Source organism: Ictalurus furcatus, chromosome 8, assembly GCF_023375685.1.
Source record: "Ictalurus furcatus strain D&B chromosome 8, Billie_1.0, whole genome shotgun sequence".
Lineage (NCBI taxonomy): Eukaryota > Metazoa > Chordata > Actinopteri > Siluriformes > Ictaluridae > Ictalurus > Ictalurus furcatus.
In genome coordinates, this window is record NC_071262.1 from 28,187,092 (window position 1) to 28,259,180 (window position 72,089).

The window sequence follows — 72,089 nt, forward strand, 5'->3', positions numbered from 1 at the left end:
GTGATACTGGAACTTACTACTGCGCTGTGGCCGTGTGTGGGAAAATCATTTTTGGGAACGGGACACGAGTGCAACTGGGTAAGAACTATAATGTTTTAGTGATATGCCAGAGTACAGAGCGCATTGTCTATCTACTCTACGTCTATTTACTTGTATTTGATGATGCAAGTTTTCTAATTACAAATATTTCTATTTTTAACAAACACCACATTTCAAATCATTATTCTTGATCATTTTCAATGACCTAAAGAAATGAGTTGGTTTATCATAGAAGTAAACACTGAGCCTATATTTAACATTGTGATATTTACTGTGTGACAGAGATTGATATTGTTTGTTGATATTGTTTGATATTGTCTGTGTGACAGAGATTGATATTGTGATATTTACTGTGTGACAGAGAGATCTGTGGACCCTGTAGTGATCTACCTCGCTGTAGCTTTGGGAGTGTGTGTGGTCGTGATCTTTGCTTTGATCTTTGTCATAACCTGTAAAGGACAAAACAGAGGTAAGTCTTCATGGCTATTATTATCATTATTAGATTATTATAAAGTTATTTAAAAATTATATTATTTTCACTATATAAAATCAGTCACCAGTTTATTAGTTATTATATGGTTATATATAACAAATTTGCAATATATACACAAAGTTACACTTTATTAAATACACTGATCTGGTACAAAGCAGAGTTACTGTTACCACCCCATATTTTCCCACTAATATCACATCCTGATGGGTTTTATTTCTCTTAAAATATAGCAATTTGCCAACAATTACAGTTTTATTTCATTAAAAGCAACATGTCATGCTTTTTCCATTTATTATAGCTACATTTAATGCTGTGGAACATAAAAAAAAACAAAGTAGTTCATGTTATATAGCAGCTTTAAACAGTTGTTGCTTTTTCTTCTCTACAGTGAGACTAAAACAAGGTTCTGTGACCGACAAGACCCTCAATCAGGTAAATTTTCAGGATATGTGAACACATGATGTTATAAACAGACAAGCAATTAGTTTACAATTTTTGCATCAAAGTATAAAAATTCTAAAGTCTAATTCTAATAATCTAATATCCATTCCTACAGGACTGTGACACTGTGGAGGTGAATTACGCTGCCTTACATTTCAATGAGAGGAGAGCCAAAAGAGGACGAATGAAGAAACAACAACCTCAAGATGTTATATATTCTGATGTGCGAGGTCGTTCTGTAACTTAGATTTGATCTCTAATCTGATTCAATGTCATTAGTTCTGTTATCAGGTTTCATTTGTACTGTAGATGTGTTTTTGTTAATGATTGTTTGGACTGAATGTAAACTGAATGCAAACTGAAAGATCTAGAAGTCTCAAAATCACTGGAACACTGGAACACTGTGGTTCAGTCAAGGAGTGACATGAGAGAGAAGTTTAATACATTGTTAAGGGTGTGACAAAATAAAAGCCCTGCCTCTGAAGCGGTCTTGTGAATTGTACTATTGGGAATCTGGCACAAAATATCAATGCAAACGGAAGTTGTTACGACTGGGGAAGCCGCTGTGCCTCTTTCGTCCAATATCATAAATGACCTGCAGTTCAGAGCGTGCAGATGAACCTTATTTAGAATCATGCGAGACAATTCTGGTAGGAAATTATACGAAATCATCTCGATGACAGACTTTGGCTCAGGCATTTCAGAATGACCAAAAAAAAAAAAAACATACATTTGAGATTCTGTGCAACTAGATTGGTCTGCTGGTTAGTCCAGTTACGCTGACCCACTGCCCCCCAAGTTCCCACAGAAAAATGCATTGCCATTGAGCTGTACAAGTTAGCCACATGCACTGAATATCCAATCCCATCAGCCAATTATCCAATCACATGATTTGTTGAGGCAAATTGACAAATTTTCGAGGAATTTATTCAGTAAATGTGTTGCCATCGTAGTCAATGCGCATGTCTTCTTATCGAATTAAAACATTATCTACCTAAAGTGAGCAAGTTTTTTTAGGCACATTTTCAAGATCTGGTGTTTCCATCCAAATGGATTAATAACCTTTTTTTTTTTTTTTTCCAGATCTAAAGTACATGTGCTGTGCAATTATTAAAGTGAAACGATAACAATTCAAAATGGATGTTTTACTTTGCTTTCTTTTTTTATTATAAGCCTTCTTTAAACTTATTTATTTATTTATTTATTTATTTATTTACATTTTTTAATCCCCACCCTACTTTTGTTTCAAATGTTTACCTGAATCTGTATTTGATTTTACTTGAAAAAAATAATTTTATTTAAGTTCAAAGAATAGGCAAAATTTCTGCGTGCAATACACTCTAGCTTAACTTCTACTTGGTTTTGTACTTTGTTCTACTTCTTTTACACCTACAGACTTCTGGTGGTCAAAGTGTGTAACAAAAATAGAACCATGTAGATGGAAAGGATAGAGAACATGTGACTTGTAACTCAGCCAATCAGGTGAAAGTCTCCAGTACAAAATACTTGGTGCTTTCCTCATTTATTTATTTATTTATTTATTTATTTATTTCTCTAAAAGCTCTATCTGTGTATCATTTCACCTCTGAAGATGGCTCCAATATGGACAATTATGTTATTTCTCAACAATTCCACGTATAAAGAAAGGATGATGGAGGACTTTACTACTGTGGAAGATTTAGCTGGGAAAATTTTACATTATCTAATGGAGCTTTCTTGGTGTTGTACAGGTGTGACAAAGGTGAGAAAATGGAAAATGTGGTTTACTTCTACCTTCACATGTCGTTCATTGTATAGTTTATTGTAAATTCTTTCTTAATTCACCTTCTTACTAATATCCGTGTCTGCATGTATACAGTACATTGAGGCCTAAAATCCGAGACAACTAGAGACACTGCGTTTATTTTTCATGGTTTTCTAAGTTAATATAAAGTTTTCATTACAAATGATATTTTCAGAATTAACCTGAGTGAAAAGTAAAATCTTAGAATTATTAACATGGGTTTCAGAATTGCTTTCCTTTTTTTGCATCCCCTTTTGCTTTAATGACAGCGCGCCCTCTAGCTGGCATGGACTCCACAAGTGTTTGTAAAACCTGACGACCCATTTTAGTTCACATCCATCAGTCTCTTTCTTTTACATTTTTCAAAATTCTAAAACTCTTTATATTTCATGTTTTAAATAATAAAAAAATATTTAAAAAAAATTCATATAATAACATACAGTACAAGACATGATAATGAGTCTTTATTGGTCACATATACATTACAGCACAGTGAAATTATTTTCTCCGCATACCCCAGCATGTTAGGGTCAGAGCGCAGGATCAGCCATGATACAGCGCCCCTGGAGCAGAGAGTGTTTAGGGCCTTGCTCAAGGGTCTAACAGTGGCAGCTTGGCAGTGCTGGGGCTTGAACCCCCACCCTTCTGATCAGTAACTCAGAACCTTAACTGCCAAGCCACCACTGCCCACTGTTAGCATCAGTCATGTGACAGGTGTGATAACGTTACTGTGATAATCACTGTATTGTACAAAAGGGGTAAAACCTTAGAGACAAGAATAAAGAATAAAGTACATTTATTGTCAGAAAAGAATACCTTATAAAAAAAAATATATATATATATATAAAATTGCACTTGAATTAAATGTTAGACCTCTTTTAGCTTTTAGTGTGAGGATAAGCTAATTATACACAAAGATATTTTTTCATATCCCATATTGCCTTTCATCAAGGGTGCCAATAATATTTTTTAAATTATTGACTTTTTCACATTTTTGTGTCTTCTGCAAAATACAGATTCAGATAACAGAGATGGATCACTTTTATTTGATTTACTTGGTTGAACTCATACAGAGATTAAACATTTTAAATTAATTGTTAATTTAAAAAAATAATTGTATAATAATAATAATAATAATAATAATAATAATAATAATAATAATAATAATAATACATATTTGGCAGGATGAATGGTGGGATATCTGCCCATCATTACACTACAGCATTAAAACCTGTAGCAAGGCAGCGGTTTAGTTAATAATAATGTGTTCAGGACTTTTATGTTATATATTACAGTTTCACGTACATCACATCAGTGTACACCAAATAGTCCCTTTCACCTGGTTGAACTTTCCTCTTGAACAGTTGTAAAGCTTCATAAGTCAGGCTGTCGACATGAGATTCCTGAAAAAAAAAGTATTTAATGTTTGTAATATATTGGATTGAATGATAGGATCTCTGAAGGCCCATCATTTCCAACAGTAGTGACTCTAACAGTACGAGACCTCAGTGTCACAGCTGGATTGAGAAAATCTCCACCAATCAAAATGTAATTAAATATGGACCATTGTAAGCTGCAGTATATGAATGTAGCATCATATAAAGAATATGTACTGTATGAATAAGGAAATGATTCCTCACCACTAATAATGGAGACACCTACAATATCACCTTTTTCTTCTATAACCTACAATCTATAAAACAAATAGTTCTCTTATGTGCACACGAACCTGCCGCGATCCTGGACAATCGTCTGCAGAAGCGTTTACTATTAACACAGAAATACACTTAATTAGTCGTTTTGATAAAACATAAATGTAACTGAAATTATTATTTCATGACAAAAGCACTTACTTTTATCACATTTTCTTCTCCTCAGTATGAAATAAATGAGACAGAAAATCAGAAGTGCGCACAAACCCAAAGCCGTTCCCAAACCGAGCACTGTCGAGTGTAGAGATCTGATGCGATTATTTCACCACATTACATTTATATCAGTACACACTATTTTATAGGTCATTTAAGCTTTATGAATTAAGGATAATCAATTAATGTTGATTAATGAGACATCTTACCTGTTTTCTCATGTGTGTTCATGTTAGTGCTGTTTCCATGCAGTGTTGGTTCACACACCACTGAATTATCACACAGAGCTGGTTTAGATGTTTCTGATGCAATAGTAACATGATCACCTATGAAGATATCACCTAATGAACATTTTATTATGAATCACTTACATTCTGTTGTTGAAGAAAACACAGTTAGTATTTCACTACTTCATTATTATTTGTCTTCCAGGTTGAACATGTTAATGGTAATAAGGAAAAAAAATCACTACATTAAACCTGTAGCTTAATCAATTTTAGTGGAAATCCTACCTTTAATTTTTAAATAAGTTCCATCTGCAAACACAGGGTTGGGTCTCGTCAGTGCACAGTAGTACATGGCTTCATCAGACTGAATGATGTCTAAAATGGTCAAATTGAAGCAGTTTGAAGATCTTTCTATATGGAAACGAGACTGTTGGAATCCATTGTAAAATGTTTCTTTAGCATCTTTATATACCGTGACTATAATCTGAGGTTTTTTTCTGTTTGGTTGCTTAAACCAGTCTATTATTTGGATTTGTTTTCCAGAAACACAACACTGTAGAGTAGCCGAGTCTCCGATATTCACACTGAGCTCTTTATCAGGCTGATAAACTGGTGACTCTGTGAGGGATTGTGCAGTAACCCAGCGTCTACCAGGTTGGACTGTATCTAGAAAAACAAGCACATCAATAGGTAATAAACGTATTATTATTATCCAGGTACTATTATACAGAGAAAAAAAAAAAACAAAACAAAAAAAACTTAAGATCAACTTGTAAGAATAACATTGGAGTTTCTTCTACATACAAAACTGCTTTAGAGTAATAATACTAGACATACATCAAACTAGATGGGAATAATTTGCTCATATTACTTACACATGGTGCTGAAGATCAAAATTAAAATCCAGAAACCAGTCATTTTTCATTTCTCCGAAATTTTACAGTGTTTGTATCTCATTTATCAACAGAATATGAATGATCTTAAAGCATGGTTTGAATTTATATTTATACCATAGGCGGTCTGTACTGACCACACCCCAGAATATGACACGGTTGGTTGTAAGAAATGAAAAAATAAAATAGACATGATAAGCCACACAGTGTTATCACCCAACCACATCTCAACCAGTTCATTCAAAATGGTTTACAGGTACTCTCATGTGTTATGGAAACTTTCTGAAATGTATTTTAAGGCCCTACTAAAAGCGTGGTTTAAAGAAAATGATGCTTAAATAGTTTGATATACATTGCTTTTATTTACGAAGCAGATTATAATTAGAGTACAGATCGGTTAAAGAAACTTACAAACATGACAGTTTGAGTAAGTGGTGTTACTCAGGAGAACTACAAACACTATGTTCATAATATAAGTGATGCATTTTAAAGAATGATATTACAATTTAATAATAATAACAACAACAACAGCAACAATCAAAATAATATTTAAAAAAATAATAATAATAATCCTACTACTACTACTACTATTACTACTACTACTACTACTACTACTACTACTACTACTAATAATAATAATAATAATAATAATAATAATAATAATAAAATCCAGTGAGTCTACACAGTATTATGTTATAGTTTTATAGAGTTTCATACCACTGGTCTCTAACTGATCTATTACAGACTACAGAGAACTTTTTTAATCAATAAATATGTAAATGTGTTTGAGAATATATAAATATAGAATATACTGAAATTATGAAGAGGATCAGTGTTATTTAAGGACTTAGATAATGTGTCTTACCTCTGACTGTTACAACACACTGACACTGAAGACTCCTTTCATAAAAGTTCAATAAAATATCCATATCATAAATAATAAAATATCTTTACTTTTTAAATGAATAAAATGTGTAAATTAGGATAAAAGAAAGTCCTGAAATAAATCAGTTATTAGAGGGACTGAAGATTGATGTTCTACAATGAAGTCGAAAAGCAGGGTCTGAATATGTCGAAATGTAAAATAAATAATATCAAATTCACAGGAATAAATAATGGTGACTGAATGTATGTAAAATAAATTACATTAAATCAATTATATTTTCATCAGATGTGTAATTTAACTAAATTATCTGTACATATAGATTTCACTATCAGAGCTGCACACTGCCACCTAGTGGCTACAACTGGTGAATATTTATATCGTCATTCATTTGTGTAAACAGCTGTTTAGAAGTTAAAATGTAATTTAACGTCATCCAACTTTCAGAACTCTGGTACGGTGCTAAAGGATCGCCTTGTCTGAGAAGGATACGTGTCATGCTGACAAAAATGCAGTTACATAAGACTCTGCCTTCTGATTTGAACACAATGCTGAACTATTTATTTATTTATTTATTTATTTATTTATTTGTCTTTTTTCTTACACATCTGTATTTAAATTTAATATCTTCTTTTCATTCAGTTATTCAGCAGAAAGGTTACTGAGGTACATTAACACTGTATTTGTAGTTGATGGATGCTCTGTAGGTTATGTTGCTATGGTAACCAAACTGCAGTGTTTCTTTTAACACCATGGACAGCAACAAACTTTTACTTTCACTCCTCAGATGTGGCAGGAAAAAATCTTTATTTACATTAGGAAATAACTTTTTTTTAAAAAAACATTTTTTTTGAAAAGGTCATTAAATGAATTGAAGTAATTATTTTAAAGAACAAATAAATGAAAATTCTCTTAACTTAATTCTTACTTTTTTTGTGACATTTCTTGGTGTATTTTTAAGTGATGTGATCAATACAATGAACTCGCTTTGTTACTTCACTCGAGTTTCATCACCACGGACAGCGACAAAATCCTGAGCAGAATCTGATATAGAGGCATGTAGTCAAAAGGCTGTGTCTCAAACCAGATAAAAACTAGTGTACTAAGTAGTGCAGTTACTAAGTACACCCTCTATGATAGTAGACATTTTACATTTCTATTCAGTTTGCAGGTATTTGGTTTATAACTAATACTAAGAAATTATATACAATATCAAATAAATGAATGTTTGTGTATGTGAGTGTCTGTGTGTGTGTGTGTGTGTGTGTGTGTGTGTGTGTGTGTGTGTGTGTGTGTGGCCACCTGACCATCACACCCATATGCGGTGTTGTCTGAATTGTAACCATGAAGATGTAAGCAGAAAACTGTGTAGAATATCTATGTATGTTGTAGCATTACAATGTCCCTTCGGAACTGAGGACCAGATGATAGAAAACCAGGAACAACAGCAGGTCAATAGTTCAGAACTCACAAAGATCATGAGTACTTTGTCCATGTGCTTTATTACAATAGGAGGTTTCAGAGACAACTAAAGAACAACATATAATATGGGAGAGGTTGTCCCCTGGTGGCCCTCTATTCTGTGATTTAAAAAAAATAAAAATAAAAAATAAATAAAATAAATAAAGATAAAAGAGGTCTCTGGCTGCAAAAAGTAACAACTAACAAGGCACAAAACAGATCCTGTGTCAGTAGATGGAGGCAGTGCGGTGTGACAGGTCACACGGAGTAAAACTCTGAAGAGTAAAGGTGAATTACAGATGAAGATGAAGAATGCACTTACAGAAAACTCACACAAAACCATTACCTCATATCAGAAGACAGCAGAAGAAAAAAAAAAAAAAAACACTGAGGCTGTATTTTACCCACATAGACCTCATGATGATGGAGATAAATTAGGGGATTATTTAGGGTCACTCTGGTCTGCGGTTACAGGGCGGTGCTGTGGCTTTAAGTTAAGTGGCTTTTATTTCAGTAAGATGAAGTGTCATGCCTTCAGGACTACAGAACAAGACAATACATGTGTTCTGTACATATAGATAACAATGTGAAAACAAGTTCAAGACAAGAAGAAATACAGCTCAGTACAGAACACAGTGATGAAGCAGAGTCACTGTTACCACCCTGAAGTTGATTATTGTCCTATAACAGCAAGTCCCATAGTGTTATATTCCTCTTTTTTACACCACAGCAACTTTCCAACATGAACAAACTTAACGATAGTCCAGTTCTCCATTAATACATTTTACAAAATATAAATAAAGAAGAGATGGAGGTCACAAACATAAATCTTCGTGAGAAATGGCACCTGAAGATGTTTGATGAGATCAGGACCAATGAAGAATGATCTTTGTGCCCTGCAGCGATTCGGCAGCTGACGAGAGAAAAAGTGAAAATCTTTTGATCTGGTGGATTATAAGAAGCTCCGCCCACAAGCCTCTAATCAGGAAGTTCAGTGTTTACGCTGTTGAGCTGCTGCTGGATCTCGGCCTGATATGTGGAGGGGGTGAAGATTTTAGTGCATGTTTTTCACTTATACATGAACAAGCATGTTGAGCATCAGCGTTTAATATTAACACCACCTCTCGACACTGATCATGTCCGCTGGCTGGTGGGTGAATTGGCAGGTGGCCAAGTTGTGGAGGAAATCATTTTTTCATTTTAATATCAGTTCAAAAGTTTGTATTTCCCTTCATCATGTGATATAAATATTCTCTAATAACTGAAACGCCAGCATTTGAATTTACTCTACAACCTCTGAGTTACGCTCTGAACCGTGTTTAGATTCCGTCAGTTGTAAGATTTGTTGCTGTTCCTTTTTTTTTCTTTTACCATTGTCTTTATGTAAGATGAATCCAAATTTTATTTTTAGTTTTGGAATTTATTTTACATTGAAAAGTAACTGTATATCTGTATATACTCGTTAAAATAGAGATACCTTTTATTTATTTTTTCAAATACCATTGGGGGTGCAAACTTTTGCTTACTTTTGGTTATATACACAAGTGGGCCATGTGACTTTTCACAGCTCTTAGTAACATAAGAAGCTCTTTAACTGTCACGGCTTCTCAGCAGATGCAGAATGCACACACAGGTCTGGTCTGGAAAGTTAAAGCTGAGATCTGGAACATTCAGTGTGGTTTTTACTCGCTGTACCTTCCTGTTTACCCGAGCAGAGAGATTTATACCCCAGAGCAGACCAATCAAAGTAGCAGGAATAAAGTAAACAAATGTTATTGTCTACACACACACACACACACACACACACACACACACACACACACACACACACAAAAGCTATATAATGTTGAAATATACAAGAGCCATGTACAAACTCCATTATCATGAGCATCATCAGGATGATCTAAAGCTGAGTAACTGACTGTGTGAATAACATTATATCTGACGGGTTACACAATAAGCGAATATGCTGTTGTGTGTTTAGACCAGATTAAAGTGCAGGGTGAAATCTGGGGCTTTAAATGAGAGGTGTTATAATATTACACATCTATATGAAGTCTAGAGATGTTTCTAATTTTACATCGTGTCTGAAAAAGAAAAAAAAAAACAACAACAACGGTGTGGCCTGAGAGAAAGAAATATAGCCACACATCCTGTGGAAAGTTTGAGAGGTGAGAAACTGATGGTGTTTCTGAGAAAAGCGACTTGGCGGTCAGAGCGGCCTGCAGAGATGAAACTCTTAGAGCTGCAGTGTGTGAAGGGGCAAAGAGATAAACAGAGCTACAAAACCACACACACAGACACACACACACACACACACACACCTTAACACCTTACACACATTTTAATACACACTCTATTAATAGAAATAAAGACCAGTTTGCTGATGATTAAGAGAAAAATAAATGTCAAATTTTCTGCATGCAGTGCGGTGTGTTTATTTACCCTGAATGCTTTTAGATTAATTAGCATAATTTTATTCAGCTAAAATAATAGGATATAAATATTTGTGTATCAAACACTCATTTCCAGAAAAAAAAAAAAGATTTGAAACCTGCAGCATGTGTTGTAGCTGATGACAGATCATTGTGATTGGTCAGGTTTGAGTCTTTGGTATCATAGTGCTGCTTAGATGAGAGAGAGAGAGAGAGAGAGAGAGAGAGAATGTGATTGGTTAAAGTTACACAGTGGTGAAGGAGGAGCCGCAATAAGGCCTGAATAAAACTCCTCCCATATCGACACAGACATCTTACATATGTTCACGATCATAATTCATAAAACATGTATTAGACGCGCCTAAAACTTAAATGCTGAGTCATTTTTTTAAGGAAAAGCTGAATACTACTACTTCTAATACGAGATTATTTGCGCTTGGTTCAGTTTTCCTAATAAACATTATCAAAAAATTCAAATAAAATGAAAATAAAAAGACTGCTATGAAAGAAATAATGTGGGAGAATGATATTGTTGGTGAAGGAGAGAAGCTCAAGGATGAGAGGACGTGTAGAGGCTTGTAGTGTAAGGTTTCTTTAAGGCTTGTTAGGACTATTCATGGCTTTTAACTTGCTAAAATGGAAGCTACTAGGAACCCTATAGTACAGTCAAGAGTACTGTATGTGTATACCTGACCATCACACCCAGATGTGGTTCTTCCCCAAACTGTTACCACAAAGTTTGAAGCACACAATTGTCTGCAGTCTTAGTCTGAACTAAGAGAACAAACCTGTTCTAGCATGACAATGCCCCTGTGCATAAAGCGAGATCTATAAAGGCCGAGGTTGGTGTGGAAGAACTCGAGTCCATTGAACGTCTTTATGATGAATTGGAATGATGAATGCTAACTAATGCACTTGTAGCTGAAATAAGAGCAGGAGCTTGTGCAAGGCAGGATGGGAGGAGGATGAGTGCAGAGGCTTATGGGTCTCAGGTTGACCTCAAGGTCATACACTATATGGAAATATGTGACGAATATGAAGTCATTTTATATTCAGGGATGTGTTTAATTACCCAGGAAGTCTGATGAATTTTACCTGTGACTGAAATAGTCTGAAGAGAAATAGAAATACACACTCTACATACTCATACTGTATTCATTTTATTAATTGTTTAAGCATGAAATGATTCAACTTCCTCCATCATTAATAACCATTATATGTATTTACGGTGCTGCTAGAAAGTTTTTGAACCCGTGTTTCTGCATAAATTTGATATGAAATGTGATCAGATCTTCATCTAAGGCCTAAAACCAGATAAAGAGAACGCAATTAAACAAATGATGCAAAAACATCATAGTTATTACATTTATTTATTGAGCAAAATGATCCAATATTAAGTGTCTATGTCAGAAAAAGAATGTGAATGATTGCTTTCAGTAACTGGTGTGACCTTCAACCAAACATTTCCAGTAACTGGCGATCAATCTTACACAACAGGTTGGAGGAATTTTGGTCCATCCCTCCTTACAAAACTGCTTCAGCTCAGTGATGTTGGTGGGCTTCCTATCATGAACTGTTGTTTTTAGGTCCTTTCACAACATTTCTAGACTTTGACTTGTCCATTCCAAAAATACTGGATTGCTCCTGCTTTAAGCATTTCTCTATAGACTTACGTATGTACTTAGACTCATTGTCTTGCTGCATGACCGAATTATGGTACTATCTAGATAGATAGATAGATAGATAGATAGATAGATAGATAGATAGATAGATATAGATGTATAGCAGATTTGCTTGAACATTTGTCACAGGGTTGCAGAAAATTAAATGTTGGATAACACAGGTCGGATATAAATTTGCACAATAACCTGACAAGAAAAAGAAAAAGAAATGAAAACACAGTGAAAAAAGGGTTATCCATCTCATTTCCTTCTTTCTTTTTTGTTTTCAATGTTATTTTTTGAATAATTGAAATTCCTCTCTGAGGAAAGGTTAAAAAAAGTGAGAGGAGGGACCACAGTCAGTTATCTACTGCTGCTTACTTGTTACTCTAGATTGTATGAGGGAAATCACGTGATGTCAGAACCTCATGTCATGAATCTTTTGAACAAAGTGAGATGTGCTCAGTTTGACCATCTATACAGTCGCAAGAGGAGACATGCTACTACACGCAGACCTCAGACTGAAGATGCTGATGATGTGGATTACAGTGATGCTTTTTAATAAAATTGGTAAGTGTCCATGGTTTGGATTGTTTCTATTCAAAGGCACTTAATGTTCTACTGAGAGTCTCTGTGTATTATAGATACAATAAAGTTTGTTATTTAACTCCTAACAGCAGATTCTGCACAGACAAACTATGTCAGTCAGCCGAACCCTATGATCACTGCTGATGTTGGTGATAATGTGACTCTGCACTGCTTTATACTGGGAGAAGATAGCTCTGCAGTCATCTTTTGGTACAAGCAAAAAGCAGGACATGAGCCATGTGTAATGGTCACAGTTCATCAAGAGCCAAATTACGAAGATGAGTTCAAGTCACCAAGATTCAGTGTCAAGAAAGAACAAACGAATTACCATTTAAATATTGCTAATGTGGAACCATCAGATGAAGCCACGTATTACTGTGGACTGAGAGACTTTTTAACAAGATTTGGAAATGGAACATTTTTATCAGTGAAAGGTAAGAATTTTAAAATGTACACAGTTAGTTTAATACATATTTAATTAGTTAATATTTTCTTAAATATGACATTTATGATTAACAAAGGGAAGCCCTGAACCTAAAGTTGGTAATTTAATTTTTTTTTTTTTACTTATTGTGATGTAATAATCATTATTTCCACACTAAAGGTCCATAATGGTCACAGCGGTTATTTTGACTGTTTGAATTTAATGCTCAGGTACTATCTGGGAACCAGCATATGGAAATAAATGATTATATACAAGTATTTTACAGCAAAACACCCTAAATTTCTAATGCTGGATTTGATCTTGAGCGTCAGTACATTCACAACCCCAATTCCAAAAAAGTTGGGACGCTGGGTAAAATGTAAATAAACACAGAATGCAATGATTTGCAAATCTCATAAACCCGTATGTTATTCACAATAGAACATAGAAAACATGTCAAATGTCATGAAATGTCATCAAACTCAGGAAATGTACCATTTTAAGGAAAAAAAATAAGGTAATTTTGACATTGATTGCCACAACACGTCTAAAAAAAAAGTTGGGACAGGGCAACAAAAGGCTGGAAAAGTAAGTTTTATTAAAATGAAACAGCTGGAGGAACATTTTGCAACTAATTACATTAATTGGCAACACGTCAGTAACATGATTGGGTATAAAAAGAGGATCTTAGAGAGGCAATGTCTCTCAGAAGTAAAGATGGGATGGAATCTGGATGGAAGCATGTTACTCAAAAAAATGTATATACCTTTCAGCATTGATCTACACCTTGTATATACCTTTCAGTATGGGGCACTAATGCACCCCATGCAATCAGAGATGTAGGCTTTTAAACTGAGCGTCCCTCTCCTCTTCAGTCCATCCTCTTTTAGTTTAGTTCATCCAGGGTTTCCAAAAAGAATTTCAAAGTTCGATTTGTCTGACCACAGAACAGTTTTCCACTTTGACTCAATCCATTTTAAATGAGCTTTGGTCCACATAATTTATTTCTTAAAATGGTGCATTTCCTCAGTTTACACATTTGATATGTTTTCTACGTTCTATTGTGAACAACATATGGGTTTATGCGATTTGCAAATCATTGCATTCTATTTTTATTTACATTTCACACAGTGTCCCAACATTTTGGGAATTGTGGTTGTACTTAGTTTGTTTTTGGAGATGTTAATTAAAGTGTGTACCCCAAAACACTCTTTGTAGGTGAAAAATTGTATGATGATGTCTTGTCACAGCAATCCTATTTATATTTGGGTGTATGAAAAAAGTTCTGTATTTGATTGCTTTAATAAAAAAAAATGTAATATAAACATTATGTACCAGCTCTCTAGATTATCTTGTTGGAATTTATACTTCCAGCGGAATCACTGTCTCTTCGTGCATATGCTATACTTGACTGCATCTGCTTTATGGGCCATATTTAGTATAAAGGTCTGCTTTGCACTGAACAGGTGATGGAAATGTAAAAGTGTCAGTGTTCCAGAGCGGCGTGTCGGACTCGGTTCCTGCAGGAGCGTCAGTGACTCTGCAGTGCTCGGTTCTCTCTGAGAGCAGATCAGCAGAACTCCAAGTGCTCTGGTTCAGAGCTGCTCCACCACAATCCCATCCTCAAATCATTTACACTCATCACAACAGCAGCCATCAGTATGAGAGCGGCTCTTCTACACACACCTGTGTGTACAACTTCTCCAAGAACATCCTCAGCCTCAATGATACTGGAACTTACTACTGCGCTGTGGCCGTGTGTGGGAAGATCATTTTTGGGAACGGGACACGAGTACAATTGGGTAAGAACTATAATGTTTTAGTGATATGCCAGAGTACAGAGCGCATTGTCTATCTACTCTACATCTATTTACTTGTATTTGTCTAATTACAAATATTTCTATTTTTAACAAACCCCACATTTCAAATCATTATTCTTGCTCATTTTCAATGACCTAAAGAAATGAGTTGATTTATCATAGAAGTAAACACTGAGCCTATATTTAATATTGTGATATTTACTGTGTGACAGAGAGATCTGTGGACCCTGTAGTGATCTACCTCACTGTAGCTTTGGGAGTGTGTGTGGTCGTGATCTTTGCTTTGATCTTTGTCATAACCTTTAAAGGAAGAAACAGAGGTAAGTCTGCATGGCTATTATCAACATTATTAGATTATTATAAACTTATTTTAAAATTATGTTACTTTCACTATATTCAATGAGTCACCAGTTTATTAGTTATTATATTGTTATATATAACACATTCGCAATATATACACAAAGTTACACTTTATTAAATACACTGATCTGGTACAAAGCAGAGTTACTGTTACCACCCCACATTTTCCCACTAATATCACATCCTGATGGGTTTTATTTCTCTTAAAATATAGCAATTTGCCAACAATTACACTTTTATTTCATTAAAAGCAACATGTCATGCTTTTTCCATTTATTATAACTACATTTAATGCTGTGGAACATAAAAAAAAACAAAGTAGTTCATGTTATATAGCAGCTTTAAAGAGTTGTTGCTTTTTCTTCTCTACAGTGAGACTAAAACAAGGTTCTGTGACCGACAAGACCCTCAATCAGGTAAATTTTCAGGATATGTGAACACATGATGTTATAAACAGACAAGCAATTAGTTTACAATTTTTGCATCAAAGTATAAAAATTCTAAAGTCTAATTCTAATAATCTAATATCCATTCCTACAGGACTGTGACACTGTGGAGGTGAATTACGCTGCCTTACATTTCAATGAGAGGAGAGCCAAAAGAGGACGAATGAAGAAACAACAACCTCAAGATGTTATATATTCTGATGTGCGAGGTCGTTCTGTAACTTAGATTTGATCTCTAATCTGATTCAATGTCATTAGTTTTGTTGTCAGGTTTCATTTGTACTGTAGATGTGTTTTTGTTAATGATTGTTTGGACTGAATGTAAACTGAATGCAAACTGAAAGATCTAGAAGTCTCAAAATCACTGGAACACTGGAACACTGTGGTTCAGTCAAGGAGTGACATGAGAGAGAAGTTTAATACATTGTTAAGGGTGTGACAAAATAAAAGCCCTGCCTCTGAAGCGGTCTTGTGAATTGTACTATTGGGAATCTGGCACAAAATATCAATGCAAACGGAAGTTGTTACGACTGGGGAAGCCGCTGTGCCTCTTTCATCCAATATCATAAATGACCTGCAGTTCAGAGCGTGCAGATGAACCTTATTTAGAATCATGCGAGACAATTCTGGTAGGAAATTATACGAAATCATCTCGATGACAGACTTTGGCTCAGGCATTTCAGAATGACCAAAAAAAAAAAAAAACATACATTTGAGATTCTGTGCAACTAGATTGGTCTGCTGGTTAGTCCAGTTACGCTGACCCACTGCCTCCCAAGTTCCCACAGAAAAATGCATTGCCATTGAGCTGTACAAGTTAGCCACATGCACTGAATATCCAATCCCATTAGCCAATTATCCAATCACATGATTTGTTGAGGCAAATTGACAAATTTTCGAGGAATTTATTCAGTAAATGTGTTGCCATCGTAGTCAATGCGCATGTCTTCTTATCGAATTAAAACATTATCTACCTAAAGTGAGCAAGTTTTTTTAGGCACATTTTCAAGATCTGGTGTTTCCATCCAAATGGATTAATAACCTTTTTTTTTTTTTTTTTCCAGATCTAAAGTACATGTGCTGTGCAATTATTAAAGTGAAACGATAACAATTCAAAATGGATGTTTTACTTTGCTTTCTTTTTTTATTATAAGCCTTCTTTAAACTTATTTATTTATTTATTTATTTATTTACATTTTTTAATCCCCACCCTACTTTTGTTTCAAATGTTTACCTGAATCTGTATTTGATTTTACTCCAAAAAAAATAATTTTATTTAAGTTCAAAGAATAGGCAAAATTTCTGCGTGCAATACACTCTAGTTTAACTTCTACTTGGTTTTGTACTTTGTTCTACTTCTTTTACACCTACAGACTTCTGGTGGTCAAAGTGTGTAACAAAAATAGAACCATGTAGATGGAAAGGATAGAGAACATGTGACTTGTAACTCAGCCAATCAGGTGAAAGTCTCCAGTACAAAATACTTGGTGCTTTCCTCATTTATTTATTTATTTATTTATTTATTTATTTCTCTAAAAGCTCTATCTGTGTATCATTTCACCTCTGAAGATGGCTCCAATATGGACAATTATGTTATTTCTCAACAATTCCACGTATAAAGAAAGGATGATGGAGGACTTTACTACTGTGGAAGATTTAGCTGGGAAAATTTTACATTATCTAATGGAGCTTTCTTGGTGTTGTACAGGTGTGACAAAGGTGAGAAAATGGAAAATGTGGTTTACTTCTACCTTCACATGTTGTTCATTGTATAGTTTATTGTAAATTCTTTCTTAATTCACCTTCTTACTAATATCCGTGTCTGCATGTATACAGTACATTGAGGCCTAAAATCCGAGACAACTAGAGACACTGCGTTTATTTTTCATGGTTTTCTAAGTTAATATAAAGTTTTCATTACAAATGATATTTTCAGAATTAACTTGAGTGAAAAGTAAAATCTTAGAATTATTAACATGGGTTTCAGAACTGCTTTCCTTTTTTTGCATCCCCTTTTGCTTTAATGACAGCGAGCCCTCTAGCTGGCATGGACTCCACAAGTGTTTGTAAAACCTGACGACCCATTTTAGTTCACATCCATCAGTCTCTTTCTTTTACATTTTTCAAAATTCTAAAACTCTTTATATTTCATGTTTTAAATAATAAAAAAAAAAATTGTAGAATATATGAGAAAAATCTCATTTGTAGAATATTTCATATAATAACATACAGTACAAGACATGACAATGAGTCTTTATTGGTCACATATACATTACAGCACAGTGAAATTATTTTCTCCGCATACCCCAGCATGTTAGGGTCAGAGCGCAGGATCAGCCATGATACAGCGCCCCTGGAGCAGAGAGTGTTTAGGGCCTTGCTCAAGGGTCTAACAGTGGCAGCTTGGCAGTGCTGGGGCTTGAACCCCTGCCCTTCTGATCAGTAACTCAGAACCTTAACTGCCAAGCCACCACCGCCCACTGTTAGCATCAGTCATGTGACAGGTGTGATAACGTTACTGTGATAATCACTGTATTGTACAAAAGGGGTAAAACCTTAGAGACAAGAATAAAGAATAAAGTACATTTATTGTCAGAAAAGAATACCTTATAAAAAAAAAAATATATATATATATATATATATATATATATATATATATATATATATATATATATATATATATATATATATATATATATATATATATATATATATATATATAATTGCACTTGAATTAAATGTTAGACCTCTTTTAGCTTTTAGTGTGAGGATAAGCTAATTATACACAAAGATATTTTTTCATATCCCATATTGCCTTTCATCAAGGGTGCCAATAATATTTTTTAAATTTTTGACTTTTTCACATTTTTCTGTCTTCTGCAAAATACAGATTCAGATAACAGAGATGGATCACTTTTATTTGATTTACTTGGTTGAACTCATACAGAGATTAAACATTTTTAATTAATTGTTAATAATAATGATAATAATAATAATAATAATAATAATAATACATATTTGGCAGGATGAATGGTGGAATATCTGCCCATCATTACACTACAGCATTAAAACCTGTAGCAAGGCAGCGGTTTAGTTAATAATAATGTGTTCAGGACTTTTATGTTATATATTACAGTTTCACATACATCACATCAGTGTACACCAAATAGTCCCTTTCTCCTGGTTGAACTTTCCTCTTGAACAATTGTAAAGCTTCATAAGTCAGGCTGTCGACATGAGATTCCTGAAAAAAAAAGTATTTAATGTTTGTAATATATTGGATTGAATGATAGGATCTCTGAAGGCCCATCATTTCCAACAGTAGTGACTCTAACAGTACGAGACCTCAGTGTCACAGCTGGATTGAGAAAATCTCCACCAATCAAAATGTAATTAAATATGGACCATTGTAAGCTGCAGTATATGAATGTAGCATCATATAAAGAATATGTACTGTATGAATAAGGAAATGATTCCTCACCACTAATAATGGAGACACCTACAATATCACCTTTTTCTTCTATAACCTACAATCTATAAAACAAATAGTTCTCTTATGTGCACACGAACCTGCCGCGATCCTGGACAATCGTCTGCAGAAGCGTTTACTATTAACACAGAAATACACTTAATTAGTCGTTTTGATAAAACATAAATGTAACTGAAATTATTATTTCATGACAAAAGCACTTACTTTTATCACATTTTCTTCTCCTCAGTATGAAATAAATGAGACAGAAAATCAGAAGTGCGCACAAACCCAAAGCCGTTCCCAAACCGAGCACTGTCGAATGTAGAGATCTGATGCGATTATTTCACCACATTACATTTATATCAGTACACATTATTTTATAGGTCACTTAAGCTTTATGAATTAAGGATAATCAATTAATGTTGATTAATGAGACATCTTACCTGTTTTCTCGTGTGTGTTCATGTTAGTGCTGTTTCCATGCAGTGTTGGTTCACACACCACTGAATTATCACACAGAGCTGGTGTATATGTTTCTGATGCAATAGTAACATGATCACCTATGAAGATATCACCTAATGAACATTTTATCATAAATCACTTACATTCTGTTGTTGAAGAAAACACAGTTAGTATTTCACTACTTCATTATTATTTGTCTTCCAGGTTGAACATGTTAATGGTAATAAGGAAAAAAAATCACTACATTAAACCTGTAGCTTAATCAATTTTAGTGGAAATCCTACTTTTAATTTTTAAATAAGTTCCATCTGCAAACACAGGGTTGGGTCTCGTCAGTGCACAGTAGTACATGGCTTCATCAGACTGAATGATGTCTAAAATGGTCAAATTGAAGCAGTTTGAAGATCTTTCTATATGGAAACGAGACTGTTGGAATCCATTGTAAAATGTTTCTTTAGCATCTTTATATACCGTGACTATAATCTGAGGTTTTTTTCTGTTTGGTTGCTTAAACCAGTCTATTATTTGGATTTGTTTTCCAGAAACACAACACTGTAGAGTAGCCGAGTCTCCGATATTCACACTGAGCTCTTTATCAGGCTGATAAACTGGTGACTCTGTGAGGGATTGTGCAGTAACCCAGCGTCTACCAGGTTGGACTGTGTCTAGAAAAACAAGCACATCAATAGGTAATAAACGTATTATTATTATCCAGGTACTATTATACAGAGAAAAAAAAAAACAAAACAAAAAAAACTTAAGATCAACTTGTAAGAATAACATTGGAGTTTCTTCTACATACAAAACTGCTTTAGAGTAATAATACTAGACATACATCAAACTAGATGGGAATAATTTGCTCATATTACTTACACATGGTGCTGAAGATCAAAATTAAAATCCAGAAACCAGTCATTTTTCATTTCTCAGAAATTTTACAGTGTTTGTATCTCATTTATCAACAGAATATGAATGATCTTAAAGCATGGTTTGAATTTATATTTATACTATAGGCGGTCTGTACTGACCACACCCCAGAATATGACACGGTTGGTTGTAAGAAATGAAAAAATAAAATAGACATGATAAGCCACACAGTGTTATCACCCAACCACATCTCAACCAGTTCATTCAAAATGGTTTACAGGTACTCTCATGTGTTATGGAAACTTTCTGAAATGTATTTTAAGGCCCTACTAAAAGCGTGGTTTAAAGAAAATGATGCTTAAATAGTTTGATATACATTGCTTTTATTTACGAAGCAGATTATAATTAGAGTACAGATCGGTTAAAGAAACGTACAAACATGACAGTTTGAGTAAGTGGTGTTACTCAGGAGAACTACAAACACTATGTTCATAATATAAGTGATGCATTTTAAAGAATGATATTACAATTTAATAATAATAACAACAACAACAGCAACAATCAAAATAATATTTAAAAAAATAATAATAATAATCCTACTACTACTACTACTATTACTACTACTACTACTACTACTACTACTACTACTACTACTAATAATAATAATAATAATAATAATAATAATAATAATAATAATAATAAAATCCAGTGAGTCTACACAGTATTATGTTATAGTTTTATAGAGTTTCATACCACTGGTCTCTAACTGATCTATTACAGACTACAGAGAACTTTTTTAATCAATAAATATGTAAATGTGTTTGAGAATATATAAATATAGAATATACTGAAATTATGAAGAGGATCAGTGTTATTTAAGGACTTAGATAAGAATGAGTCTTACCTCTGACTGTTACAACACACTGACACTGACGACTCCTTTCATAAATGTTCAATAAAATATCCAGATCATAAATAATAAAATATCTTTACTTTTTAAATGAATAAAATGTGTAAATTAGGATAAAAGAAATTCCTAAAATAAATCATTTATTAGAGGGACTGAAGATTGATGTTCTACAATGAAGTCGAAAAGCAGGGTCTGAATATGTCGAAATGTAAAATAAATAATATCAAATTCACAGGAATAAATAATGGTGACTGAGTGTATGTAAAATAAATTACATTAAATCAATTATATTTTCATCAGATGTGTAATTTAACTAAATTATCTGTACATATAGATTTCACTATAAGAGCTGCACACTGCCACCTAGTGGCTACAACTGGTGAATATTTATATCATCATTCATTTGTGTAAACAGCTGTTTGGAAGTTAAAATGTAATTTAACATCATCCAACTTTCAGAACTCTGGTACGGTGCTAAAGGATCGCCTTGTCTGAGAAGGATACGTGTCATGCTGACAAAAATGCAGTTACATAAGACTCTGCCTTCTGATTTGAACACAATGCTGAACTATTTATTTATTTATTTATTTATTTATTTATTTGTCTTTTTTCTTACACGTCTGTATTTAAATTTAATATCTTCTTTTCATTCAGTTATTCAGCAGAAAGGTTACTGAGGTACATTAACACTGTATTTGTAGTTGATGGATGCTCTGTAGGTTATGTTGCTATGGTAACCAAACTGCAGTGTTTCTTTTAACACCATGGACAGCAACAAACTTTTACTTTCACTCCTCAGATGTGGCAGGAAAAAATCTTTATTTACATTAGGAAATAACTTTTTTTTAAAAAAACATTTTTTTTGAAAGGGTCATTAAATGAATTGAAGTAATTATTTTAAAGAACAAATAAATGAAAATTCTCTTAACTTAATTCTTACTTTTTTTGTGACATTTCTTGGTGTATTTTTAAGTGATGTGATCAATACAATGAACTCGCTTTGTTACTTCACTCGAGTTTCATCACCACGGACAGCGACAAAATCCTGAGCAGAATCTGATATAGAGGCATGTAGTCAAAAGGCTGTGTCTCAAACCAGATAAAAACTAGTGTACTAAGTAGTGCAGTTACTAAGTACACCCTCTATGATAGTAGACATTTCACATTTCTATTCAGTTTGCAGGTATTTGGTTTATAACTAATACTAAGAAATTATATACAATATCAAATAAATGAATGTTTGTGTATGTGAGTGTCTGTGTGTGTGTGTGTGTGTGTGTGTGTGTGTGTGGCCACCTGACCATCACACCCATATGCGGTGTTGTCTGAATTGTAACCATGAAGATGTAAGCAGAAAACTGTGTAGAATATCTATGTATGTTGTAGCATTACAATGTCCCTTCGGAACTGAGGACCAGATGATAGAAAACCAGGAACAACAGCAGGTCAATAGTTCAGAACTCACAAAGATCACATGAGTACTTTGTCCATGTGCTTTATATACAATAGGAGGTTTCAGAGACAACTAAAGAACAACATATAATATGGGGGAGGTTGTCCCCTGGTGGCCCTCTATTCTGTGTTTAAAAAATAAATAAATGAATAAATAATCAAATAAATAAAGATAAAAGAGGTCTCTGGCTGCAAAAAGTAACAACTAACAAGGCACAAAACAGATCCTGTGTCAGTAGATGGAGCCAGTGCGGTGTGACAGGTCACACGGAGTAAAACTCTGAAGAGTTAAAGTGAATTAGAGATGAAGATGAAGAATGCACTTACAGAAAACTCACACAAAACCATTACCTCATATCAGAAGACAGCAGAAGAAAAAAAGAAACACTGAGGCTGTATTTTACCCACATAGACCTCATGATGATGGAGATAAATTAGGGGATTATTTAGGGTCACTCTGGTCTGCGGTTACAGGGCGGTGCTGTGGCTTTAAGTTAAGTGGCTTTTATTTCAGTAAGATGAAGTGTCATGCCTTCAGGACTACAGAACAAGACAATACATGTGTTCTGTACATATAGATAACAATGTGAAAACAAGTTCAAGACAAGAAGAAATACAGCTCAGTACAGAACACAGTGATGAAGCAGAGTCACTGTTACCACCCTGAAGTTGATTATTGTCCTATAACAGCAAGTCCCATAGTGTTATATTCCTCTTTTTTACACCACAGCAACTTTCCAACATGAACAAACTTAATGATAGTCCAGTTCTCCATTAATACATTTTACAAAATATAAATAAAGAAGAGATGGAGGTCACAAACACAAATCTTTGTGAGAAATGGCACCTGAAGATGTTTGATGAGATCAGGACCAATGAAGAATGATCTTTGTGCCCTGCAGCGATGCGGCAGCTGACGAGAGAAAAAGTGAAAATCTTTTGATCTGGTGGATTATAAGAAGCTCCGCCCACAAGCCTCTAATCAGGAAGTTCACTGTTTACGCTGTTGAGCTGCTGCTGGATCTCGGCCTGATATGTGGAGGGGGTGAAGATTTTAGTGCATGTTTTTCACTTATACAAGAACAGGCATGTTGAGCATCAGCGTTTAATATTAACACCACCTCTCGACACTGATTATGGCCGCTGGCTGGTGGGTGAATTGGCAGGTGACCAAATTATGGAGGAAATCATTTTTTCATTTTAATATCAGTTCAAAAGTTTGTATTTGCCTTTCATCATGTGATATAAATATTCTCTAATAACTGAAATGCCAGCATTTTAATTTACTCTACAACCTCTGAGTTACGCTCTGAACCATTTTTAGATGAGATCAGATGTAAGATTCGTTGCAGTTCTTTTCTTTTACCATTGTCTTTAAGTGAGATGAATCCAAATTTAATTTTGGAATTTATTTTACTTTGAAAAGTAATTGTATATCTTTATATACTTGTTAAATTAGAGATACCTTTTATATATTTTTTCAAATACCATGGGGCGTGCAAACTTTTGCTTGCTTTTGGTTATATACACAAGTGGGCCATGTGACTTTTCACAGCTCTTAGTAACATAAGAAGCTCTTTAACTGTCACGGCTTCTCAGCAGATGCAGAATGCACACACAGGTCTGGTCTGGAAAGTTAAAGCTGAGATCTGGAACATTCAGTGTGGTTTTTACTCGCTGTACCTTCCTGTTTACCCGAGCAGAGAGATTTATACCGCAGAGCAGACCAATCAAAGTAGCAGGAATAAAGTAAACAAACTTTATTGTCTACACACACACACACACACACACACACACATAAAAGCTATATAATGTTTAAATATACAAGAGCCATGTACAAACTCCATTATCATGAGCATCATCAGGATGATCTAAAGCTGAGTAACTGACTGTGTAAATAACATTATATCTGACGGGTTACACAATAAGCGAACACACTGTTGTGTGTTTAGACCAGATTAAAGTGCAGGGTGAAATCTGGGGATTTAAATGAGAGGTGTTATAATATTACACATCTATATGAAGTCTAGAGATGTTTCTAATTTTACATCGTGTCTGAAAAAGAAAAAAAAAAACAGCAACAACGGTGTGGCCTGAGAAAAACAAAAATAGCCACACATCCTGTGGAAAGTTTGAGAGGTGAGAAACTGATGGTGTTTCTGAGAAAAGCGACTCGGCGGTCAGAGCGGCCTGCAGAGATGAAACTCTTAGAGCTGCAGTTTGTGAAGGGGCAAAGAGATAAACAGAGCTACAAAACCACATACACACACACACACACACACACACACACATTTTAATACACACTCTATTAATAGAAATAAAGACCAGTTTGCTGATGATTATAAGAAAAATAAATGTCAAATTTTCTGCATGCAGTGCGGTGTGTTTATTTACCCTGAATACTTTTAGATTAATTAGCATAATTTTATTCAGCTAAAATAATAGGATATAAATATTTGTGTATCAAACACTCATTTCCAGAAAAAAAAAAAGATTTGAAACCTGCAGCATGTGTTGTAGCTGATGACAGATCATTGTGATTGGTCAGGTTTGAGTCTTTGGTATCATAGTGCTGCTTAGATGAGAGAGAGAGAGAGAGAGAGAGAGAGAGAGAGAATGTGATTGGTTAAAGTTACACAGTGGTGAAGGAGGAGCCGCAATAAGGCCTGAATAAAACTCCACCCATATCGACACAGACATCTTACATATGTTCACGATCATAATTCATAAAACATGTATTAGACGCGCCTAAAACTTAAATGCCGAGTCATTTTTTAAGGAAAAGCTGAACAATACTACTTCTAATAGATTATATGCACTTGGTTCAGTTTTCCTAATAAACATTATCAAAACATTTAAATAAAATGAAAATAAAAAGACTGCTATGAAAGAAATAATGTGGGAGAATGATATTGTTGGTGAAGGAGAGAAGCTCAAGGATGAGAGGACGTGTAGAGGCTTGTAGTGTAAGGTTTCTTTAAGGCTTGTTAGGACTATTCATGGCTTTTAACTTGCTAAAATGGAAGCTACTAGGAACCCTATAGTACAGTCAAGAGTACTGTATGTGTATACCTGACCATCACACCCAGATGTGGTTCTTCCCCAAACTGTTACCACAAAGTTTGAAGTACACAATTGTCTGCAGTCTTAGTCTGAACTAAGAGAACAAACCTGTTCTAGCATGACAATGCCCCTGTGCATAAAGCGAGATCTATAAAGGCCGAGGTTGGTGTGAAAGAACTCGAGTCCATTGAACGTCTTTATGATGAACTGGAATGATGAATGCTAACTAATGCTCTTGTAGCTGAAATAAGAGCAGGAACTTGTGCAAGGCAGGATGGGAGGAGGATGATTGCAGAGACTTATGGGTCTCAGGTTGACCTCAAGGTCATACACTATATGGAAATATGTGACGAATATGAAGTCATTTTATATTCAGGGATGTGTTTAATTACCCAGGAAGTCTGATGAATTTTACCTGTGACTGAAATAGTCTGAAGAGAAATAGAAATACACACTCTACATACTCATACTGTATTCATTTTATTAATTGTTTAAGCATTAAATGATTCAACTTCCTCCATCATTAATAACCATTATATGTATTTACGGTGCTGCAAGAAAGTTTTTGAACCCGTGTTTCTGCATAAATTTGATATGAAATGTGATCAGATCTTCATCGAAGGCCTAAAACCAGATAAAGAGAACGCAGTTAAACAAATGATGCAAAAACATCATAGTTATTACATTTATTTATTTGGCAAAATGATCCAATATTAAGTATCTATGGCAGAAAAAGAATGTGAATGATTGCTTTCAGTAACTGGTGTGACCTTCAACCAAACATTTCCAGTAACTGGCGATCAATCTTACACAACAGGTTGGAGGAATTTTGGTCCATCCCTCCTTACAAAACTGCTTCAGCTCAGTGATGGTGGTGGCTTCCATGCATGAACTGTTGTTTTTAGGTCCTTTCACAACATTTCTAGACTTTGACTTGGCCATTCCAAAAATACTGGATTGCTTCTGATTTAATAATTTCTCTGTAGACTTACATGTGTGCTTAGACTCATTGTCTTGCTGCATGACCCACGTATGGTTAACCTTCAGTTCACGGACAGATACCCTGACATTCTCCTGTATAAATTTCTGGTATAATGCTGAATTAATTGGTCATCAATAACGGCAGGCCATCCTAGACCCGAGGCAGAAAAGCGGTTCCAATTATGTTGGATTATATTGTGGTTTTCCAAAGATACAGCTTTTCATATAAATCAAAAGTTCTATTTTGGATTCATCTGTCCACAGAACCATGTGTTCCAATAGGCTTCTGGCTTATCCACATGGTCTTGAGCAATCTTGGACAGCAGTGTTCTTTTTGGAGAGTAGTGGCTTCCTCCTTGCTATCATGCACACTAATGTAGTTCAGTGTTTGCCTGATGGTGGACTGAATGAACATTGACATTACTCAATGCAAGAGTGGTCTGTAGGTCCTTAGATTTTTCTTTGTGACTTCCCGTAATATTATTGGCTGTGCCCTTGGTGTGCCTTGGAGTGATTGTTGCTGGATGTCCACTCCATGATTGAGTAACAGTGGTGCTGAATTTCCTCCATCATCTGCCTCACAGAGGAATGGTGGAGGTCAAACAATTTAGAAATGTTTTTTTTTTTCTTTCTTTTCCCACCTGGTGAGCATTCATAACTATTTTTCTGAGGTCCTCAGGTTTGATTATGTTAGATAATTTTGCTCAATAAATAAATGTAAAAACTATAATATTTTTGCATCATTTGTTTAATTGGGTTTTCTTTATCTAGTTTACGGACTTAGATGAATAGCTAATCACATTTCAGGTGAAATTTACAGAAAATGTTCAAGTGTTCACAAACTTTCTAGCACAACTGTACATTTATTAATTTGGCAGATAATTTTATCCAAACAGCTTACAGGTGGCAGAATTCAGAGATCTGGCAACAACGAAGACCAGGTTTCCACCACTGAACCAGATACAAGTGTAAGACATCTAACAGAAAAACAGAGAGAGGTAAAATTGACAAATAAACCCCCCCACACACACACCTACACACACTGACACACATCTACACACACCACAACACACAGCCCCAAGTTAACATGAGGGATGTCGTAAGTGCAGGAACTGATCAGTGCTCACTGACACAGAATGCCATGGAGAATGGAGCAGAATTGCGAAGGAATGTGTTATGTGTAATATCACTGTCACAACTTTTAGAATAAAATAATGAAAACTTTCTCATCTAAAAAGAAAATGTGATTTAGACTTATAATATTTAAATGAGAATATCTACTGTATATTATGTATTTACATTATTATTAGTAATAATACATGCCTATTAGAATTAAAATAGTCATGTTAAAGACCATATGACTTTCTCTCCTCTTTATTTGGTCAACTAATAAACAGAACAATAATCTGGAAAAAGAATGTTCTTGTACTGGCACCCTGTCCAGGGTGTACCTCGCCTTGTGCCCTATGCTCCCTGGGATAGGCTCCAGGTTCCCCATGACCCTGAAAAGGATTAAGCGGTAGAAGATGGATGGATGGAAGAATGTTCTTGTTGCTGAAACATATATATTTACTCATATATTTTTTTACTAAAATAAAAACAATTATTAATATTAAATATGCTTGAGATTTAATATGAAAAAGTTAGAACCTTATTATTCATCACCAAAAGTATCAAATGCTACACCATTAAATAATGTTCATCACTAGAAACATTTGATAAATTTATTAATACACGATTATTCAAAATACATTATTGTGTGGGCAGAAAAAAACAAAGTATGCTAAATATATTTGTAGTTTGAATAGCTTTATAATATTATACTGCAAGTTTGTTAGGTGCAATGATCCGATAGATAGATAGATAGATAGATAGATAGATAGATAGATAGATAGATAGATAGATATAGATATATAGCAGATTTGCTTGAACATTTGTCACAGGGTTGCAGAAAATTAAATGTTGGATAACACAGGTCGGATATAAATTTGCCCAATAACTTGACAAGAAAAAGAAAAACAAATGAAAACAGTGAAAAGGGGTTATCCATCTCATTTCCTTCTTTTTTTTTTTGTTTTTTTTTTTTTGTTTTTGGTTTTCAGAGAGGAGGGACCACAGTCTACTACAATCTACTGCTGCTAACTTGTTAGTCTAGAATGTATGTGGGAAATCACGTGATGTCAGAACCTCATGTCATAAATCTTTTGAACAAAGTGAGATGTGCTCAGTTTGACCATCTATACAGTAGCAAGAGGAGACATGCTACTACACGCAGACCTCAGACTGAAGATGCTGATGATGTGGATTACAGTGATGCTTTTTAATAAAATTGGTAAGTGTCCATGGTTTGGATTGTTTCTATTCAAAGGCACTTAATGTTCTAATTTCAGTCTCTGTGTATTATAGATAGAATAAAGTTTGTTATTTAACTCCTAACAGCAGATTCTGCACAGACAAACGATGTCAGTCAGCCGAACCCACTGATCACTGCTGATGTTGGTGATAATGTGACTCTGCACTGCTTTAGACTAAGAGAGGATAACTCTGGAGTCATCGTATGGTACAAGCAAAAAGCAGGACATGAGCCTTTTGTAATGGTCACAGTTCATCAAGAGCCAAATTACGAAGATGAGTTCAAGCCACCAAGATTCAGTATCAAGAAAGAACAAACGAATTACCATTTAAAAATTGCTAATGTGGAACCATCAGATGAAGCCATGTATTACTGTGGACTGAGAGACTTTTTAACAAGATTTGGAAATGGAACATTTTTATCAGTGAAAGGTAAGAATTTTAAAATGTACACAGTTAGTTTAATACATATTTAATTAGTTAATATTTTCTTAAATATGACATTTATGATTAACAAAGGGAATCCATAAACCTCAAGTTGGTAATCTCATTATTTTTTTACTTATTGTGATGTAATAATCTATTATTCAGTTAAATAACTCATTATTTTGAGTTGCTATCTTGTTATTTTATGTTAATAACTTTTAATCAAGACATCATTATTTCCACACTAAAGGTCCATATTGGTCACAGCAGTTATTTTGAATGTTTGAATTGAATGCTCAGGTACTATCTGGGAACCAGCATATGGAAATAAATTATTATATACAAGTATTTTACAGCAAAACACCCTAAATTTCTAATTCTGGATTTGATCTTGTCAGTACATTTACAACCCCAATTCCAAAAAAGTTGGGACACTAGGTAAAATGATTTGCATCATCATGATTTTATATGTTTTCTATGTTCTATTGTGAATAACATACAGGTTTATGAGATTTGCAAATCATTGCATTCGGTTTTTATTTACATTTGACCCAGCGTCCCAACGTTTTGGGAATTGTAGTTGTACTTAGTTAGTTATTGGAGATGTTAATTAAAGTTTGCACCCCAAAACACTCTTTGTAGGTGAGAAATTGTATGATGATGTCTCGTCACAACAATTGTATTTATATTTGGGTGTATGAAAAAAGTTCTGTATTTGATTGCTTTAATAATTAAAAAAAAAGTAATATAAACATGATGTACCAGCTCTCTAGACTATCGTGTTGGAATTTATACTTCCAGTGGAGTCACAGTCTCTTCGTGAATATGCTGTAATTGACTGCATCTGCTTTATGGGCCATATTTATTATAAAGGTCTGCTTTACACTGAACAGGTGATGGAGATGTAAAAGTGTCAGTGTTCCAGAGCGGCGTGTCGGACTCGGTTCCTGCAGGAGCGTCAGTGACTCTGCAGTGCTCGGTTCTCTCTGAGAGCAGATCAGCAGAACTCCAAGTGCTCTGGTTCAGAGCTGCTCCACCACAATCCCATCCTCAAATCATTTACACTCATCGCAACAGCAGCCATCAGTATGAGAGCGGCTCTTCAACACACACCTGTGTGTACAACTTCTCCAAGAACATCCTCAGCCTCAGTGATACTGGAACTTACTACTGCGCTGTGGCCGTGTGTGGGAAGATCATTTTTGGGAATGGGACACAAGTACAATTGGGTAAGAACTATAATGTTTTAGTGATATGCCAGAGTACAGAGCGCATTGTCTATCTACTCTACATCTATTTACTTGTATTTGACCATCCAAGTTGTCTAATTACAAATATTTCTATTTTTAACAAACCCCACATTTCAAATCATTATTCTTGCTCATTTTCAATGACCTAAAGAAATGAGTTGGTTTAGCATAGAAGTAAACACTGAGCCTATATTTAACACTGTGATATTTACTGTGTGACAGAGATTGATATTGTTTGTTTATATTGTTTGATATTGTCTGTGTGACAGAGATTGATATTGTGATATTTACTGTGTGACAGAGAGATCTGTGGACCCTGTAGTGATCTACCTCACTGTAGCTTTGGGAGTGTGTGTGGTCGTGATCTTTGCTTTGATCTTTCTCATAACCTTTAAAGGACAAAACAGAGGTAAGTCTGCATGGCTATTATCAACATTATTAGATTATTATAAACTTATTTTAAAATTATGTTACTTTCACTATATTCAATGAGTCACCAGTTTATTAGTTATTATATTGTTATATATAACAAAATAGCAATATATACACAAAGTTACACTTTATTAAATACACTGATCTGGTACAAAGCAGAGTTACTGTTACCACCCCACATTTTCCCACTAATATCACATCCTGATGAGTTTTATTTCTCTTAAAATATAGCAATTTGCCAACAATTACACTTTTATTTCATTAAAAGCAACATGTCATGCTTTTTCCATTTATTATAGCTACATTTAATGCTGTAGAACATCCAAAAAAACAAAGTAGCTCATGTTATATAGCAGCTTTAAAGAGTTGTTGCTTTTTCTTCTCTACAGTGAGACTAAAACAAGGTTCTGTGACCAACAAGACCCTCAATCAGGTAAATTTTCAGGATATGTGAACACATGATGTTATAAACAGACATGCAATTAGTTTACAATTTTTGCATCAAAGTATAATAATTCTAAAGTCTAATTCTAATAATCTAATATCCATTCCTACAGGACTGTGACACTGTGGAGCTGAATTACGCTGCCTTACATTTCAATGAGAGGAGAGCCAAAAGAGGACGAATGAAGAAACAACAACCTCAAGATATTATATATTCTGATGTGCGAGGTCTTTCTGTAACTTAGATTTGATCTCTAATCTGATTCAATGTAATTAGTTCTGTTATCAGGTTTCATTTGTACTGTAGATGTGTTTTTGTTAATGATTGTTTGGACTGAATGTAAACTGAAAGTAGTAGTTTTAGTCATTTCTTGATTTCTTCACACATTTAATTGTTTCAGATCTCGAAAACAAAACCTTTCCAGCAACGCAAGGTAGACTAAATGTCCGGAAAACAGCACACTATGCTACGATCACTAGAAATTCCAGAAAAGTTGCTTATTGAAATATAGCTATATTTATAGTTCTTAGGATCATTTCTTACTTCAAATTGAGAAAACTTGGAACAATGGTGAATCATCCCAGAAGTGGCCGGTCTACCAACATTCCTCAAAGAGTGCCTCGACTTATCCGAGAAGTCACAAAATAATCCAGATAAACATATAAGAAACCACAGGTCTCACTCGTCTCAGATATGTTCACCCTTCGTAGAAAGACACTGAGCTAAAATTGTATCCATTTGAGAGTTGCAAGGCAATAACCACTGCTAACCAGAGGAACTTAAATGCTTGCCTAATATTTGCTAAAAAACACTGTATGACCCTCAAGCATTTTGGGATTATGTCTGGTAGCCTGATGAGTCAAATTTTGAACTTGTTTAATTACATCAAAAACATTAAGAACATCATAACAACTGTCAAACATTGTGGTGGTAGTGTGATGGTGTGGGTGTTTTGCTGATTCAGGGCTTGGGTGAATTGACGTAATTGACAGAATCAGATTTTCTTGCTCTTTTTAAAACATTATCAACCTCAATTAAGCAAGTTTTTTATGCCCATTTTCAAGATTGTATTCACATCTGGTGTTTCCACCCAGAGTTTTTTTTTTATGCAAGATCACAAAATTTGCATAAACATACATGGATGAAAACATCTGGGTTACGCCTGTAACCCTTTCCCTGAGTAGGGAACGAGATGTTGCGTTTAGCATAACATTATGGGAGTGCCCTTGCGCACGCGACCGGTATCTGAAGCTTGTGTAAAATCACGCCTCTATTTACAGGCCTGCCATGATCATGTGACGTGGCAATTAAGTGCGTCGTGTGATATTAATATGGCGCCTGTGAACCCCGCCATCAGCCTCTATTATCTAAAGCGAAGACGCAATTCACAGGCCTGCCCTGCTATGACAAAGCTACGCAACGTCTGGTTCCCTTCTCAGGGAACAGGGTTACATGCGTAACCCAGACGTTCCCTTTCAAAGGGAACTCCACGTTGCGTTTAGCATAACGGTATGGGAACAAGAAGACCCAAGCTTGAGGGTCACTGCAAGGCACTCGACCCCGGGGTGGAATGAATATCCAGGCTGTAATAACGAATGAATGTGTGTGGCGTAGACCACCCTGCAGCAGCACACACATCCTGTAAGGATACCCCATTGGACAAAGCCTTCGCGGAGGCGACTGCCCTAGTGAAATGAGCCCTTATGCCCAGAGGCATAGCGAGACCGCGCACCTCATAAGCAATAGAGATTGCTTCCACTACCCAATTAGAGATGTGCTGCTTTGACACAGCATCACCTCTACTGTTGCTGCCAAAGCAGACCAGCAGCTGCTCTGACTTACGCCACTGGCCGGAGCGGTAGACATAAGTACAGAGAGCCCTTACTGGACACAGCAGGTGCATTCTCTCTTGTTCCGGTGTGAGGAACGGAGGAGGGCAGAAAGCCTGCAACACCACAGGCTGGGCAGCCGGTGTAGGCATTGGCTGGCCAAAATGGCAGCCACGTAAAACCTGACTGTGGAAGGAGCCAACCCCGCTGAGAAACATCCTTGTAAGAACTCCAAGACTGTAGCTATTGTGCAGTTCACTGGGTCTAGCTGACGTACCTCACACCACAAGACAAAAAGCCACCACTTGAGTGCATACAATTTCCTTGTGGATGGTGCTCTAGCGTTTAACATATTCTCTACAACCTCAGTTGTGAGACCAGAATCTATGAGCTGGTGCCCCTCAGGGGCCATACCCACAGTTTACCTGGTTCTTGCCGAGGGTGATAAATCAGCCCTCCAGCTTAAGACAGTAGATCCACTTTAAGGGCTCAAATGGGGCACCTGACAGACCTTCCAGGACCACAGAAAGGTCCCAGGAAGGTATTCACGACCTGCAGATGGGCCTCAGCCGCCTGACACCACGCATAAACCTCAAAGTTAGAGGATGTTGCCCCACAGAGGCTCCATCAACAGGGGCGTGGCTGGCCGAAATGGCGACTACGTAAACCCTGATTGTAGAAGGAGCCCACCCCGCTGAGAAACGTTCTTGTAAGAACTCCTGGACTGTAGCTATTGCTCAGTTCACTTGGTCTACAGTGGATCCCTGTGGATGGGAATCTCACAAAGAGTGCCATCTATCAGGGATATTACCTCTGAGAACGATATTTGAGCTGGCCAATAAGGTGCTACTAGCAGCAGACATAGACTGTCTTGGCGAACTCTCGCTAGAACTTGTGGGAGCAGAGCGATCGGGGGGAAAAGCGTACAGATGTGACCTCGGCCACATGTGCACCATGCTCCACATAAACTCCAATAGTCTCCACAGAGACTGGATGGGATGCCAAGATCCAGCTTTATCTTGCTCAGTGTTGATAAGATTGACCCTAGGCATGTTCAGGATAGAAACGCCCTCATCGTGGTAGAATCCTTATAACCCCTAGAAAAGTTGACCTCTGCACTGGAGAAAGCATACTTTTCTGAGGTTCAACCTGAGCCCCAAGCTCTTCATGTGGGTGAGAACAACACTCGATGTTGAACCGCCAGTTCCCTGGATCTTGCTAGAATTGAACAGTCGTCCAGGTAGTATAGTACACGGATTCCCTGGAGTCACAATGGAGCCAGAGTGACATCCATGTACTTTGTGCAGGTGCGAGGGGATAAAGCTAGCGATATTTCTATGAAATATGCACCTTTTAGATCTATTGTCACAAACCAGTCCTCAAACTGAATCTGTGGCACGATAAGTTTGGGCATCAGCATCTTGAACCTGTATGTCCGAAGAGTACAGTTCAGATGACGCAGCTCTAAAATTGGCCGCATACTCCTATTTTTGCGGAACAGAAAATAACAGCTGTAAAAACCTCCCTCCCTCAGGAAATGGGGTACATGTTCTATGGCCCCTTTGTCCAAGGGACTTACTTACTTACTTCCTGCGCTAACATCGGGCTCTGGTCTGTGCTGACTACTTTGGTGAGCACACCTCTGAACCGCGGGCAGGGGTCAAGCTCTAAACTGGACCCGGTAACCGTTTTCTACAGTAGACAGAATCCATGGAGACACATGGCAGTAGTTACCACACTGCCAGATGGTCTTTTAGTGACGTTAACTATTCCACATTCTATTGGAGGGAAAGCATCAGATTTCCGTTGCCCTGTGACAGCTCGCTGACGAGAGAACACTGAAAACATGGGACAGCCTTGGCTGATAGGGGAGGCCCTACAGTAGCACTGGAGGCTAAATGCCCTAACAACCTCATGTCCCCTGATACATCCCACCACGGCCCCTCAGGACCGCTCTTCTTTGTCTGCTTGATCTTTATGAACATTCTCAGATCATGCCTAGTAGCAGGCCGCGACTGTGGCCACCCGGTTCCCCTGGCTGTCTGCAGGGGTTGGCGGTCTGCCATACTCGCCTTTTGTGTCTCCCTCGCACTAGCGCTGGCCCGGGCTCCACTCGTGGATGCCCAGGTGAACTCGACACAACAGGGAAGGAACTGGCTGAATGCCGCCATATGTCGAGCTCACTCAGCAGGTCTGCTTGGTAGGCCTGCAACACTCTCATTGTCTGCATTGACCTACAAGCAAGACTACTACTGCATAGGCCTTGCCCACCAATGCCTTACACAGTGGCTAGGATGGCAAAGCCGGCCCCCCTAAATTATCTGCCGTCCATGGAGAGAGGTAGCTCGCAAGCGCTTCCTCCACGTTCAGCATAGCTAAATAGCCATGCCGTTCATTCCCCACAATGGACGAATAATCCAACATCGTGGGGTTATACTGTAAATACAGCTTATGCATGGTTTTCCCCCAGAAGTCTGATATTTTGTCATGCACTTCTGGAAGAAAGGGGAGTTTTCTGCAGTGTGAGGGATTTATTTTCACTGGGGAGAAAAAAGCTCATTCAGACTTAGTAATCACTTCAATTCAGTTTTTAGTACACCCTTCTGGCTCCTTGGAGTCAGAGAAGAATTATTACTATTATTTTTGTGTGTTTTTTCTCTTTGTTTTCCCTTTTGGCTTTCCAAAGTGGAAGGAAGAGTCGTGATGCAAGCTCCAAAATCCAGCGGAGAGCCGAACCTGGAAGACAGAGCAAGAGATAGAGCAGCGCTCGTCTCCGGCTCCTCTTCCGGATCCATAAGAGATCCCCCGAACCTGAGACGGCTATCTGCCTCGGCAGCGGCCGGCCCAGATCCACAAGGCTCTGAAAGCCAACTTGCTTCGGCGTCCGAGAAGAGCGCGAGTTGCGAGCAGAGCTGCTTAATGTAGGCGTTACCATGTGCAGCCTCTAGAGGCTTCCATCGTATGCTACATCCCTAGACACTTCACCCAGAAAGTGTGCGCTATTCCCCGTGAAGAAACGGGAGCAAGCGGTAACACAATTCCTGAATTCTCTCACTCATATTTTTCTCTCTCGCTCATTCCTTTTTTTCTTCTATTTTTTATAAAGGGATAGAAAGTCCAGAGATTTTGAGAAACGATGGAGAGGAAATTAAGCGTATTTTGTTTCTTTACACAAACAACCGACACGCAGTCTCGCTGAAGATAACTGTCTGAATAGATGTGGTTTCTGTAATAATCAAGTCACAGTGCAATAATGTGGTGTTAATATTGTTTTTTAAGATACAGAAATGCCACACTGGTGCCAAGGAGGAGCTCAGAAGAGCATTTTTTTTTCATTTACCAATAATATATCTAGAGTAAATCTTGCATGTACTGGTATCTACTTTGCATCTGTAAGTGGGACGAGTCTGTGGTTTAATCGTGAGAAGAAGGAAGTCTTAAGTAACCTACTTTCCGCTTCTGGGTGACCAGAAACAAGCACAACATGCATATAAAAGAAACCACGACAAGAGTCATCAGCTATTCAGCTCTCTTATAGTACTTATTTATGGTCAGAAATAGGCAACATGGAAAATGCAGCTTATCCTCTGTCCTGAAAAGTAAAGTTTATAGTTTTACCTCTGCATAAAGCATTTACTGAAAACAAATGGATGAATAAACCTTTTTTTTCAGATCTAAAATACATGTGCTGTGCAATTATTGAAGTGAAATGATGACAATTCAAAACGGATGTTTTACTTTACTTTCTTTTTATTATAAGCTTTCTTTGAACATATTTATTTTTTAATTTTTTTAATCCCCACCTCATTTTGTTTAAAATGTTTACCTGAATCTGTATTTGATTTTACTTGAATAATAATAATAATAATAATAAAAACACATTTTATTTAAGTTCAAAGCATAAGATAAATTTTTGTGTGCGATACTTCTACTTTAACTTCTACTTGGTTTTGTACTTTGTTCTACTTCTTTTTCCCCTACAGACTTCTGGTGGTCAAAGTGTGTAACAAAAATAGAAACATGTAGATAGAAGGATATAGAACTTGTGACTTGTAACTCAGCCAATCAGGTGAAAGTCTCCAGTACAAAATACTTGGTGCTTTCCTCGCTTATTTATTTATTTTGTTCTCGAAGAGCTCGATCTGAATATTATTTCACCTCTGAAGATGGCTCCAGTATGGACAATTATTTTATTTCTCAACACAATATGTAAGTTTTAAAGACACTGAATTTAAACTGGCTATAGATACACTTATTAGTTCTTTGATTTAATATATTTTCATCCATTGTTTATTTCTCTTGGTCAATTCTATCTAATGTAAATTATTTTCTAGCTCCAGCTCTATCTGTGGATTTGTCCAGACCATCATTTCTCTCAGTGAAGTCTGGAGAACGTGTTACTCTTAAATGCCCATTTGGAGATATTCCTAAGGCTGAAAGTGTGGTCTGGTACAAACATATATTTGGAGAAATGCCTCAAAAAGTGGGAGAAAAATTATCATTTAAAGGTATCAAAATTTCCCCCGAGTTCAGAACTTCAGGATTTACAATGGAGGCGACTGATAACGGCATTTCTCTGATAATTCCACATATAATAAAGGATGATGGTGGACTTTACTACTGTGGAAGATTTAGCTGGGAGAATTTTACATTATCTAATGGAACTTTCTTGGATGTAACAGGTAATAAACTAAATCAAATCTGTCTAAAGCTGTGCATATATTTAATATATTTATGCTCCTTTTGGAATTTCTAAATGACCAAAGTATCAATTTGTAAATTGAATATATACTATATTTAATTAACAAAATGCTTTTAGAAATGATGGATATTGCAGATGTTAGTGGAGAATATTTGCACATATAAAGAATTATAGTATTTTTTTTCTTTTTTTAAGAAAAGAAATAGTACTGGAAATGTATTAATATTGATTAGGATTAACTTTAAAGTGTTGGCTGGGCAGACTGTGGTACAAAGTGGCCTGATACCAAATTTAGGGTTGAGAAAATAAAAGATTATATAGAAACTTTTTATTGTGCTTTCTTAGGTCTTTAAGTAGAACTGTTTTGAAATGTGAAGAGTAAATATATATTTACCTGCTAAGACATCTGTCCAACAAGCATCACACCCTCGACATAGATTAGACAGCTAAACATTTTATGTAAGTTTAATTCAAGGTCGCGTTTTTACATGTAGTGCATGAGGTTTTACTTTCATTTGTGAATTTCTCACATTTCCCATTAATATTCACATGTTCATTAAGTACATGTAGGTGATATAGCTTTCCACATATTGTTCACATGGTGTCACGTGTTTATTTGAATTCACGTGCAATTTCAGGGCATAACATGGTGAGATGCACTATTTGCTTTTCAAATATGATCGCATATCCCTCACATCATGTAAAAAAACAAAAAAAAAAAACAAACAAACAAACAAAAAAAAACATTTGATTACATGTGAAATGTAAAGTAATTGTTCTGTAAGGGAACCTGTGCTCACTAACAGTGCTGTGCTTATTGTTGGGGAGAACTTACACTAACTTACACACATCCCACTTATATAACAGACACTTGCCTCTCAAGTCCTGATTGGTTAGAATGAATTAAATAAAACTATAATATAAACAATGTAAAATAAAAATAATGTGTACAATGAAAAATCTGTAAAATATAATGATTAACATAAAATGTCATTTTAAAATAATTATTTGTTTGTTTTATTTAACTTATTTATTCAACATATGAAGAGCCTTGAACTGATGAAATTATTGTTTGGTTTTGTCCCAACCGCTAACTAGTACAAATTTATAAAGAGAGCCATGGTCTTACACTCTCTATATTACACTGAATAGGTAATGGAGATGTAAAAGTGTCAGTGTTCCAGAGCGGTGTGTCGGACTCGGTTCCTGCAGGAGCGTCAGTGACTCTGCAGTGCTCGGTTCTCTCTGAGAGCAGATCAGCAGAACTCCAAGTGCTCTGGTTCAGAGCTGCTCCACCACAATCCCATCCTCAAATCATTTACACTCATCACAACAGCAGCCATCAGTGTGAGAGCGGCTCTTCTACACACACCTGTGTGTACAACTTCTCCAAGAACATCCTCAGCCTCAATGATACTGGAACTTACTACTGCGCTGTGGCCGTGTGTGGGAAGATTATTTTCGGGAACGGGACACGAGTACAAATAAAGAACATTCCAAAATCTGGTTAGTAATTTTAATTTTGCGTGTATATATATATATATATATATATATATATATATATATATATATATATATATAACATTGGTTTTAACAAAAAAAAAAATACTTTTTTGCATATTTTTTGTTTAGATATTTATTTGTAAAAAGTTAACATGATCAGTAGTTGTAAATATTTACAGTAGCCCATTGTTTAGTGTTATTTTTTTTTTATATATACGATAATAGCAGTTATATCACTTGTAGCATACATATTTATTGTTATGATATTTATTGTCCTGCAGTAAGAACAATCTATCTCGCAGTAGTGGTGGCAGTGTGTTTGGTTGTGATCTTCACTCAAGCATTTATAATCTGTAAAAAGAGGCACCGTGACCAATCTAGAGGTGAGTCTGTGAGATACAGAACTGTAAATAATTTTGTAAACTATATAGTACTTTACTTCAATGTTATGTGCTATTTTATGTGTAGATTCCTGACAAATAATCCTGGTTAAGTTATAGCGGCATGGGCACTAATATATATATATATATTCAATATGTGGTCATTTTTCCAACCAACATTCAGAATCCAAGTGGGAAAAAAAATAAGTATACCCTGCAATTCACTAACATGTAGAACTATCTTTAGCAACAGAAACTTAAAGTAAAAATTTACCGTAGGAGTTTATCGGTCTCTCACATTGTTTTGGAGAATTTTTTTTAATGTGCTTGAGGTCTGGACTTTGATTTGGCCATTGGCCAGAATAGTGAATTTCAAATTGTTTGTAGATTGCCTATTAACCCTTCCCAGATTGATGAGCAGCAACAATTGCTTCTCTGAGGTCATGGCTGATGTCCTTTCTTTTTGGCATGATGTAGTGCTCCAGAACACTAAACTGCCAAATAATCAGCTTTTCTAGAGGTAGACACACTTCTTGATGATTACCTAATCATGTGAATTTCATTAGTAACACCTGGCTGATAATTACTCTCTTAATGATTGTGGAAGTTGTAAGGGTGTACTTGTTTTTTTTTTTTCCCACCTGGTTTCTGAATGTTGGTTTACCTTTTCAGAAAAAAAAAAAAGACTACATATTGAAATATGTTGTGTTTTCTTTATTTATTTTTATGCTGTTGTGTTCATAGAAGTTTGTGTGGACCACACAATTGTTATTTATACCCTGATAAATAAAATATAGATTTAATGGAGGGGGTACTTTCTTTGTCCCATGCCTGTATATATTGCTTTACATTTAAAATAGCTTTGAATGTTTTTTTGAAGATTTTTGAAGATTTTTTTTCTCTCTTTGCAGTGAGACCCCAACAACATTCTGTGGTATTGCAACCAGCCAACCTGGTAAATAATCTTATATTCTTCTTATTATTTAAACAACCTATTAAATTTCACTCCCATGATTCAGTTAGCTGTGATTTAAAATGAAGTTTGCATGTTCATTCCCACAGGGCCACGATGATTCAGTGGAACTGAATTACGCTGCTTTACATTTCAATAAGAAGAATACCAAAAGAGTGACAAGAAAGAGAGAAAAATCTGAAGACTGTGTTTATTCTAAAGTGTCATCTGCTACCTAGATTATATAGTCCCCTGCAAAACTATTGGAACAGCAAGGCTGATTGTGTTTGTTGTAGACTTAAGGCATTTGGGTTTTAGGTCAAAAGATGAATATGATAAAAGAGTTTAGAATTTCAACTTTTATTTACTGGTATTTACATGCAGTTGTGTTAAAGGACATAAAACATAGCTTATTTTGTATTAGACCACCCGATTTTTCGTATCAGGGGACAAGGTGTTTCTTGTTACCCAGGTGTGTCCTGTTAGATTGATTGTTTAAAAAATAAATACCTGTGAACATCTACTCTTGGTTTTAGCCTTCAGTTTCACCTGTGAATACTGCATTTGTTGTTAAAAAAGGATAAGCCAACATGATGATCAGAGAGCTGTCTGTAGGTGAAAAGTCACTGACATTTTGAAGCTGAGAAAAGAGGGAAAATCAATCAGAGGCATTGCACAAACAATGAGCATACAGTGAGGGAAAAAAGTATTTGATCCCCTGCTGATTTTGTACGTTTGCCCACTGACAAAGAAATGATCATTCTATAATTTTAATGGTAGGTTTATTTGAACAGTGAGAGACAGAATAACAACAAGAAAATCCAGAAAAACGCATGTCAAAAATGTTATAAATTGATTTGCATTTTAATGAGGGAAATATGTATTTGACCCCCTCTCAATCAGAAAGATTTCTGGCTCCCAGGTGTCTTTTATACAGGTAACGAGCTGAGATTAGGAGCACACTCTTAAAGGGAGTTTATGGGGCTCCATGCAAGATCTCACCTCATGGAGTTGCAATGATCATGAGAACAGTGAGGAATCAGCCCAGAACTACACGGGAGGATCTTGTCAATGATCTCAAGGCAGCTGGGACCATAGTCACCAAGAAAACAATTGGTAACACACTACGCCGTGAAGGACTGAAATCCTGTAGTGCCCGCAAGGTCCCCCTGCTCAAGAAGGCACATATACATGCCCGTCTGAAGTTTGCCAATGAACATCTGAATGATTCAGAGGACAACTGGGTGAAAGTGTTGTGGTCAGATGAGACCCAAATGGAGCTCTTTGGCATCAACTCAACTCGCCGTGTTTGGAGGAGGAGGAATGCTGCCTATGACCCCAAGAACACCATCCCCACTGTCAAACATGGAGGTGGAAACATTATGCTTTGGGGGTGTTTTTCTGCTAAGGGGACAGGACAACTTCACCGCATCAAAGGGACGATGGACGGGGCCATGTACCGTCAAATCTTGGGTGAGAACCTCCTTCCCTCAGCCAGGGCATTGAAAATGGGTCATGGATGGGTATTCCAGCATGACAATGACCCAAAACACATGGCCAAGGCAACAAAGGAGTGGCTCAAGAAGAAGCACATTAAGGTCCTGGAGTGGCCTAGCCAGTCTCCAGACCTTAATCCCATACAAAATCTGTGGAGGGAGCTGAAGGTTCGAGTTGCCAAACATCAGCCTCGAAACCTTAATGACTTGGAGAAGATCTGCAAAGAGGAGTGGGACAAAATCCTTCCTGAGATGTGTGCAAACCTGGTGGCCAACTAGAAGAAATGTCTGACCTCTGTGATTGCCAACAAGGGTTTTGCCACCAAGTACTAAGTCATGTTTTGCAGAGGGGTCAAATACTTATTTCCCTCATTAAAATGCAAATCAATTTATAACATTTTTGACATGCGTTTTTCTGGATTTTCTTGTTGTTATTCTGTCTCTCACTGTTCAAATAAATCTACCATTAAAATTATAGAATGATCATTTCTTTGTCAGTGGGCAAACGTACAAAATCAGCAGGGGATCAAATACTTTTTTCCCTCACTGTAGCCAATATAACAATTAGGAATGTCCTGAAAAAGAAAGAAACCCCTGTTGTACTGAGCAACAGACAGTGAATGGGTCAGCCAAGGAAAACAACAACAGCTGATGACAGAAACATTGTGATAGTTGTGAAGGAAAACAACAAAACAACAGTCAGTGACACAATCAACAACTTCCACAGGGCAGGGGTGAAGGTATCACAATCTACCGTTCGAAAAAGACTTCAAGTACAGAAATATAGGGGCCATACCACAGAATTCAAACAGCTGTCACTGTTGGGCCCTTGCGCAAGGCCCTTAACCCTCTCTGCTCCAGGGGTGCCGTACCATGCGCTCTGACCCCAACCTCCTAACATGCTGGGATATGCAAAGAAAAAGAATTTCACTGTGCTGTAATGTTTATGTGACCGGTAAAGACTCATTATCATTATCATCAGCAGTAAGAATCAGAAAGCCAAAATTGGAATTTGCATGAAATACAGAGATGAGCCACAAAAGTTTAACCAAGATGAAGCTCTACCAAAGTAATGGAAAGGCCAAAGTGTGAAGAAAGAAATAATGTGCTCCAAAACATTTGGAGCAAAAGCAATTATTCACCCAGGCGAACAGTAACTGGTAAATGTTTCTTTCTGGATTTTTTAGTTGAAACTAGTTTTAGCACCGATTGTCTGATAGAAGCTGGTACTGCACTTCCTTGTTGCTACGAGCTGTGTACATGTTGCTAGATTAAAGCTAATTCCGGTATTCATATTCGGCTTCAGTCGGGAGTCGCTCGTTCACGCGACTACTCTTTGTTTTGCTAATTAAAGAGGCGTGCTCAGCTGTGAAACACCGCAGTATTTAATAATTAAGAAACGCTGAGGCGTAAGTGTCAGCCCTTGTCCTGTGAAGACCAAGCTTGTGTAAAGACCTGCGAGTCTACCTGCGCAAGTCCACCAAGCAAGGACACTGACAAGACACCACACGTGCTGCTAAGTATACCTTTTTCTCCCTTTATTCCTCTTGCTGTTTACCTGTTTACACAGGTACTAACACTAACATGTGTCATCAGTTTATCCACATTATTTGCCATAGGAGCAGACCGCGGCATACTCCCAGAAAAGTACGCAACTTGGACAACCTACGCTCTCTGAATGCGGCCTCTGCAGATTCCCTCTCATTCTCTGTCAGACTTTGGAACTGCCAATCTGCCATCAACAAGGCAGATTTCATTCCTGCCTTTGCAACCCACTCCAACCTCAGTGTGCTGGCTCTGACTGAGACCTGGATCAATACTGAGAACACTGCCACAACTTCTCCCATACCTCACGTCCCAACAGATGAGGGGGTGGTACAGGTTTGCTTCTCTCCAAAACATGGAAATTTACCTGTCTTTCTCCCTCTTGCTCATACACTTCCTTTGAATTCCATGCTGTTACAGTCACTGACCCTGCCAGAATGCACTTTCTTGTTGTTTACCGTCCTCCAGATCAACTGGGGAACTTCATCAATGAATTTGACACGCTGCTTTCCGCCATTCCGGATGATGGAACTCCTCTTCTGGTCCTTGGTGACTTCAACATTCATCTAGACAAGCCACATGCAGCTGACTTTCTTGCTCTCCATCCCATATTTGACCTCAAGCAGTTCACCACACCAGCAACCCACAAAGCTGGCAACTAGCTCGACCTCGTCCTCACACTTAATTGCACCACACACAATCTTCTCATTACTCCTCTCCACACCTCTGACCATTTCTTTATCCAGTTCTCTATTTCTCTCCCCTCACCCCCTTCACTGTCTCCACCCTCTATCTCTTTTCATCGCAATCTTCGCTCCCTTTCCCCCTCACATTTCTCCTCCGTTGTCACAACCTTACTTCCCTCTGATAGCCACCTCTCCTCACTTGACTTAAACACTGCACCTGACATGCTATGTTCCACCCTAACATCTTCTCTTGACAGCATCTGCCCCCTAACCTCCAGACCTGCTCGCACATCAACCTCTAGCCCTTGGCTCTCAGAAGCTCTGCGTAACAACCGGGCCAAACTAAGAGCATCTGAAAGAAAATGGTAAAAATCTGACAATCCAACTGACCTAACCAATTACCAGACCAATTACCTAAACAATCTCCTCTTTTTCCAATAGCATCTCCATTGCTAAAACCACATACTACCAAGAGAAGATTGGCAGTTCTCCCAACACCCGCACTCTCTTCAAAACCTTTTCTTCTCTTCTCTGTCCCCCTCCTCCCCCTTCCCCTACCTCTCTCACTGCAGATGACTTTGCCACTTTCTTTTCCAACAAGGTTACATCAATCAGGAACCAGTTCTCAACCCCAGACATGCATAGACCGGCTCCTCCTCCATGTAACTCCCAGCTGACTTCCTTCTCTCCTGTCTCAGAGACTGATGTCTCTAAACTCCTCTCTAGTCATCCCACAACCTGTCCTCTTGACCCTATCCCTTCTCACCTTCTTCAGTCCATCTCTCCCACACTATTACCTGCACTCACACACATCTTTAATACATCACTCTCTACTGGCACATACCCTACCTCATTTAAGCAGGCCCGGGTTACCCCACTGATTAAAAAAACATCACTTAGCCCTGTTGTAGTTGACAACTACAGACCTGTTTCCCTCTTCCCTTTTCTTTCCAAAACTCTTGAAAGAGCTATTTTTAATCAACTCTCCAATTTCCTCACACAGAACAACTTCCTGGACACCAAGCAGCCTTGCTTCAAGAGCAATCGCTCAAAGGAGACTGCTCTGCTTTCCATCACTGAAGCCTTATGACTAGCAAGAGCAACCTCTAGATCATCTGTCTTCATCCTACTCGACCTCTCTGCTGTTTCGACACCGTGAACCATCAGATCCTCCCGTCAACTCTCTCCAGCCTGTGCATCACCGGAATGGTTCTGTGCTAGGTGGAATCCTATCTCTCAGACAGATCCTTCAAGGTATCATGGAGGGAAGGTATTTCTGAAACTCAGTAATTCACAAGGGGTCAGTTCTGGGTCAGTAAGTTCCACAGGGGTCAGTTCTGGGTCCACTCCTCTTTTCTATCTACACTACATCTCTAGGGCAGGTGATTGAGTCTCATGGCTTCTCATATCATTGCTATCCTGATGACACCCAGCTCTATTTGTCCTTCCAGCCTGACGATCCATCCGTCTCTGCATGTATCTCTGCTTGCCTGTCAGACATCTTGATCTGGATGAGGGAACACCACCTTAAGCTCAACCTGGCAAAATCTGAGCTTCTAGTCATCCCAGCATGTCCCTCAACCAACCACCACCTCACTGTACAGCTCGGCTCAACCACACTTAAGCCAACCAGGATGGCCAGGAACCTTGGGGTGATTCTTGATGACAGCTTGAGCTTTACAGACCACATCTCAACAACTGCACAGTCCTGTAGGTTCATCCTATACAACATCAAGAAAATCAGACCCTACCTCACCGGACAGGCTACACAACTACTAGTCCAGTCTCTTGTTATCTCAAAACTGAACTACTGCAAGTCACTACTCTCAGGCCTCCTGGCCAGCTCCATCAAACCCCTTCAAATGATTCAGAATGCAGCAGCATGCCTCGTCTTCAACCAGCCCAAGAGAACCCATGTCACACCGTTCTTCATCTCCCTCCACTGGCTTCCAGTAGCCGCCCACATCAAATTCAAGGCCTTGATGCTCACCTACAAGACCTTGTATGGAACAGCACCCTCCTACCTCAACTCTCTCCTGAAGGTTTACACTCCCTCATGCAATCTGCGATCGATTAGTGACCAACGCTTAGTAGTACCTACTTAGCGTGGCTCAAGGTCCCTTTCAAGAACATTCAAACTAACTGTTCCTCAGTGGTGGAATGAACTTCCAACCTCAATCCAGACCGCAGAATCTGTCACTTTCTTCAAAAAACAGCTAAAGACCCCCTCTTCCATGAACACCTAACCAACCCCCACCCCCCCCCAAAAAAAAATTGCACTTTTTTTCTACTCTGCGCACTTTGCTTCTTCTGGAACTCAATTAATGGATCTTGTATGTTAGCACTACTGGTATTGTTCTCTGTTTGATTTATCGCTTTGCTTGTATTTTCTCATTTGTAAATTGCTTTGGATAAAAGCGTCTGCTACATGAATAAATGTAATGTAAATGTAAACACACAACTCATCTGTGAAGCATGGTGGAGGTAGTGTCATGGCTTGGGCTTGCATGGCTGCTTCTGGAATATGATCACTAATCTTTATTGGTGGTGTATCTCATGATAGTAGCAGCAGAATGAATTCAGAATTTTACAGGAACATTCTGTCTGCCAATTTACAGAGAAATGCATCCAAATTAACTTCACCATGCATCAAGCCAACAATCTAAAACATACCACAAACTCAACAAAGGACTTTATTAGTGGGGAAAGGGGGAAGATTTTGTCCATGTCAATCACCAGACTTTAACTGAATTGAGCAGCATTTCACCTGCTGAAGAGGAAACTGAAGGGAGAAACCCCTTGAAAAAGATACTTAAAAAAGCCTGGAAAAGCATCACAAAAAAGCAAGCAAGAGTGTGGTGATTTCACTGAGTCGCAGGCTTGTTGCAGTTAAGCTTATATCTTTCCAAATTATTCTGTTGAAATTCTGCACAGTCAGCAGACATTCTCTTCATGTGGTTAACTTTCTTTGTGACAATGTTTATATGCCAAAACATCTACTTGAAGCACACTTTATATGTATGTACACTGGAACATTTTCAAAGTGCACATAGTGAAGCGTTAATAATGTAACTGTGCACATCGCTATAAAGACCTCAGAACTAACTTTAGTCTATTTGATTTTCAGATGTATATTATAACAGTAAGTAAGTGAGTGTCTGAGGGTAAACATGTGGTATAGGGACAAAAGTTTCATATCCTGCACTTGTGGTTAACTGCTTGAACATGTTAGCTTTCTGCACATTGAGGTCTAGAGGTCTTTATATTTTGAGCATTTATATATATGCTGACAAAGGTATGTTTGTGAAGTTTTATTTTACTGTAAATTTTATAGTAAATGCATCACCAAAGTAGCGCACTGACTTTTAATAGAGCACTCATTTAGAGTCTTATTGCAGTCTATAAAATACAAAAAATTCACATTTGTTAAAACCTTGCTTATTTTTTTTTTCCTTATTTAATTGCTGGTAGTGGGACAACTTTAATGTAAACTTAGGCTTTTGACTAAGTGTTTGTTTTTTTTTTTTAAACGTTAAAGTTAAAACCTTAGTTAAGACCTCTTTGTTATTGACATAAAACAGGAGACTGAACACAACACAACATTTTAATAATCCAGTAGCGTCACATACAGCAATTGAAAGTTTAAATTTAGGGTTTGAGTGATACTCCAACAGAGGTAATGTAAGCTCTCTACAGAAACATACACACAAAAATAAAAACTAATGAGAAACTAACTAAGTACAGGTGCATCAGGATTTAATTTTGCGTGTATATATATATATATATATATATATATATAGTGTGTGTGTGTGTGTGTATATGTATATGTCTGTATGTATATATACACACACTATCATAGCTTGCTCAGTATTATATTCACAGCTATGTTAGCCTGCATGTTTATTGTAACTAGAAACTTGGTCAATATTTACATAGAGAGATATGTAATGTTTGTACAGTGTTTAGCTGTCACTTATACAGATTCTGTACCACTTTAATTCTCTTTATTGCACTGACACAGGCTGTCACTCTTATTTTTGTTGATAGTCAAAAAATGCAAGAAAGAGAGAGAGAGAGAAGTGGAGAGAGACAGTCAGTTTGGCAGGGTAAAAAAAATATATATATACTAAATTACTTTGGACCACCTGGTGAAAAGGCTAGGAGTGAGTGGGTAGACAGTGATGATATGGAAGATAAGGATTAATGAACAGTGTTTGTTTTGTGCAACACATCATTTCTGAATGTTCCTGTCTTGATACTCAAGAAAGCATTATTATTATTATTATTATTATTATTATTATTATTACATTATTATATTTTACAGAGGTATTTCTAATTATATGTTTATATAATAGGGCGCACAGTGGCTTAGTGGTTAGCGTGTTCGCCTCACACCTCCAGGGTTAAGGTTTTGATTCCCACTGTGGCCCTGTGTGTGCAGAGTTTGCATGTTCTCCCCGTGCTTCGGAGGTTTCTTTCGAGTACTCCGGTTTCCTCCCCCAGTCCAAAGACTTGCATGATAGGCTGATTGGCATGCCCAAAAGTGTCCGTAGTGTTTGAATGGGTGTGTGAATGTGTGTGTGAGTGTGCCCTTCAATGGATTGGCACCCTGTCCAGGGTGTGCCAATGTGCCCTGTGCCCCCTGAGATAGGCTCCAGGTTCCCCGTGACCCAGTAAGGATAAGCAGTACAGAAAATGGATGGATGTTTATATTATATTTACAGTTATTTACTAATAATAATCTTATGGGTAGAAATGTCACCAGTTTTCAGTGACTAAAACTAGACTAAAATGCTTAATTTTTTTTTTTTTTTTTTTTTTTTTTTTTTATTAACAAAAATGCCCAGACTTTTAGTCAGCTAAAACAGGATAAGGTTGACTAAATATGATAGAAACTATCGAAGACATTTTACACAGGATTAAGACTAATTCAAAAAATTGGTGTCACTTTAACACTGGAGTACACACAATCCTCTTTCCTTTTACCAGTTTTCCTTTTTTCAGGTTTGGCGTTCCTCTTGGTGAATTGTAAAGCTGCATAATTCACTGTTTCAGCTTCAGATTCCTGATTCTAAAATAAAATTAAATTAAATACATTTTCAATTAAATATAATTTCATTAAAATGTGTACAATGCTGTATAAAATGACCATTATACTGTAAGTAGCCGTATATGAATGTAATATATTATCACTAGCGAGACTCATGCATGACTGAAGTAGACTTTGGCCTCTCAACAGAAAAAAAAAAAAAAAAGAATTACTTGTACAGTATTTAATAGTTTTAAATAGATATAATATTTTCTTGCACACATACCTGCCGCATTCCTGATGAATCTTGTATAGAAGTGTTTACTATTAATACAGACAAACACCTATTTAGTTATTTGGACAAAACTTAATTAAAGTAATTATTATCTGATGACAAAAGCACTTACTTTTATCACATTTTCTTCTCCTCAGTATGAAATAAATGAGACAGAAAATCAGAAGTGCGCACAAACCCAAAGCCGTTCCCAAACCGAGCACTGTCGAGTGTAGAGATCCGATTCATATTATTTGTTCAGCAGATAATGCTTTATGAATAAAGAATAATTATTTTTTGATGAATAATAAGACACCTTACTTGTTTTCTCGTGTGTGTTCATGTTAGTGCTGTTTCCATGCAGTGTTGGTTCACACACCACTGAATTATCATGCAGAGCTGGTGTAGATGTTCCTGATACAATAGTAACATGATCACCTATAAACATTTATCATGATTCACTAAAACTCTGTAACAGTGTTATTGAAGACACCTTCACATCTCACTATTTTACTATTATTTGTATTCCAGGATGAACATGTTAATGGTAATAAGTAGAAATATCACTCCATTAAACCAGTAGCTTAAGAAAATGTAGTGGAAATCCTACCTTTGATTTTTAAATAAGTTCCATCTGCAAACACAGGGTCGGGCCTCGTCAGTGCACAGTAGTACATGGCTTCATCAGACTGAATGATGTTTAAAATCATCATATTGAAGCAATTTGAAGATCTTTCTATATGGAAACGAGACTTTTTGAATCCACTGTAAAATGTTTCTACAGAAGTTTTAAAGACCTTGGCAATAGTCTGAGGCTTTTTTCTGTTTGGTTGCTTAAACCAGGCCATCATCCCAAATTCCTTTTCAGAAATACAACACCGCAGAGTAGCCGAGTCTCCGATATTCACACTGAGCTCTTTATCAGGCTGATAAACTGGTGGCTCTGTGAGGGATTGTGCAGTAACCCAGCGTCTACCAGGTTGGACTGTATCTAGAAAAACAAACACATTAATAGGTTAATAATGTAATTCAGATATTATTAAACATACATGGTTATTAAACATAACCTTAAACAAATAAAAATGTAGTACTTTCAGCTCACACAAAAGTGCTTTAGGGTAATGGGTGCCAATAATAATAATAAAAAAAATATCTGGTAATTAGACATGAATCCAAATAAGCAACAATCACGATGAAAATAAATGAAGGTTATTACTAATGATATATTACTTACGCATGGTGCTGAAGATCAAAATCAAATTCCAGAAACCAGTCATTTTTTTTTTATTTCTCAGAAATTCTACAGTGTTCTTAACTCATTTATCAATAGAATATGAATGCGCTTGAAGCATGGTTTGAATTTGTACTTATACTACAGGTGCTGAGTATTGAGCAGACCCCAGAATCTGACATGCGATTGGTTGTTAAAAAAAGACATGATAACCTAGCATATTGTATTCTGATCTATATCTAGGGCACATTTTATCTTCTGTATTTGTGGTTTGGCTTTGCACCAAACAAAGATGTTATCACAGAACGGAAAATGTGGTTTATTTTGTACGCCCATGTATGCTTACACTAACATTTCATTCCTGTTTACTTCATTCTTGTTAGCCCTCTTAATTCATCTTCCCTACAGAGGAATGATCATCTGGGCCAAGGGAGTGTGCAATACATTTGGATTTTGCCGTTTTGACAGGTGCATTTTTTTTATTATTATTATTGAAGGCCTAACTGCAGTATTCAAATTACAGGTGGCTTTGATGATATTATGTATTTCTACTGTATTGTTTGTTTGATCTCAGAAGGGCTCTGTGGCCCTGATTGAAGTCTTTAATAAGTTTGGCTGCTTTGGTGGATTCATTATCTTGCCACAGCAGCTGTATAGACACATTTGTCTGTATCTGTCTGACACAGACATAGTGTGTTGCAGTATTATAATGTAATATGTACCTGGATCAATGCTTGCATGAAACAAACAGCATATCTATATGTGCCCACACATATCCTCACTGGAAATGCTGAGCGTGTTTTCCAGAGCTTATACTTACAAACAGCAACATAATTTGAATTCTTACTGCTAATATTCACTTTCACAACATGAACCACCACACTATTAGCTTTGAAGATGCATGCTTCTATTTAAGATGTATAACAGCACATCCTGGAGCAACCCCCACTCCCACCCACCATCTCCCCCAAGATAGACCAAGATGTCATTAATCTCAACTTTGTATGGTGCATGTCATGAAGCAGGTGGTTAATGAATAAAAACGAATGCAGTCCGGGTATTTGTCAAACCATGCAGCATCACTAACTGTTCATAGAGCCCAGTGGATCTCTCCACTCCCAGATGTGTATGAGGTTGTAATTACTCTACAACTTGATCCAGTGTGGCCTGCACCAAATCTATTTCTTTGAGACCTGGTTATTTCCACAGTAATAATACATGGCCATAGTCCTCTGTGTTTTTTCTCCATGACGTCACAAACAGATGTGGAGTGTCAAATTAACCCTGCTTAGGCCCTTCTGGATGGCCCTTCTCCATAGCAGCAGCCTCTTGGATGCATACAATTTACATGTAGATTTTGCAACAAAGAGGACTGGCCCCTGGCAACAGATTTGGAGCAAAATCTCAGGGTCTGTATGGTGGGATTTTGGTGGCACTTGCTAAAGACCTCTACTAGATGATGGGACTCTGTGGGCACAGTCTCCATACTCTTTGCTTGTGGGCTTATTGATGTGGAGCTGCAGTAGAAGTGGAGACAACATGTCTGAGAAGCTTGGTGATCAGCTTCATCTGTCCTCGTGACCAGACTATCTTTGGGATAACAGAATGTCTGAGTGAGTCAACATTTTTTTTTTTTTAATGGTTTCTGAATTGACAGGTTAAATCTTTACTGTCAGTGGTTGGTATGAGAAAGAACATCATATCAGAACAGAATATTAAGTGAAGAGATGTTACTCACCAATTGACTCCCTGAGAACGTCTATGCCAGGGTACTGGAGATGAGGGTCCAGATAGTTGAACCTTGGTTTCAGAAGAAGCAATGCAGATTCCAGCTCATAATGATATTGATAATGAGTCTTTATTGTGAGTCTACATATACATTACAGCACAGTGAAATTATTTTCTTTGCATACCCCAGCATGTCAGGAAGTTGGGGTCAGAGCACAGGGTCAGCCATGATACAGCAACCCTGGAACAGAGAGGGTTAAGGGCCTTGCTCAACGGCCCAATAGTGTCAGCTTGGCAGTGCTGCGGCCCCCAACCTTCCGATCAGTAACCCAGAGCCTTAACCACCAAGCCACCACTGCCCCTCAAATGGATCATGGAGGGTTCATGGGAGATTAACTAACTAGTCTACATGTGTTTGTGGACTTGGAAAAGGCATATGACAATGTCCCTCATGCAGTCCTGTGGAAGATTGCTTAGGGAGTATGGAGTACCAGACTTGTTATTATGGGGCATTAGGTCCCTGTACAATCGTAGCAAGAGCCTGGTTCATATTACCAACATCAGGTCAGACTTGTTCTCAATGCATGTTGGGCTTCGATAGGGCCACCCTTTGTCCCCGATTCTGTTCATGACCTTCATGGACAGAATTTCTAGGCACAGCCAAGAGGTAGAGGGTCTCCAGTTTGGTGACCTCCGGATCACATCTTTGTTATTTGCAGATGATGTGGTCCTGCTAGCTTGATCAATCAGTGACCTCCAGTGTGCGCTGTGGCAGTTTGTAGCTGAGTGTGAAGCGGCCAGGATGAAGGTTAGCACCTCCAAATCTGAGGCCATGGTTGTCAGCCAGAAAAGGGTGGGTTGTTCCCTCCAGGTTGGAAATGAGGTACTGCCTCAAGCAGAGGAGTTAAAGTATCATGAATGAGGGTAGAGTGGAGCAAGAGATTGATTGATGGATTAGAGCAGCATCAGCAGTTATGCAGACATTGTTCTGGTCTGTCGTGGTAAAGAGAGAGCTGAGCCGAAAGGCATGTCAATTCAGGTCTCAACCTTCACCTATGTTCATGATCTTTGGGTAGTGACTGAAAGAATGAGGTCGTGGATTCAAGCGGTGGAAATGAGCTTCCTTTGCAGGGTGGCTGGGCTCAGCCTTAGATATAGGGTGGGAGATCAAAGTAAAGTCACTGCTCCTCTGCATAGAAAGGAGCCAGTTGAGGTGGTTCGACCATCTGGCTAGAATGCCTCCTGGACATGTCCAATTGGAAGAAGACCCCGGGGCAGACCAAGGACTGGATGAAGAGATTATATATCTTGTCTGGCCTGGGAGCAACTGTGTAATAATTGCATTATTCAAGAAATTCAATAAATGAACTTTTATAATTAGAAAGTAAAAGTGAATTGAGAAATGTTTGTGAATATTTTATTTTAATGCAACTTACAGTCACACAGTAAATTTAATAAGTAATAAAGCACTCATTTAGTCTCATTAAGGTCTACAAATATTTTGATATTTGATTAAACACTTGCTTATTTTTTTTTTTTTTCTTATTTAATTGCTGGTAATGCATACATTTTAACAAAAAAAATCTTTGAAAAAAAAAAAAACAACCACTTATTCAAAAGCAATGTTATATCCCTAATATTCTGTAAACCTCTGTTATTGTAATAAAACAGGCCACTGGACACAGCACCCCATTTTAATAATCCACTAGAGTCAAATGCAGTGAGGGAAAAAAGTATTTGATCCCCTGCTGATTTTGTACGTTTGCCCACTGACAAAGAAATGATCAGTCTATAATTTTAATGGTAGATTTATTTGAACAGTGAGAGACAGAATAGCAACAAGAAAATCCAGAAAAACGCATGTCAAAAATGTTATAAATTGATTTGCATTTTAATGAGGGAAATAAGTATTTGACCCCCTCTCAATCAGAAAGATTTCTAGCTCCCAGGTGTCTTTTATACAGGTAACGAGCTGAGATTAGGACCACACTCTTAAAGGGAGTGCTCCTAATCTTATCTTGTTACCTGTATAAAAGACACCTGTCCACAGAAGCAATCAATCAATCAGATTCCAAACTTTCCACCATGGCCAAGACTAAAGAGCTCTCCAAGGATGTCAGGGACAATATTGTAGACCTACACAAGTCTGGAATGGGCTATAAGACCATTGCCAAGCAGCTTGGTGAGAAGGTGACAACAGTTGGTGCGATTATTCGCAAATGGAAGAAACACAAAAGAACTGTCAGTCTCCCTCGGCCTGGGGCTCCATGCAAGATCTCACCTCGTGGAGTTGCAATGATCATGAGAACAGTGAGGAATCAGCCCAGAACTATACGGGAGGATCTTGTCAATGATCTCAAGGCAGCTGGGACCATAGTCACCAAGAAAACAATTGGTAACACACTACGCCGTGAAGGACTGAAATCCTGCAGCGCCCGCAAGGTCCCCCTGCTCAAGAAAGCACATATACATGCCCGTCTGAAGTTTGCCAATGAACATCTGAATGATTCAGAGGACAACTGGGTGAAAGTGTTGTGGTCAGATGAGACCAAAATGGAGCTCTTTGGCATCAACTCAACTCACCGTGTTTGGAGGAGGAGGAATGCTGCCTATGACCCCAAGAACACCATCCCCACCGTCAAACATGGAGGTGGAAACATTATGCTTTGGGGGTGTTTTTCTGCTAAGGGGACAGGACAACTTCACCGCATCAAAGGGACGATGGACGGGGCCATGTACCGTCAAATCTTGGGTGAGAACCTCCTTCCCTCAGCCAGGGCATTGAAAATGGGTTGTGGATTGGTATTCCAGCATGACAATGACCCAAAAGACATGGCCAAGGCAACAAAGGAGTGGCTTAAGAAGAAGCACATTAAGGTCCTGGAGTGGCCTAGCCAGTCTCCAGACCTTAATCCCATACAAAATCTGTGGAGGGAGCTGAAGGTTCGAGTTGCCAAACGTCAGCCTCGAAACCTTAATGACTTGGAGAAGATCTGCAAAGAGGAGTGGGACAAAATCCCTCCTGAGATGTGTGCAAACCTGGTGGCCAACTACAAGAAACGTCTGACCTCTGTGATTGCCAACAAGGGTTTTGCCACCAAGTACTAAGTCATGTTTTGCAGAGGGGGCAAATACTTATTTCCCTCATTAAAATGCAAATCAATTTATAACATTTTTGACATGCATTTTTCTGGATTTTTTTTGTTGTTATTCTGTCTCTCACTGTTCAAATAAATCTACCATTGAAATTATAGAATGATCATTTCTTTGTCAGTGGGCAAACGTACAAAATCAGCAGGGGATCAAATACTTCTTTCCCTCACTATATATATATATATATACATATATATATATATATATATATATATATATATACATATATATATATATATATATACATATATATATATATATATATATATACATATATATATATATATATATATATATATATATATATATATATATATATACATATATATATATATATATATATATATATATATATACACATATATATATATATATATATATATATATATATATATATATATTGTCAAATAATAATATGCAAATATACATTAATTGAAAGTTTAAATTTAGGATAAGAGGCTGTTAGATATGCCAACAAAGGTAATATTAAGCTTTCTACAGAAACATACATACATACAAATAATAATAACAATAATACTATTATTATTAGTAGTAGTAGTAGTAGTAGTTGTAGTAGTAATAAAAAGTAACTTCAGTAGCATATTTGTATCTACACTGCAAAAGTTTATATTTTGAATATAGACACAATTGTTGTAATATTTCTTATTATGAGATTAGTTTATACAAATATATTTCTAGGCTTTTCTGTGTGAGTTTTTTTCTTTTCTTTTCTTGTTAAAATAAGTTTATCTGTCAGCAACATAGGATGAGTTCAAGCTTGAAATTAACAACAATTTGTAAAACTGGTAATAAACTGTAAAAGTTCTTTTGTTATTATATCACAATTTTGTAATGATAAATTAGAAATACATTTTCCTATAGTCAAGATATTTTTACTTGCTGAAATATTTTCACTGTTTTTGCAACATAATAGTACCATGTGTACCATCAATCATTTATGTTACATCTTACAGTTTTCTTCACATCAGAGTACACACACTCGTCGAATGACCCAGTTTTCTTTTTTTCGTCTTTGGCTTTCCTCTTCGAGAATTGCAAAGCTGCATAATGCAATGTTTCAGCTTCAGATTCCTGAAAAAGATAATAATGTAAAAACATAAAAAGAACTTCAGCTCAAAGTAATAACCATATAATATGATAACTGCACTATACACACCAACTACACAGAAAAAGAGCAGCAGCATCAATCTCACTGTATAAATTATATCTAGAACATTATATTGAGCAACATATGAACGTAATCACATTTCACATATATACTGTAAATAGGGAAATTAATCACACTTATGTCTGCCTAAAGGAGATATAACTAACTAACTAAATAAATAAATAAATAAAACATAATTACTCATACTGTAGAGTATAATAGTATAAAATCAATACTATAGATTTTTGCACACGTACCTTCCTCATTCCTGGAGAATCTTCTATAGAAGTGTTCGCTATTTATCAAGAAACACACCTATTAATCATTTTGATAGAAATAAAATTATTATCTGAAATTATCAGATGACAAAAGCACTTACTTTTATCACATTTCCTTCTCCTCAGTGTGAAATAAATGAGACAGAAAATCAGAAGTGCGCACAAACCCAAAGCCGTTCCCAAACCGAGCACTGTCGAATGTAGAGATCTGATCTTTTCTGGTTCTGTTATTATAAAACATTACATCTATATTAGTACACATGATTTTCTGGCTGAATTATGCTGTACAGATTAAAGATAATTAATGAATGTTGAATTATGCAACATCTTACCTGTTTTCTCGTGTGTGTTCATGTTAGTGCTGTTTCCATGCAGTGTTGGTTCACACACCACTGAATTATCACACAGAGCTGGTTTAGATGTTTCTGAAGAAATAGTAACATGATCACCTATAAACATTTATCATGATTCACTAAAACTCTGTAACTCAGTGTTGTTGAAGAAAATACACTTAGCATTCCACTACTTAATTATTATTCGTCTTCCAGTTTGAACATGCTGATGGTAGTAAAAAAATAAATCACTACATTAAATCAGCATCTTAGTTCATTTTAAAATCTTAATTGTAGTGGAAATCCTACCTTTAATTTTTAAATAAGTTCCATCTCCAAACACAGGGTTGTGAGTCATCAATAGTGCACAGTAGTACATGGCTTCATCAGACCGAATGATGTCTAAAATGGTCATATTGAAGCAGTTTGAAGATCTTTTTATTTGAAGACGAGACTCTTGAATTCCACTATAAGAGATGTCTTCAGACATCTTAAAGAACTTGATGATATGTTGAGGTTTTTCTCTGTTTGTTTGCTTAAACCAGGCCATCATCCCAAATTCCTTTTCTGAAATACAACACCGTAGATTAGCCGAGTCTCCGATATTCACACTGAGCTCTTTATGAGGCTGATAAACTGGTGACTCTGTGAGGGATTGTGCAGTAACCCAGCGTCTACCATGTTGGACTGTATCTAGAAAAAAACAAATGTATTAATTGAATGTATTTCAGAAATTAGTATACAGTGGGGAAAATAAGTATTAAACACGTCAACATTTTTTTCAATAAATATATTTATATATAAATATATATGTAAATTTATATGTAAATATATTTTATAGACCATCAATTTACTAATCCAGATGATATTAATTTGCACAGATAGGGGGTATGATTACTTACGGATTTCAGCTGGTTCCTTGCCTTACCTTGCCTTTTCTTAGCTTAGAACTGCTTTTTCTTAGCGTGTTCAATACTTTTTTTTTTTTTCGTGTTATTCCACTTTATTACACATAACTTTATTTATGGACTTTAATGTTGTGAATTCTTTATATTTCCACATTTCTTGAGTTAATATAGATGTCTGGTGAAAATTTCATGTGAATAACCTCATTAGAAATATATTTACTGAAAAAAATTTTCACTCGTCCAATACTTATTTTCCCCCACTGTACAGGCATAGAGTTATTAATGATCACCTTAAAGTTAATTTGGAATTCTTTCCGGATCCACATACAGCTCACACAGTTTATAATAATAAGCTCCATAGTGATGATTTTTTAATTTTTTTTTTTTTTTTATAATACGTTAAATAAGATGGGAATAATTTGCTAATATTACTTACACATGGTGTTGAAGATCAAAGTTATAATCCAAAAACCAGTCATTTTTCATTTCTTAGAAATTCTAAAATGTTTATCTCATTTATCAGCCGAATATGAATGCGCTTGAAGCATGATTTTGAATTTATACTTATACTACAGGTGCTCTGCATTGAGCACACCCCAGAATATGACGTGATAAGCAAGCATATTGTATCCTGACCTACATCTACACCACATTTTTCCATGTACTCTATGTGTGTTCCTGTTGCACAGAGATACAGTATCGTGACAAAAATGTTATGACAGAATGGAAAATGAAGTTCACTTATCACATGTGCCTACACTCAGTTGTAAATAATGATGGAAACGAGGCAGTAAAGTAAAAGCGACTGAAGACTGGTGTCCTACTATAAAGTTAATAAGTGAGGTGTGAATATGGCACAATATAGTAAAGTAAATAATATCAAATACACAGGACTGTATAACTGTCAATAAATTGACGTACATCGGATTATATTAAATAAATGCATTTTATTAAATTATATAATGTTCCTAATTTTTTAAAGCCTAGATTTCACGAGAAGAGCTGGACATGGCCATCTAGTGGTTAAAACTGGCGTATATTTATATCGTCATTCATTTGTGTACACAGGTGTTCGGGAGTTGTTGTAGAAAGTTGTGAGTTTAAAAGTAATTTAACTTTATCCAACTATCAGAACTCTTGTCTGGTGAACTGAACTTTGGGATTGCCTTGTCCGAGAAGGATACGTGCCATGCTGCCTTCAAATCTCACCTTTTCTCACAAGCATGTCAGTATCACTCAAAAATGATGCTTACATAAGATTCTGTATTCTGATTGGAACACAATGCTGGTTTATTTGTGTAGTTAAGTATTTATGTACTTATGTACTTACTTTCTAGCTTGCTTACTTACTAACTTTCTTACTTGCCTTTATTTATATTGTATGTAATAACATATCATTCATTCATTCATTCATTCAATAATTTATCAGAAAGGTTATTAATGTCCATTATCACTGTATTTGTAGTTGACGGGTGTTATGTGGTTAGTGTTGCTATGGTAATCAAACTGCACAAGAGTTTCAACACCATGGATAGCGACATACGTTCACTCCTGCCATTTAAACACTTTTTACACAGCAAGTTCATCATTTACCAGATCATCTCCATCACTGATGGTTAGTTTCTGTTGCTTGATGTTTAAGATGAAGATAAACACAGAAAATGTTAGTATTAGATGCTGCAAAATACAATTTTTGACACAATCAATGCATATATCTCACTTTGTTACTTTACTCACAGTTTCAACACCATGGACAGCGACACACTTCTGGCCAGGCTAAAACCTTCTTCATGTGTTTGTGTCTGGTTTATTTTCCCCAAACTCTCTTTCCTTTCTTGTTTGTAAAACTGCACACATACACACATTTACACAGAGCTTTGATTTTTTTTTTTTTTTTTTTTTTTACATTTAAACCATGAAAACCTCTCTATTCCCTCATTCTTCTTCAGTTTGGGAAAGTAAACACACACACATAAACATAGAAATGGACAATACAACAACAAATAAATAAATCTCATGCACAGAAGACCTGTATACTCAGCACATTCCCACATTCTACTCTCCCTGTTGTGTGTGTATCTACAGATGTTCTCATAGGAACCTACGAAATATAACGTTATAAGCAAATTGAGGGAGGGACATAAGTGTACAGTGTACAGCATCTCACCACAATCATCTCAGAAGTCATTTTACAAGAGAATAAAGCAAGTTGTAGAAGGAGTTACTGAATTCAGTTTCCAGAAGCGAAACGGAACATGGAGGTTGATGAGAGAAGAAAGGCTGATGTCTGAAAATGGTGAAATCGAATAATTTATTCTTCACACAAATGGGACAATAAGAAAGACTGCCACTGTGATGAGGAAGAAATCAGGACCAACACAAATAGCTATTACACAAGTGCAGGACAAAGATGCTCTGAGGACACATTATGGTGTGTAAAATGCATGAACATTTTCAACAGGGCTCATTTATCAGCCAATGGCATGTTGTTGTTGTTGTTGTTTTTTAATGTATTTGTTGAGTATTTCTGCATAAATTGATATGATTTATTTGTTATTATAAAACAAAGCATGTAGTGGGTTTACCACACCCACGAACACTGAGTGAGTAACACAAATGAGCCTGGATCTGAATCACTCTCTGTATCTACAGGATTGCAGTGTACTTGCATAGTCAATATCAAATATGTTGATTAACTATGACAAATAATGCTTACACATACTATTATAGCAGACAATAAAATTTAAAATAAATAGATTTACTGTGTTTAGGCACAGTGGAAAAAAGAACAGCTTATATTGCTTTTTCGAGTTTAAAATAGGGAATCGGTATATTTAAGGAAAATGTTTTAATATTGTGCTGGAGAGGGTAAAAAAAAAAACTAGCACACAGGAAGTGATGTAATAACTGTAGGTTTTCTGTAATAAATTATATATATATATATATATATATATATATATATATATATATATATATATATATATAATTTATTTTATAGTATTTATGCATTTTTTATGGATGGATAAAAAGCACTGAATTAATCTACAGTCCTAAGTTAATAATAAAAACTCGCTTTCACTGCACCTTGTGGTTTCTGTTACTCACTGTCTCTAGACATTATTGTACTTCTGTTTACTTTTGATCATAATGTTTTAATTAGACATTACAGATCTTACTCGCGCTACACTCTGTACCAGCGCGTCTACACAGTGCGTGATCAGCAACACGGCCTCGTTACTAACAGATCACTTCTGTTATAATAAACAACAGAATTTACACTGGAAGTGCGCAAATACAGCATATAATAAAAAATAAACTTAAATTAAACTAAATCTTTTAAGCAGCATGACCAAATGTGGAAAGCAGGTCTGATTCATTGGTCCATTAAAAGTGTCCTATAAGTGAAATCTACCACTCAGCTTGCCCCTTCTTTTCATGTCTCTCTTCTAAAGCCTCTACCTTCTCAAAACCAGTTGAGTGGAACTGAGCTATCACCACCACTGGAGATCAAGGGAGAATCACCCTACAGTGTCCACATGCTAATCAACTCCAGACAATAGTTCAATCAAATGTATGTGTATAATCTGGCCCAAAAGGTCAAGACCCAAGGGTACGTCTCATCTGCCAGGGACATTTCACCACCATACCATCTCAGGATACTCTCACTTTAATTCTAGGACTCTTCTTGTATTGCTCATTTCCTGTCAGTTAGATATTTAAAGCAGGTAGATACTCACATATACCACAAAGCCTTACTGTTTGTTCTCAATCATGTAAGTTCTGAGCTGCTGTTTCCTCCATTGTTCTCTGTATTTGATCTTACATTGTTTTTTTTTTTGTTTTTTTTTTCTCCCATTTTGATTATCCATTATATTTTTTTGGTTACCTGTCAATGTTTTATGGTTTTTGACCTGTGCCTGGCTTTTTATTTCTTTTCGGATCTGGTCCCTGAAATCTCTATGCCACTTTTTTTAAATGTCAGAGGTGGTTCAGCACAACAAGCAAAGTTGGAGGTTCCACACTGCTGTTGTTTTTCCTCAAGAGTCAAATACAGAATGCTCACGAGACAAATAAATGTGAAAATGTGGCATTATGTGATGCATTTGCCGCACTCTTTTATTTATTGTGGTAAGGACTGAATTGGTTTAAATTTGATTTATTTGTGTTTTGTTTTGGGGTTGTTATTGTTGTTGTTTTTTTGTTTTGTTTTGTTTTGTTTTGACACGTTTTCCAGTGTGTCCAAGGGCAAAGTGGAACGGTTCACATTTAACTTATATGTCATTTAAAAAGACAAAAATGAACAGTTTTTAGTCACTCCCACTTTGGGTTTAAATCTGAATAAAGATGAATACATTTAGAGCACTAAACATAAACAGATACACATAGTGACATTGCATTACACACATACCGATTTGTCTTTTTTGTCACATGCTGAAACATGACAGATCACATGATTTTTTTTTTTCATTTTACCAGGCTTTTTCGAATTGATAAAAACAATGAAACATTACAATTAATATCTGATCACAATACATTTTTTATGTCAGTCAAATCAAATTGAGATGAGCAAACCACCAGTTTAAACTTTATTCCTGAACAGACTTAAAAAAAAAAAATAAAAAAATTATAAAACAAAAAAAAAATAATAATAATAATGAAGACATAATAATCTAGGTAGTGGCGAGAGATCTGACTTCAGAGTAAACAGTGTCTTGGGGTTGTTTTCTCTTTTCTATCCTTTTTTTGGTTTTCTTTTCTTTAAAATGTAAGGCAGCATAATTCAGCTCCACAGAGTCACGGTCCTGTGCAATGAATATGAAATTAGAACTATATATATATATATGTTTATATTTTTTCAAATAGAAATAAAAGTTAGGGTTATAGTTATTTTTTACCTGAGTGCTTGTTTTCTTAGGTCTTCTCTCAGTGTTTTGTTTGTCTGTTAAAAATATACATATATGTAACATCTATTTTATTTATAACATTTAACATCATTTAACATTAATGTCCCTCCTGTAGGCAGCCGGTCTCATCATGTGAAGAGATCTGACCTTATCTTATTTGAATGTAATTGTAGAAAGCCCAATGTATGAATTCAGCACAATAATTTGGTGATTAGTTGGTGTAAAAATAGAACACTTACTTGTGTGTTGTTCATGGGTTCTCCACTTACAGAATAACAGAGCTTGAATAGAGATCACAACCACGCACACAACCAAAGCTACAGCGAGGAAGATCACCGCAGGATCCACAGATTCTACCGTAGCACAAAATTAATAATGAACATTATGAATATCTACATTATACAATATACTGCAAAGTTTCATGTAGATATTAAATAATACCTATATATTTCTGTGATTATAGCAATGTTATAAATATTTACAAACAGCAATCTGAGCAATTCAACAAATGTGTTTATACTCAGTTGTACTCGTGTCCCGTTCCCAAAAATGATCTTCCCACACACGGCCACAGCGCAGTAGTAAGTTCCAGTATCACTGAGGCTGAGGATGTTCTTGGAGAAGCTGTACACACAGGTGTGTGTAGAAGAGCCGCTCTCACACTGATGGCTGCTGTTGTGATGAGTGTAAATGATTTGAGGATGGGATTGTGGTGGAGCAGCTCTGAACCAGAGCACTTGGAGTTCTGCTGATCTGCTCTCAGAGAGAACCGAGCACTGCAGAGTCACTGACGCTCCTGCAGGAACCGAGTCCGACACGCCGCTCTGGAACACTGAGACGTTTATATCTCTCTCATCTAGTCAGGATAATATAGACAGTGTTAGAAATAAAACATTTATTCGTCTGTTCATGCTGAAATCAATGTGAAAAAATTACTGATAAAATTAGTCAGTTCTGTTAGTAAATCTTTTGTGAATGTTAGTGTACAGCGTGTATAAGCACTCTTCATTGTTTTAATGTGATTGTGAATTGCAGACATTTTGATAGACAGTATCTCGTCACAAAATAAAGTGATTAGGCTTGAATCTGTTTCAGTGCAGCATGTAACTATACAACAATTTGATTAAATCACGAGAAAATCACACTTAGAAACAAAAATGGATAATCATGTATGTAATATAATTGTGTTCTGTTCTCCTGAATAAGATAAAAATGTTAAGTAATAAAACATATTTAAGATGACTCTTAAAATGACATCACATGCTGTACTATACTATACACAACAACCAAACTGGACCTAACCTACAGTAATGTAATGTGCAGTAAAATATCATTTTTATTTATTTATTTATTTATTTATTTATTTAATGAATGATATTTAATCATTACAGTTACATTAACCCACTTTTCCTTAACGCCAGCATCCAAAAAGTTTCCCTTTCTTCGGTAAAAAAAAAAAAAAAAAGCTTAAATTCAGTGTATAACCACTTTTTACTGTCTATCCAGGGGACAATTTAAATCTAATATTGATTTGATAAATATTCATTATATTAAAAAAAAAATCTAAAATAACATCTCACCAAAATATCACAATTTTGATATGATATTATTGTAGTCTATGTCATCTGCGTGAACTTTTGATATGAGAGCCATTTTCATGTTATAGTTTTTTCAACATTAAAAATTTTAACATTAAAACATGTACACTCCACAAAAAAGTAATCTTTGTTCACATTTAAAAGTTCATTCTGTAGCCAAATTGTTTTACCAGAATTAAATTTTCTTTTCATATTTGGGCTCAAACAGACTCTTAAACAGCCGTATTAAAGGACATTAAATATGGGTTAAATATATACATGTAGGAACATTTAGTTAATTACCTGTTACCTCCAAGAAAGTTCCTCTGGATAGATTAACAACTACATTTTGCCAGTTAAATTGTCCACAGTAGTAAAGTCCTCCATGTTCTTTTTTTATATGTGAAATTGTCAGAGAAATGCCGCTATCAGTCTTCTCCATTTTATATCCAGATGTTTTGAACTCGGGGCTGATGTTGACATCCTTATATGCTAATCCTTCTCCCACTTTTTGAGGCATCTCTCCAAATATTTGTTTGTACCAAATGACAAGATCTAATATACCTTCACTCCCGTTAAATGGGCAGTTAAAAGTGACACGTTCACCAGACTTTACTGAGATAAATGATGGTCGGGAAAGATCCAAACTTTGAGCTGGAGCTGCTAAAAAAATAAAAAATATCAAAGTAAGATATCATGCAAAAATGTCAAACTCATTAAAATCTAATAAGAGAAATTAGAGTTCATCTTATTAATAAGAGTAATAAGAGTAATAATTATTAATAAGAGAATAATAAGAGTTCAAAACTAATAAGAGTTCATCACCTATAAATAATGAATGAATGAATTAATGAATGAATAAGTAACGCAAACCATTAGCCACTTACATATTATGCAAAGAGATGAGACAAGAATCCAGACTACAGACATCTTCAGAGATGAAATGACACTCAGGTTCAGAATATCAAAGTCGTCATATCAAAGGACAAAAGCACCAAGTATTTTGTACTGGTGACTTTCATCTGACTGGCTGCTACAAGTCACATGTTCTCTATATACTTTAAATAGGCATTTCCTTTCAAGCTACTGGTTTCTATTTTGGTAACTCAGTCTGGTCACCAGAGGTCTATGTACCCTTTTAATTTTATCTTCAGGCAACACAAGAAATACTTTTAAAAATGAAATTAATATTGAATATATATATATATATATATATATATATATATATATATATATATACATATATATATATATATATATATATATATATACACTGTATATCTGTGTGTGTGTATACACATGTAATATTGTATAAATTATGTTTCTAATAATAAATATAATAAATAAATATATGTGTGTATATATAAGTCAATCAGTGCTCAGACAGAGATTCATGGCTGAACTGGGCATCGCTAAAAGGAATGACTACACTTTCCAGCCACACAGCCAATCATGTGGCAGCAACACAGTGCATAAAATTTCACAATCTTAGTATTTCCTTTTGCTTTAATGACAGTGTGCACTCGAGCTGGCATGGACTACACAAGTTTGTGTAAAACGTCTGGGTTATGCACATAACACTGTTCCCTGAGAAGGAACCGAGAAGTGGCCTGTTCAAAAGATCTGAGCCCAAGGGTCACTGCAAGACACTCGAGCCTGGGGTGGAATGCATGTCCTAAGTGAAAACGTCCAAATTGGGCCCAATTAGCCATTTTCCCTCCCTGGTGTCATGTGACTTGTTAGTGTTGCAAGGTCTCAGGTGTGAATGGGGGGAAGGTGTGTTAAAGTTGGTGTCATCGCTCTCACACTCCCTCATACTGGTCACTGGAAGTTCAACATGGCACCTCATGGCAAAGAACTCTCTGAGGATCTGAAAAAAAGAATTGTTGCTCTAAATAAAGATGGCCTAGGCTATAAGAAGATTGCCAAGACCCTGACACTGAGCTGCAGCATGGTGGCCAAGACCATACAGTGGTTTAACAGGACAGGTTCCACTCAGAACAGGCCTCGCCATGGTCGGCCAAAGAAGTTGAGTGCACCTGCTCAGCGTCATATCCAGAGATTGTCTTTGGGAAATCCACGTATGAGTGCTGCCAGCATTGCTGCAGAGGTTGAAGGGGTGGGGGGTCAGCCTGTCAGTGCTCAGACCATACGCCGCACACTGCATCAAATTGGTCTGCATGGCTGTCGTCCCAGAAGGAAGCCTCTTCTAAAGATGATGCACAAGAAAGCCTGCAAACAGTTTGCTGAAGACAAGCAGACTAAGGACATGGATCTCTGGAACCATGTCCTGTGGTCTGATGAGACCAAAATAAACTTATTTGGTTCAGATGGTGTCAAGCGTGTGTGGCGGCAACCAGGTGAGAAGTACAAAGACAAGTGTGTCTTGCCTACAGTCAAGCATGGTGGTGAGAGTGTCATGGTCTGGGGCTGCATTAGTGCTGCCGGCACTGGGGAGCTACAGTTCACTGAGGGAACCATGAATGCCAACATGTACTGTGACATACTGAAGCAGAGCATGATCCCCTCCCTTCAGAGACTGGCCCACAGGGCAGTATTCCAGCATGATAACGACCCCAAACACACCTCCAAGATGACTACTGCCTTGCTAAAGAAGCTGAGGATGAGGGTGATGGACTGGCCAAGCATGTCTCCAGACCTAAACCCTACTGAGCATCTGTGGGGCATCCTCAAATGGAAGGTGGAGGAGCACAAGGTCTCTAATATCCACTAGCTCCGTGATGTCATCATGGAGGAGTGGAAGAGGACTCCAGTGGAAACCTGTGAAGCTCTGGTGAACTCCATGCCCAAGAGGGTTAAGGCAGCGCTGGAAAATAACGGTGACCACACAAAATATTGACACTTTGGGCCCAATTTGGACATTTTCACTTAGGGGTGTACTCACTTTTGTTGCCAGCGGTTTAGACATTAATGGCTGTGTGTTGAGTTATTTTGAGGGGACAGCAAATTTACACTGTTACACAAGCTGTACACTCGCTACTTCTACATTGTAGCAAAGTGTCCTTTCTTCAGTGTTGTCACAGGAAAAGATATAATCAAATATTTACAAAAATGTGAGGGGTGTACTCACTTTTGTGAGATACTGTATATATGTGTACACACACACACACACACACACACACACACACACACACACACACACACAAACACACGCAAACACGTTTATGTGGACGGCCCGATGTGTGCATGACTTTCCTGGGGAAGAGATGGCACCAGGATGCACTATGGGAAGAAGGCATGCTGGCAGTGGAAGTGTGATGCTCTGGGCAATGTTCTGCTGGGAAACCTTGGGTCCTGGCATTCATGTGGATCTTAATTTGACACGTATCACCTACCTAAACATTGTTGCAGACCAAGTGGTGACGATATTCCCTAATGGCAGTGGCCTCATTCAACAGGATAATGTGCCCTACCACACAGCAAAAACTGTTCTGGAGTGGTTTGAGGAACATGACAAAGAGATCAAGGTGTTGATTTAACCTTTAACTTACAGGACTTAAAGGATCTGTTGCTAACATCTTGGTGCCAGATACTACAGCACACCTTCAGAGGTCTTGTGCAGTCCATGTGTTGAAGAGTCAGAGATGTCTTGGTGGCACAAGGGGGACCTGCACAATATTTGGCAGGTGGTTTTACTGGCTGATATACAGTAGATTTAATATAGGCTCCAAGAAAGCTTTTATTTCTCACATATACATCACATACAGATACACATCCAGATACATACACATACATCACAGTACAGTGGAATTGTTCCTAAGAGAAGAAAAAGAAAGCCTTTATTTGTCATGTGTACACATATTCTTCACATATGCCAGCTTCTTAGGAGTTGGGGTCAGTGAGGTAAGTGATAAGAAGAACCAACTTGTATTGTGGCTGTTAAACAATGTTCTTGTAAATGTAATGGATAAAACATGGCATATGTCTTTAATAAATAATAAATGGGGGGGGGGCAAATTATTGGTTATAAGAGCATAATATTAACATTAAACATCCTTAGGAAACACAGTTGTAAAAAAAAAAAAAAATCAATGATGGGGTGATTAAACAGTTTTACTAACAGTTTTTCCAACATAATAGGAGCATGGGAATAGATTTGGTTTGAACATGGGGGAGCTTGAAGTGTGAATGGGTACGCTTCCTTATAGTTTTTATTAAATAAAAATAAATTGTAATAAATTGGGGAAAAAAAATAGCTTTGTTATATCTGCAGTGTCATTACACATTACATAATTATCCTCTTTTTATCTATCTATCTATCTATCTATCTATCTATCGATCTATCTAACTAACATTCACAAGCATTTATGATCAAATGATTGTTTCATTAAAACAAATTACACAGGGCGTAATAACAGCCACAATGTATGCTCACTGTAACTGATTAAAACGTATACACATCATTGAGTGTAACCAACCTTGTTGTTGATAATAATGGAAACTATTATAATAAAATTTAGCTAACGTAACACAAGGCAGTTTTGCTAACTTCACATTCTTCAGATTCAACGCTACCTGTGCTGTCCCTGTCAAACTGCAGAAATCAAGCGTTGTGGTGTGAGGCAATTGTTGGGCGATACCAACTTGTGCAACTGAGGGGGGCTTTTAGTGTTTTTATTTGATTCATTGTTACAAATTCAAAGTCGATTTAAAACACCAATAATGTTACAAAATAAATTACTTCTACATATATTTCAGATGATCATGGTATAAATATCGGGGGAGCTGTAATTGCTAGTTCTAATTAATGGGGGGGTTAACCCCCCAACAATAGGGGGGTTAAACTACACTCCTGAATATGAGGGTTAAACTTACACAGATTTGTGATATTGACCACGTTAAATGAATTGTACTGTACAAGACGCTAGATTTTCTGAATTTTATCCCTCCAACATTTGAGTTTGAGATCAAAAGATGAATATAAGACAAGAGATCAGAATTTCATATAAATCTAGACATGGTTAACAATTTAAAACATGGTACCTTTGATGGCAGATCACTCAGTTTTAGGTGAGCAAAAGTACAGCTCATAAACTCACTCCACAGACCTGCACAAACAACATACTGAAGGATCATACCAGAGAGAACGATGTTCCTTTTATCAAGGCCTTGTGGTTGGCCTACTCTACTATCAGCTTGTGGTGTGTTCAGTTAGACCAGCGTTACACTGGGCATGAGATGACTGCATTGACAATACACACAGTGCTGCAGAATCACAATAAACCACAAAACAGTCAGTGGGCCTCATTTGTCTTTTACAAAAGTGTAGAAATGTTTTCATTGGCCAACCTGAGCTAAAAACTCCTACCAGATTCATAAAAAGTTTAGCGAGGTTTCCTTCATAGTCATGTGCGTATGTTGCTAAATGCTAAATCACTCATAAATAGCAAGCGTGTTCCCAGGACTCATTAGATTTAGTACATTTAGTCATGACCACAAAGTCCATCAAAGGTAAAGCTTTGACAACAAACGTCTGACAACAAACAAACTTTAATGTATTCATGCAACAAGAAAACTGTTCAAACATGGACTATTTGATCTTGATTTGGTGTTTTTGTGAAAAATCATCAAAATATTACTATCATATTATATTATATTCACAAGGCACTATGAACACACATACTCTCACATTCAGACACTCATTCACACCTAGGGACAATTTATCTTAGCCAATTCACCTACTGCCATAGTTTTGGGAGGGTGGAGGAAAACGAACAACCTAGAGGAAACCCATGAGGACATGGGGTGAACATAATATCTAAGAAACAGAAGAGTAAATCACTTCAGTATACACATTATCACGAGCTCGTTCCCTCTTTCCTCTTCTTTTATTGACGTGTAAGGCAGCAAAATTCAGCTCCACTGCATCACGGCTCTATGGGAATGGATATGAAAGATTCGTTTCAAACGAGAGATATCTACTGTACGTGATGGGAATGTTAGCACAGTGCAACATTTAGCATTATTTGAGCTAGATTAGATATTTATGTAATGTAAGTTGGACAGGATAAAGTCAAGATACAGATTTCATCTGAATCTATTATGAGTTTAGGTTAATTCTAACAGGATTACTTTTACTGACTGACTCTGTGTTTAACAGAACTATTAAACTAGAGACGTTTTCAGGGAGCTTGTTGTTAATCACTTAAATTATAATAACTTAAATCCAACTCAAATAAAGTTCGTTACTGTGTGCTCTAATAAGTTCTAATAATAATTATAGTGTGTACGCTCAACATTAGTTACCTGATTTGGTGTTTTCTTTACTACCGTATCTTCAGATCTCACTGCAAAGATAAGATTTATTTTCGTGTTTAGATCCAGATTTAATATATATTTCTGTTTAATGAGGAATCATTATGAGAGTAAATGTGTGGAGGTCTGGAGGAAAAAAACATCTGCAACTGAATTCTGAAAAACTTCTCGGTTACGCATGTAACCCTGTTCCCTGAGAAGGGAACA

At 36.6% G+C, this 72,089-nt stretch overlaps 5 protein-coding genes across 5 annotated transcripts in view; 3 read left to right on the top strand and 2 right to left on the bottom strand.

Annotated features, from left to right (window-relative positions):
• The window catches only part of LOC128611441 (uncharacterized), a 3,779-nt gene extending 2,559 nt beyond the window's left edge, over positions 1-1,220 (top strand). Inside the window, exons 3-6 of the mRNA XM_053630949.1 lie at positions 1-78; positions 401-508; positions 921-964; positions 1,089-1,220. The exon at positions 1-78 is cut by the window's left edge and continues 258 nt beyond it. Of these exons, the coding sequence (XP_053486924.1) occupies positions 1-78; positions 401-508; positions 921-964; positions 1,089-1,220 (362 nt within the window). The remainder of the gene's footprint in view (positions 79-400; positions 509-920; positions 965-1,088) is intronic.
• Positions 1,221-29,162: 27,942 nt separating this feature from the next.
• Positions 29,163-32,877, top strand: LOC128612002 (uncharacterized). The gene is made up of 6 exons (XM_053631900.1): positions 29,163-29,358; positions 29,466-29,810; positions 30,698-31,033; positions 31,356-31,463; positions 31,876-31,919; positions 32,044-32,877. The coding sequence occupies exons 1-6, from the start codon at positions 29,286-29,288 to the stop codon at positions 32,173-32,175; spliced, it is 1,038 nt and encodes a 345-aa protein (XP_053487875.1). The 5' UTR covers positions 29,163-29,285; the 3' UTR covers positions 32,176-32,877.
• Positions 32,878-37,835: 4,958 nt separating this feature from the next.
• On the top strand, positions 37,836-40,459 carry LOC128612003 (uncharacterized). The gene is made up of 4 exons (XM_053631901.1): positions 37,836-37,969; positions 38,095-38,442; positions 39,615-39,968; positions 40,247-40,459. Exons 1-4 carry the CDS (start codon positions 37,927-37,929, stop codon positions 40,456-40,458), a joined length of 957 nt encoding a protein of 318 aa, XP_053487876.1. The 5' UTR covers positions 37,836-37,926; the 3' UTR covers position 40,459.
• A 16,684-nt stretch (positions 40,460-57,143) lies between these two features.
• LOC128611993 (uncharacterized) lies at positions 57,144-59,829 on the bottom strand. Its single transcript, XM_053631894.1, has 6 exons — positions 59,562-59,829; positions 58,527-58,910; positions 58,218-58,334; positions 57,996-58,076; positions 57,865-57,902; positions 57,144-57,531 (listed from the first exon to the last, which is right to left on the bottom strand). Exons 1-6 carry the CDS (start codon positions 59,602-59,604, stop codon positions 57,388-57,390), a joined length of 807 nt encoding a protein of 268 aa, XP_053487869.1. The 5' UTR covers positions 59,605-59,829; the 3' UTR covers positions 57,144-57,387.
• Positions 59,830-62,461: 2,632 nt separating this feature from the next.
• On the bottom strand, positions 62,462-66,126 carry LOC128612055 (uncharacterized). The gene is made up of 5 exons (XM_053631960.1): positions 65,910-66,126; positions 64,550-64,885; positions 64,269-64,382; positions 64,021-64,064; positions 62,462-63,927 (listed from the first exon to the last, which is right to left on the bottom strand). The coding sequence occupies exons 1-5, from the start codon at positions 66,124-66,126 to the stop codon at positions 63,796-63,798; spliced, it is 843 nt and encodes a 280-aa protein (XP_053487935.1). The 3' UTR covers positions 62,462-63,795.
• Between the last annotated feature and the right edge of the window lie 5,963 nt (positions 66,127-72,089).

Coding starts and splice junctions, on each gene's coding strand:
- LOC128612002 (XM_053631900.1), top strand. CDS start 29,286: ATGCTACTACACGCAGACCTCAGACTGAAGATGCTGATGATGTGGATT. Junction 31,034..31,355: donor TGGGACACAAGTACAATTGG/GTAAGAACTATA, acceptor ACTGTGTGACAG/AGAGATCTGTGGACCCTGTA. Junction 31,920..32,043: donor CCAACAAGACCCTCAATCAG/GTAAATTTTCAG, acceptor CCATTCCTACAG/GACTGTGACACTGTGGAGCT.
- LOC128612003 (XM_053631901.1), top strand. CDS start 37,927: ATGGCTCCAGTATGGACAATTATTTTATTTCTCAACACAATAT. Junction 37,970..38,094: donor TTTATTTCTCAACACAATAT/GTAAGTTTTAAA, acceptor ATTATTTTCTAG/CTCCAGCTCTATCTGTGGAT. Junction 39,969..40,246: donor AAAGAACATTCCAAAATCTG/GTTAGTAATTTT, acceptor ATTGTCCTGCAG/TAAGAACAATCTATCTCGCA.
- LOC128611993 (XM_053631894.1), bottom strand. CDS start 59,604: ATGACTGGTTTTTGGATTATAACTTTGATCTTCAACACCATGT. Junction 58,335..58,526: donor AACTTATTTAAAAATTAAAG/GTAGGATTTCCA, acceptor AAATGTTTATAG/GTGATCATGTTACTATTTCT. Junction 57,532..57,864: donor ATTCTCCAGGAATGAGGAAG/GTACGTGTGCAA, acceptor TATCTTTTTCAG/GAATCTGAAGCTGAAACATT.
- LOC128612055 (XM_053631960.1), bottom strand. CDS start 66,126: ATGCCTCAAAAAGTGGGAGAAGGATTAGCATATAAGGATGTCAACATC. Junction 64,886..65,909: donor AACTTTCTTGGAGGTAACAG/GTAATTAACTAA, acceptor TATCCTGACTAG/ATGAGAGAGATATAAACGTC. Junction 63,928..64,020: donor CTAAGAAAACAAGCACTCAG/GTAAAAAATAAC, acceptor TTCATTGCACAG/GACCGTGACTCTGTGGAGCT.